The 69,969-nt window shown below is 32.8% G+C and overlaps 7 protein-coding genes, 2 long non-coding RNA genes and 2 other non-coding genes across 34 annotated transcripts in view; 3 read left to right on the top strand and 8 right to left on the bottom strand.

Moving 5' to 3' along the window:
- Positions 1–10,260: 10,260 nt before the first annotated feature.
- Positions 10,261–14,601, bottom strand: LOC127253594 (uncharacterized). Of its 11 annotated transcripts, none has more exons than XR_007839272.1 (6): positions 14,274–14,592; positions 12,104–12,291; positions 11,868–12,005; positions 10,947–11,125; positions 10,780–10,863; positions 10,261–10,388 (listed from the first exon to the last, which is right to left on the bottom strand). XR_007839272.1 is itself a non-coding variant. In XM_051278248.1 (4 exons), exons 2-4 carry the CDS (start codon positions 12,279–12,281, stop codon positions 10,563–10,565), a joined length of 381 nt encoding a protein of 126 aa, XP_051134205.1. In that variant the 5' UTR covers positions 12,282–12,291; positions 14,279–14,601; the 3' UTR covers positions 10,395–10,562. The 11 variants fall into 11 exon arrangements, 2 of the variants coding, with proteins under 2 accessions (XP_051134205.1, XP_051134204.1); XR_007839274.1 differs by lacking the exon at positions 10,261–10,388 and adding an exon at positions 10,395–10,704 and having other exon boundaries at positions 10,780–10,840; positions 14,274–14,598; XR_007839275.1 differs by lacking the exon at positions 10,261–10,388 and adding an exon at positions 10,395–10,648 and having other exon boundaries at positions 10,780–10,840; positions 14,274–14,598.
- On the bottom strand, positions 14,046–14,126 carry LOC127253936 (small nucleolar RNA Z102/R77). Its single transcript, XR_007839371.1, has one exon. It is a non-coding gene; the product is annotated as a small nucleolar RNA Z102/R77 (small nucleolar RNA).
- Positions 14,602–22,326: 7,725 nt separating the features above from the next.
- LOC127253810 (syntaxin-71-like) lies at positions 22,327–26,309 on the bottom strand. The gene is made up of 9 exons (XM_051278584.1): positions 26,160–26,309; positions 24,768–24,893; positions 23,931–24,090; positions 23,713–23,801; positions 23,418–23,486; positions 22,872–22,916; positions 22,715–22,777; positions 22,554–22,630; positions 22,327–22,466 (listed from the first exon to the last, which is right to left on the bottom strand). Exons 1-9 carry the CDS (start codon positions 26,307–26,309, stop codon positions 22,454–22,456), a joined length of 792 nt encoding a protein of 263 aa, XP_051134541.1. The 3' UTR covers positions 22,327–22,453.
- Positions 26,310–27,390: 1,081 nt separating this feature from the next.
- Positions 27,391–35,850, top strand: LOC127253651 (uncharacterized). Of its 3 annotated transcripts, none has more exons than XM_051278334.1 (14): positions 27,391–27,568; positions 27,772–27,873; positions 29,003–29,134; positions 29,918–30,563; positions 30,648–30,745; positions 30,984–31,053; positions 31,144–31,217; positions 31,886–32,810; positions 32,894–33,183; positions 33,387–33,493; positions 33,823–33,952; positions 34,556–34,708; positions 34,871–35,026; positions 35,816–35,850. In XM_051278334.1, the coding sequence occupies exons 1-13, from the start codon at positions 27,527–27,529 to the stop codon at positions 35,003–35,005; spliced, it is 2,904 nt and encodes a 967-aa protein (XP_051134291.1). In that variant the 5' UTR covers positions 27,391–27,526; the 3' UTR covers positions 35,006–35,026; positions 35,816–35,850. The 3 variants fall into 3 exon arrangements, with proteins under 3 accessions (XP_051134291.1, XP_051134292.1, XP_051134290.1); XM_051278335.1 differs by having other exon boundaries at positions 27,392–27,568; positions 29,918–30,557; XM_051278333.1 differs by having other exon boundaries at positions 27,392–27,568; positions 29,918–30,745.
- On the bottom strand, positions 29,996–31,812 carry LOC127253653 (uncharacterized). 2 transcript variants are annotated; one of them, XR_007839301.1, is made up of 4 exons: positions 31,616–31,812; positions 30,635–30,713; positions 30,252–30,330; positions 29,996–30,119 (listed from the first exon to the last, which is right to left on the bottom strand). It is a non-coding gene; the product is annotated as an uncharacterized LOC127253653 (long non-coding RNA). The 2 variants fall into 2 exon arrangements; XR_007839302.1 differs by having other exon boundaries at positions 30,040–30,138.
- Positions 32,620–39,020, bottom strand: LOC127253652 (lysM domain receptor-like kinase 3). 4 transcript variants are annotated; one of them, XM_051278337.1, is made up of 2 exons: positions 37,732–39,020; positions 32,620–32,647 (listed from the first exon to the last, which is right to left on the bottom strand). In XM_051278337.1, the coding sequence occupies exons 1-2, from the start codon at positions 39,018–39,020 to the stop codon at positions 32,635–32,637; spliced, it is 1,302 nt and encodes a 433-aa protein (XP_051134294.1). In that variant the 3' UTR covers positions 32,620–32,634. The 4 variants fall into 4 exon arrangements, 3 of the variants coding, with proteins under 3 accessions (XP_051134294.1, XP_051134295.1, XP_051134293.1); XM_051278338.1 differs by having other exon boundaries at positions 32,634–32,683; XR_007839300.1 differs by lacking the exon at positions 32,620–32,647 and adding an exon at positions 34,545–34,668 and having other exon boundaries at positions 36,064–39,020.
- A 1,514-nt stretch (positions 39,021–40,534) lies between these two features.
- Positions 40,535–45,895, top strand: LOC127253929 (uncharacterized). Of its 5 annotated transcripts, none has more exons than XR_007839364.1 (7): positions 40,535–40,648; positions 41,322–41,379; positions 41,478–41,566; positions 41,680–41,916; positions 42,912–43,134; positions 43,330–43,433; positions 45,607–45,895. XR_007839364.1 is itself a non-coding variant. In XM_051278751.1 (6 exons), the coding sequence occupies exons 4-5, from the start codon at positions 41,737–41,739 to the stop codon at positions 43,083–43,085; spliced, it is 354 nt and encodes a 117-aa protein (XP_051134708.1). In that variant the 5' UTR covers positions 40,535–40,648; positions 41,322–41,379; positions 41,478–41,566; positions 41,680–41,736; the 3' UTR covers positions 43,086–43,134; positions 43,330–43,524. The 5 variants fall into 5 exon arrangements, 3 of the variants coding, with proteins under 3 accessions (XP_051134708.1, XP_051134709.1, XP_051134710.1); XR_007839365.1 differs by having other exon boundaries at positions 43,318–43,433; XM_051278751.1 differs by lacking the exon at positions 45,607–45,895 and having other exon boundaries at positions 43,330–43,524.
- Positions 45,896–46,943: 1,048 nt separating this feature from the next.
- On the bottom strand, positions 46,944–47,026 carry TRNAL-UAA (transfer RNA leucine (anticodon UAA)). The gene has a single exon. It is a non-coding gene; the product is annotated as a tRNA-Leu (tRNA).
- A 1,078-nt stretch (positions 47,027–48,104) lies between these two features.
- Positions 48,105–49,356, bottom strand: LOC127253876 (uncharacterized protein At4g22758-like). Its single transcript, XM_051278672.1, has 2 exons — positions 48,676–49,356; positions 48,105–48,547 (listed from the first exon to the last, which is right to left on the bottom strand). The coding sequence occupies exons 1-2, from the start codon at positions 49,085–49,087 to the stop codon at positions 48,405–48,407; spliced, it is 555 nt and encodes a 184-aa protein (XP_051134629.1). The 5' UTR covers positions 49,088–49,356; the 3' UTR covers positions 48,105–48,404.
- Positions 49,357–61,698: 12,342 nt separating this feature from the next.
- On the top strand, positions 61,699–65,335 carry LOC127253887 (vacuolar protein sorting-associated protein 52 A-like). Its single transcript, XM_051278691.1, has 10 exons — positions 61,699–61,858; positions 62,006–62,101; positions 62,346–62,447; positions 62,712–62,795; positions 63,026–63,142; positions 63,496–63,681; positions 63,885–63,951; positions 64,211–64,333; positions 64,444–64,585; positions 65,234–65,335. The coding sequence occupies exons 1-6, from the start codon at positions 61,793–61,795 to the stop codon at positions 63,592–63,594; spliced, it is 564 nt and encodes a 187-aa protein (XP_051134648.1). The 5' UTR covers positions 61,699–61,792; the 3' UTR covers positions 63,595–63,681; positions 63,885–63,951; positions 64,211–64,333; positions 64,444–64,585; positions 65,234–65,335.
- Positions 65,336–69,689: 4,354 nt separating this feature from the next.
- LOC127253888 (uncharacterized) overlaps positions 69,690–69,969 on the bottom strand; it is a 9,482-nt gene continuing 9,202 nt past the window's right edge. For all 4 annotated transcript variants that reach the window (XR_007839357.1, XR_007839356.1, XR_007839355.1 and 1 more), the window contains exon 3: positions 69,690–69,936. This is a non-coding gene — a long non-coding RNA (uncharacterized LOC127253888). The remainder of the gene's footprint in view (positions 69,937–69,969) is intronic.

Genomic DNA, 69,969 nt, shown 5'->3' with positions numbered 1-69,969 from the left:
GATCCTTTCGCAGATTTGCCTTTAGCATCCTTGTTACATGTTTCTCTTTTCTCTAAACGATAAGGCTTACTGGTCTCTCGCGTTGACGCGGGTTCGTCGGCGCCCGTGCGCGAATCTTTGTTTGCAATATACTATCGGACTACGGGTCCGTGAGCGGCGGACAAGGTCGTCGTTCGCAACTTCTGGCCGCGACGTGCATCGCAGGAAATCCATTTTTGCTGCCTACATATTCCCGAAAATCCGCGCAGGAGTTTTTTGGGGCGCTCACTCTATAACGATGGACGGCCTGACCGGCATTCGTACGTCGGGTCACAAATTCGCTGTTGTCTGGCGGGATAGACATCGACGATGATCCTTTCGCAGGTTCGCCTATAGAATCCTTGTTACATATTCTCTTTTCTCTAAACGATAAGTCTTACTGGACTTCTCGCGTTGACGCGGGTTCGTCTGCGCCCGTGCGCGAATCCTCGTTCGCAATATACGATCGGACGACGGGTCCGTGAGCGGCGAATAAGGTCGTCGTTCGCGACTTTTGGCGGCAACGTGCTACGCAGGAAATCAATTTTTGTTGCCTACGTATTCGCAAAAATCCGCGAAGGAGTTTTTTGGGGCGCCCACTCTGTCTCGATGGACAAACTGACCGGCATTCGTACGTCGGGTCTCGAATTCGCTGTTGCCTACCGGGACAGACATCGACAATGATCCTTTCGCAGATTCGCCTATAGAATCCTTGTTATGTATTCTCTTTTCTCTAAACGATAAGGCTTACTGGTCTTCTCGCGTTGACGTTGGTTCGTCGGCACCCGTGCGCGAATCCTCGTTCGCAATATACGGTCGGAGCGGCGGACGGACAATTCGTCGTTCGCAACTTTTGGCCGCGACGTGCATCGCAGGAAACCCAATTTTGCTGATAATATTCGCGAAAATCCGCAAAGGAGTTTTTAGGGGCGCCTTCTACGTGTCGATGGACAAACTGACCGGCATTCGTACGTCGGGTCTCGAATTCGCAGTTGCCTGCCGGGACAGACATCAACAATGATCCTTTCGCAGATTCGCCTATAGAATCCTTGTTACGTGTTCTCTTTTCTCTAAACTATAAGGCTTACTGGTCTTCTCGCGTTGACGTTGGTTCGTCGGCGCCCGTGCGCGAATCCTCGTTCGCAATATACGGTCGGATGACGGGTCCGTGAACGGCGGACAAGGTCGTCGTTCGCGACTTTTGGCCGCGACGTGCATCGCAAGAAATCCATTTTGGCTGCCTACATATTCGCGAAAATCCGCGCAGGAGTTTTTTAGGACGCCCACTCTGTCCGATGGACGGCCTGATCAGCATTCGTTCGTCGGGTCACGAATTCGCTGTTGTCTGCCGGGACAGACATCGACAATGATCCTTTCGCAGGTTCGCCTATAAAATCCTAGTTACGTGTTCTTTTTTCTCTAAACGATAAGTCTTACTGGACATCCCGCGTTGACGCGGGTTCGTCGGCGCCCGTGCGCGATTCCTCGTTCGCAATATACGGCTGGACGACGGTTCCGTGAACGGAGGACAAGGACGTCGTTCGCGACATTTTGCCGCGACTAGCATCGCAGGAAATCTATTTTGACTGCCTACATATTCGCGAAAATCCGCGCAGGAGTTTTTTAGGGCGCCCATTCTATTCCGATGGACGGCCTGATCGGCATTCGTTCGTCGGGTCACGAATTCGCTCTTGTCTGCCGGGACAGACATCGACAATGATCCTTTCGCAGGTTCGCCTATAGAATCCTTGTTACGTGTTCTATTTTCTCTAAACGATAAGTCTTACTGGACATCCCGCATTGACGCGGGTTCGTCGGCGCCCGTGCGCCAATCCTCGTTCGCAATATACGGCTGGACAATTGGTCCGTGAACGGCGGACAAGGTCGTCCTTCGCTACATTTGGCCGCGACCTGCATCCCAGGAAATCAATTTTTGCTGCCTACATATTCGAGAAAATCCGCACAGGAGTTTTTTGGGGCGCCCACTCTGTCTCGATGGACGGCCTGACCGGCATTTGTTCGTCCGGTCATGAATTCGCTGTTGTCTGCCGGGACAGACATCGACAATGATCCTTGCAGGTTCGCAGAATCCTTGTTCGTTCTCTTTCTATAGTCTTATCCTTGTTACGGGTTCGTCGGCAATTCCTTTCACAGACGCCTATAGCATCCTTGTTACGTGTTCTCATTTCTCTAAAACATAAGGCTTACTAGGCATCTCCCGCTGACGCGGGTTCCTCGGCGCACGTGCGCGAATCCTCGTTCGCAATATACGGCTGGACGACGGGTCCGTGAACGGCGGACAAGGTCATCGTTCGCAACTTTTGGCCGCGACGTGCATCGCAGGAAATCCATTTTTGCTGCTTACATATTCGCAAAAATCCACGAAGGAGTTTTTAGGGGCGCCCACTCTGTCTCGATGGACGGCCTGACCGGCATTCGTACGTCGGGTCTCGAATTCGCTGTTGCTTGCCGGGACACACATCGACAATGATCCTTTCGCAGATTTGCCTATAGCATTCTTCTTACGTGTTCTCTTTTCTCTAAACGACGAGGCTTATTGGTCTTCTCGCGTTGACACGGGTTCGTCGGCGCCCGTGCGCGAATCCTCGTTCGCAATATACGGCTGGACGACGGGTCCATGAACGGCGGACAAGGACGTCGTTCGCGACTTTTGGCGGCGACGTGCGTCGCAGGAAATCCATTTTTGCTGCCTACGTATTCGCGAAAATCCGCGCAGGAGTTTTTTGGGGCGTCCACTCTGTCTCGATGGACGGCCTAACCGGCATTCGTTCGTCGGGTCACGAATTCGTTGTTGTCTGCCGGGACAGACATCGACAATGATCCTTTCGCAGGTTCGCCTATAGAGTCCTTGTTACATATTCTCTTTTCTCAAAACGATAAGTCTTACTGGACTTCTCGCGTTGACGCGGGTTCGTCTGCGCCCGTGCACGAATCCTCATTCGCAATATACGATCAGACGACGGGTCCGTGAGCGGCGGACAAGGTCGTCGTTCGCGACTTTTGGCGGCAACGTGCTACGCAGGAAATCAATTTTGTTGCCTACGTATTCGCGAAAATCCGCGAAAGAGTTTTTTGGAGCACCTTCTCTGTCTCGATGGACAGCCTAACCGGCATTCGTACGTCGGGTCACGAATTCGCTGTTGTCTGTGGGGACAGACATCGGAAATGATCCTTTCGCAGATTTGCCTTTAGCATCCTTGTTACATGTTCTCTTTTCTCTAAACGATAAGGCTTACTGGTCTTCTCGCGTTGACGCGGGTTCGTCGGCGCCCGTGCGCGAATCTTTGTTTGCAATATACTATCGGACTACGGGTCCGTGAGCGGCGGACAAGGTCGTCGTTCGCAACTTCTGGCCGCGACGTGCATCGCAGGAAATCCATTTTTGCTGCCTACATATTCCCGAAAATCCGCGCAGGAGTTTTTTGGGGCGCTCACTCTATAACGATGGACGGCCTGACCGGCATTCGTACGTCGGGTCACAAATTCGCTGTTGTCTGGCGGGATAGACATCGACGATGATCCTTTCGCAGGTTCGCCTATAGAATCCTTGTTACATATTCTCTTTTCTCTAAACGATAAGTCTTACTGGACTTCTCGCGTTGACGCGGGTTCGTCTGCGCCCGTGCGCGAATCCTCGTTCGCAATATACGATCGGACGACGGGTCCGTGAGCGGCGAATAAGGTCGTCGTTCGCGACTTTTGGCGGCAACGTGCTACGCAGGAAATCAATTTTTGTTGCCTACGTATTCGCAAAAATCCGCGAAGGAGTTTTTTGGGGCGCCCACTCTGTCTCGATGGACAAACTGACCGGCATTCGTACGTCGGGTCTCGAATTCGCTGTTGCCTACCGGGACAGACATCGACAATGATCCTTTCGCAGATTCGCCTATAGAATCCTTGTTATGTATTCTCTTTTCTCTAAACGACAAGGCTTACTGGTCTTCTCGCGTTGACGTTGGTTCGTCGGCACCCGTGCGCGAATCCTCGTTCGCAATATACGGTCGGAGCGGCGGACAAATTCGTCGTTCGCAACTTTTGGCCGCGACGTGCATCGCAGGAAACCCATTTTTGCTGATAAATATTCGCGAAAATCCGCAAAGGAGTTTTTAGGGGCGCCCACTACGTGTCGATGGACAAACTGACCGGCATTCGTACGTCGGGTCTCGAATTCGCAGTTGCCTGCCGGGACAGACATCAACAATGATCCTTTCGCAGATTCGCCTATAGAATCCTTGTTACGTGTTCTCTTTTCTCAAAACTATAAGGCTTACTGGTCTTCTCGCGTTGACGCGGGTTCGTCGGCGCCCGTGCGCGAATCCTCGTTCGCAATATTCGGTCGGATGACGGGTCCGTGAACGGCGGACAAAGTCGTCGTACGCAACTTTTGGCCGCGATGTGCATCGCAGGAAATTCATTTTTGCTGATACATATTCGCGAAAATCTGCGCAGGAGTTTTTTGGGGCGCCCACTCTGTCTCGATGGACAAACTGATCGGCATTCGTACGTCGGGTCTCGAATTCGTTGTTGCCTGCCGGGACAGACATCGACAATGATCCTTTCGCAGATTCGCCTATAGAATCCTTGTTACGTGTTCTTTTTTCTCTAAACGATAAGGCTTACTGGTCTTCTCGCGTTGACGCGGGTTCGTCGGCACCCGTGCGCGAATCCTCGTTCGCAATATACGGTCGGACGACGGGTCCGTGAACAACGGACAAGGTCGTCGTTCGCGACTTTTGGCCGCGGCGTGCATCGCAGGAAATCCATTTTTGCTGCCTACATATTCATGAAAATCCGCGCAGGAGTTTTTAGGGGCGCCCACTCTGTCTCGATGGATGGCCTAACCGGCATTCGTTCATCGGGTCACGAATTCGCTGTTGTCTACCGGGACGGACATCGACCATGATCCTTTCGCAGGTTTTCCTATAGAATTCTTGTTACTTGTTCTCATTTCTCTAAACGACAAGTCTTACTGGGCATCTCGCGTTGACGCGGGTTCGTCGGCGCCCGTGCGCGAATCCTCGTTCGCAATATACGGCTGGACGAGGGGTCCGTGAACGACGGACAAGGTCATCGTTCGCGACTTTTGGCCGCGACGTGCATCGCAGGAAATCCATTTTTGCTACCTACATATTCACGAAAATCCACGCATGAGTTTTTAGGGGCGCCCACTCTGTCTCAATGGACGGCCTAACCGGCATTCGTTCGTCGGGTCACGAATTCGCTGTTGTCTGCCGGGACAGACATCGGCAATGCTCCTTCCGCAGATTCGCCTATAGCATCCTTGTTACGTGTTCTCATTTCTCTAAACGATAAGGCTTACTGGTCTTCTCGCGTTGATGCGGGTTCGTCGGCGCCCGTGCGTGAATCCTCGTTCGCAATATACGGTCGGACGACGGGTCCGTGAACAGCGGACAAGGTCGTCGTTCGCGACTCTTGGCCGCGACGTGCATCGCAGGAAATCCATTTTTGCAGCCTACATATTCGCGAAAATCCGCGAGGAGTTTTTAGGGGCGCCCACTCTGTCTCGATGGACGGCCTAACCGGCATTCGTTCGTCGGGTCACGAATTCGCTGTTGTCTGCCGGGACAGACATCGACAATGATCCTTTCGCAGGTTCGCCTATTGAATCCTTGTTACGTGTTCTCTTTTCCCTAAATGACAAGTCTTACTGGGCATCACGCGTTGACGCGGGTTCGTCGGCGCCCGTGCGCGAATCCTCGTTCGCAATATACGGTCGGACAACGGGTCCGTGAACGGCGGACAAGGTCGTCGTTCGCGACTTTTGGCCGCGACGTGCATCGCAGGAAATCCATTTTTGCTGCCTACGTATTCCTGAAAATCCGCGAAAGAGTTTTTTGGGGCGTACACTCTATCTCGATGGATGGCCTAACCGGCATTCGATCTTCGGGTCTCAAATTCGCTGTTGTCTGCCGGGACAGACATCGATAATGATCCTTTCGCAGATTCGCCAATAGCATCCTTGTTACGTGTTCTCTTTTCTCTAAACGATAAGGCTTACTGGTCTTCTCGCGTTGACGCGGGTTCGTCGGCGCCCGTGCGCGAATCCTCGTTTGCAATATACGGTCGGATTACGGGTCCGTGAGCGGCGGACAAGGTCGTCGTTCGCAACTTCTGGCCGCGACGTGCATCGCAGGAAATCCCTTTTTGCTGCCTACATATTCGCGAAAATCCGCGCTGAAGTTTTTTGGGGCGCCCACTCTATCACGATGGACGGCCTGACGGGCATTCGTACGTCGGGTCACGAATTCGCTGTTGTCTGGCGGGATAGACATCGACAATGATCCTTTCGCAGGTTCGACTATAGAATCCTTGTTTCATATTCTCTTTTCTCTAAACGATAAGATTTTCTGGTCTTCTCGCGTTGACGCGGGTTCGTCGGCGCCCGTGCGCGAATCCTCGTTCGCAATATACTGTCGGACGACGGGTCCATGAACGGCGGACAAGGTCGTCATTTGCAACTTTTGGCCGCGACGTGCATCGCAGGAAATCCATTTTTGCTGATACATATTCACGAAAATCTGCGCAGGAGTTTTTTGGGGCGCCCACTCTATCTCGATGGACGGTCTGACTGGCATTCGTACGTCGAGACACGAATTCGCTGTTGTCTGGCGGGACAGACATCCACAATGATCCTTTCGCAGGTTCGCCTATAGAATCCATGTTGCATATTCTCTTTTCTCTAAACGATAAGTCTTACTGGACTTCTCGCGTTAACGCGGGTTCGTCGGGGCCCGTGCGCGAATTCTCGTTCGCAATATACGGCTGGACGACGGGTCCATGAACGGCGGAGAAGGTCGTCGTTCGCGACTTTTGGCGGCGACATGCATCGCAGGAAATCAATTTTTGCTGCCTACGTATTCGTGAAAATCCATGCAGGAGTTTTTTGGGGCGTCCACTCTGTCTCGATGGATGGCCTAACCGGCATTCGATCTTCGGGTCTCAAATTCGTTGTTGTCTGCCGGGACAGACATCGATAATGATCCTTTCGCAGATTCGCCAATAGCATCCTTGTTACGTGTTCTCTTTTCTCTAAACGATAAGGCTTACTGGTCTTCTCGCGTTGACGCGGGTTCGTCGGCGTCCGTGCGCGAATCCTCGTTTGCAATATACGGTCGGACTACGGGTCTGTGAGCGGCGTACAAGGTCGTCGTTTGCGACTTTTGGCCGCGACGTGCATCGCAGGAAATCCATTTTTGCTGCCTACATATTCGAGAAAATCCGCGCAAGAGCTTTTTGGGGCGCCCACTCTATCTCGATGGACGGCTTGACTGGCATACGTACGTCGAGTAACGAATTCGCTGTTGTCTGGCGAGACAGACATCCACAATGATCCTTTCGCAGGTTCGCCTATAGAATCCTTGTCACACATTCTCTTTTCTCTTAACGATAAGTCTTACTGGACTTCTCGCGTTGACGCGGGTTCGTCTGCGCCCGTGCGCGAATCCTCGTTCGCAATATACGATCGGACGACGGGTCCGTGAGCGGCGGACAAGGTCGTCGTTCGCGACTTTTGGCGGCGACGTGAATCGCAGGAAATCCATTTTTACTGCCTACGTATTCGCGAAAATCCGCGCTGGAGTTTTTAGGGGCGCCCACTCTGTCTCGATGGACGGCCTAACCGGCATTCGTTCGTCGGGTAACGAATTCGCTGTTGTCTGGCGGGACAGACATCGACAATGATCCTTTCGCAGATTCGCCTATAGCATCCTTGTTACGTGTTCTCTTTTCTCTAAACGATAAGGCTTACTGGGCATCACGCGTTGACGCGGGTTCGTCGGCGCCCGTGCGCGAATCCTCGTTCGCAATATACGGTCGGACGACGGGTCCGTGAACGGCGGACAAGGTCGTCGTTCGCGAATTTTGGCCGTGACGTGCATCGCAGGAAATCCATTTTTGCTGCCTACATATTCGCGAAAATCCGCGCAAGAGTTTTTAGGGGCGCCCACTCTGTCTCGATGGACGGCCTAACCGGCATTCGTTCGTCGGGTAACGAATTCACTGTTTTCTGCCGGGATAGACATCGACAATGATCCTTTCGCAAATTTGCCTATAGCATCCTTGTTACGTGTTCTCTTTTCTCTAAACGATAAGGCTTACTGGTCTTCTCGCGTTGACGCGGGTTCGTCGGCGCCCGTGCGCGAATCCTCGTTCGCAATATACGGTCAGACGACGGGTCCGTGAACGGCGGACAAGGTCGTCGTTCGCGACTTTTGGCCGTAACGTGCATCGCAGGAAATCCATTTTTCCTGCCTACATATTCGCGAAAATCCACGCAAGAGTTTTTAGGGGCGCCCACTCTGTCTCGATGGACGCCTAACCGGCGTTCGTTCGACGGGCCACAAATTCGCTGTTGTCTGGCGGGACAGACATCGAAAATGATCCTTTCGCCGCTTCGCCTATTGAATCCTTGTTACGTGTTCTGTTTTCTCTAAACGATAAGTCTTACAGCACTTCTCGCGTTGATGCGGGTTCGTCGGCGCCCGTGCGCGAATCCTCATTCGCAATATACGGCTGGACGACGGGTCCGTGAACGGCGGACAAGGTCGTCGTTCGCGACTTTTGGCCGCGACGTGCATCGCAAGAAATCCATTTTTGCTGATACATATTCGTGAAAATCTGCGGAGGATTTTTTTGGGGCGCCCACTCTGTCTCGATTGACGGCCTGACCGGCATTTGTTCGTCGGGTCATGAATTCGTTGTTCTCTGCCGGGACAGACATCGACAGTGATCCTTTCGCAGGTTTTCCTATAGAATCCTTGTTACGTGTTCTCTTTTCTCTAAACGATAATTCTTACTGTACTTCTCGCGTTAACGCGGGTTCGTCGGTGTGCGTGCGCAAATCGTCGTTCGCCCGGCGGACAAGGTCGTCGTTCGCGACTTTTGGCCGTGACGTGCATCGCAGGAAATCCATTTTTGCGGATACATATTCACGAAAATCTGTGCAGCAGTTTTTTGGGGCGCCTACTCTGTCTCGATGGACGGCCTGACCGGCATTCACGAATTCACTGTTGTCTGCCGGGACAGACGTCGACAATGATCCTTTCGTAGATTCGCCTATTGTATCCTTGTTACGTGTTCTCTTTTCTCTAAATGATAAGGCTTACTGGTCTTCTCGCGTTGACGCGGGTTCGTCGGCACCCGTGCGCGAATCATCGTTTGCAATATACGGTCGGACGACGGGTCCGTGAGCGGCGGACAAGGTCGTCGTTCGCAACCTTTGGCCGCGACGTGCATCGTAGGAAATCCATTTTTGCTAATACATATTCGCGAAAATCCACAAAGGAATTTTTTTGGGTGCCCACTCTGTCTCGATGGACAAACTGACCGTCATTCGTATGTCGGGTCTCAAATTCGCTGTTGCCTGCCGGGACCGACATCGACAATGATTCTTTCGAAGATTCGCCTATAGAATCATTGTTACGTGTTCTCTTTTCTCTAAACGATAAGGCTTACTGGTCTTCTCGCATTGACGCGGGTTCGTCGGCGCCCGTGCGCGAATCCTCGTTCGCAATATACGGTCGGACGACGGGTCCATGAACGGCGGACAAGGTCGTCGTTCGCGACTTTGGCCACGACGTTCATCGCAGGAAATCCATTTTTGCTGCCTACATATTCGCGAAAATCCGCGCAGGAGTTTTTAGGGGCGCCCACTCTGTCTCGATGGACGGCCTGACCGGCATTCGTACGTCAGGTCACGAATTCGCTGTTGTCTGTCGGGCATTCGTACGTCGGGTCACGAATTTGCTGTTGTCTGCCGGGACAGACATCGACAATGATCCTTTCGCAGGTTCGCCTATAGAATCCTTATGACGAGTTCTCTTTTCTCTAAACGATAAGGCTTACTGGACTTCTCGCGTTGACGCAAGTTCGTCGACACTCGTGTGTGAATCCCCGTTTACAATATACGACTGAACAACAGATTCGTAAACGACGATCATCATTTGCAACTTTTGGCCGCGACGTGCATCGCAGGAAATCCAACTACTTCACTCCATTTTTTAAATACTTGAGCACAATATTTTTTGTGCGGATCAAATTTCGAAATATTGTTTATTTTTGTCAAACTATAAGAAAAGTACTATTTTCCCTTATTATATATATATATATAAACCAAATGAAGTATTTCAGGAGAGTAATATTTTATTCACCACTTAATCTAATAAAAATTAACACTTTGCAATAATTTAGATGGAACAGATATAAACATAAAAAAAGAATCCTTAAACAATCATAAATCACTTAAAACATCTGTTCTATTCCAAAAACCACTAAAACATACATATATGAATTACCAAAGTTTCGCTCGACAGAACTCGTCTGGCTGTTGCCTGCAATAATATCTCTACTCAGATTCAAATTGGTATGATGCAATGGCCTGCTAATGCTCTAATCAGATCAACCCCGAAAAGAGTCGATACGTTAACAAAATTCCAACAACCAAAGCCTATTAACCTTACTGGCAGTCGAATACACAGCAAAATTTTTGGGGGTCGATTTAGTGTTTAATTCTTCGAAATCGCCTCACTACAAGATTTTTGTCCGATGGAGAAGAAGCCTTCCATTAACGGATTTAAGGCAATACTCGGATCTTGTGTTTTGTCCGAGGAGACAACAAAGAGAGGGACAATTTGGGGTATCATGTGCCTGGAAAGATAACATTTTTGTAAGCGTAGTGACAAGGGATTTAAAGAAATTAATCTTGACTAACGGAGCACTTACCAGTATGATTCTGCGCTGTTTGATCCGCAAAATATCCATCTGTTTGGCAAAAGCCCGGCTCCTGTGTGAGAAGATGCTACGAAACTGTAATTGGAGATTCCTGTCGTTATTCGAACACGCAAGAGGATTGTTGAATTGAATCAAGAAAATTGTTTTATGTTGCATACCAGAGGCTGCTTAAATTCTTCGATCCATTTGGTTTTAATGCTCCAAGTGTTTTATCTTCTCAAGAAAGTTTTGCATTCTTTGGTGGGCATCAGCAGGGAGGCGATCTGCGGCTGATAATTTATATTGTTCGAATTTCATCTCATCACACTTCAACGCAGCAGTTTTGCAAGCCTTGATGCTTCTTAACAGCAAGAATGAACATATAAAAAAATTGTCGAAACAAAAGCATAGGATCATATCGTAAGACACAGCAAGCTTAGAAACTTCCAAGATCAGAAAATTAATAATAACAATAAACCCTAGAACCCGCAAACACCGAGAATTCCAAGAAACACATTTCATGTAAAATTAGAAAGCTGGAACTTAGGAGTTTAAAAACACAACTCAGATTCACTTTTCTTGTTATGCAATTCCTAACATCGAGGCAATAAATTTCCCAAATACAAAAACAACAATGGCCATGCCGTGGAATTTTGACCTCACTAAAACTAACACATGAAGAATGCATCAACCTCACATGAATTGAAAATTTGTGGCTGAAAACATTATGGTTGTGTTCTTTTGTGGATTTTTTGAGATTTTCACTATTCAAATAATCTTCTTCTCAAAAATACATCAAATCAAACCCCTATTTTTCTTTTTTTATATTATACCAAAAATCAATTTTATATTCAAAACATAATATCGAACACTTATTTATATCAAATCAAAATTTTCAATTTCAAAAATCCAAATCCAAACCCTCAAACAAACAAATCTGATCAACATAGACCCTATCTGATCAACATCAGAACCATCAAATCAATGTAGCATATTATGAGTTGCCCATATAATTAAACACCCATATACGGAAAACTTTTAGTTTCGAAAAGGTTGGAAGCCAAGAACTAGAATAAAATGGAATAGAGACATTGGCTTACCACTAAGGTCAAGAAGGTTGAACACCACATGACAGTTTCCAATAGTCCTAACCAAGGTAACGGCTGCCCATACTTTCTGGTAATCCTCCCTTGAAGTTTGGAATATACAGAGTTTTGTAAGTGGATTCACATACTTCACTGCAGATATCAAAGTCGCAGCATCAAACACAACACATTGCAGACAAGTGAATTCATACAGTGATAAAGGGATAAGTGGCCCCAAGAAGTAGTCTCACCTTGGAATGAGTTTGTCGACGATGCTAGACCACATTCCCCAAAGTTTGAGAGAATGCTATCTTTGACGGCTTTCGATAAATTGAATTGAGTGATTATAATTGGGTCATCCGCCGAAAGATCTTTATTGGGATCCAGGAAAACCTCCATCACCATATATCTATTCTTAAATCCTACCATGGTGCTTCACCTTCAAAGTCAATCAAAATGTAAATTGTCAAAGTTCTACACATTCTTTTTTTATAACAAAAATGTACTCATTCTTAATTGTGTAGACAGTTGGTTGCATTGAAGATTATATACACAGAAACATCCGATTATAAATTTAACCAAAACATAAGGCAAAAAAAACCCTAATCTAATTCCATCCATGTTTTGGACCTTGGCCTACAAACAACATACGTTTTTATTACACACAACATAATTAGTACTCCCTCCGTCCTAAAACAATAGTCTTGTTTACTATTTTTGTTCGTCCCAAAACAATAATCTTATTTCCATAAATAACCATGTCACTATATACCTTTTCTTACTCTTTCATTATTATTAAACATTTGTCATTATCTTTTACACTAATACACTTACAAGAGCAAAAACGTCTTTTACCTATACTTTCTACCCACTATCAATATAATATCAATGTTCCTTAAATCTCGTGCCCAACACAACCAAGACTATAGTTCCGAAACGGAAGGAGTATACTGTATAAAAGTATGTTGTGTGCTAGTGTTGATACTCCCTCCATCCAACCAAAATTGAATCATTTGATTAGGGACACGGTATTTAAAATAAAGATGTTTAATTAGGTAATAATAATTAGTTCTAATATTATTTTTTATATAATTAATAATATTTATAGTTTGAAAGTAAATTTAATATATATGTTTAAAAAAATCAAAATATATGTTTAAATATTTAAAAATTATATAGCAATTAAAAATATATGTAATATGAATATTATTTTGTAGAGAATAAAATTTTCTATAATATACGTAAATAAAAAAATATTTTTGTTTATTTATAATTAACATAAATTTGTGTAGTTTTAAATATAGATAAAAATATTTATTTTTTTGAGGAGGGAGATAGAAATAAAAGGGTTTTGAGTGAGTCCTACTTCATTTATGATGTTATATGTTAAGTTGATTTATATATTTATATTTGTTAAATATGTTTAGATTTAATAATTTTTACCAAAAAAAAAAAAAATGTGTCAATTGTTACGGGACATACAAAAATGGAAATAATGTCAATTGTGGTGGGACGGAGGGAGTATTTATATTATATTAAATGTTTGTAGTAATCAAAGGCTGAACTCGGATGCAAACTTGAAAAATAATTTTGACAAAAGAAAATGAATTGTAGATGGATTTCAAAATTAGAAGATTTTCATTGACACCATAAAATCAAATTAAAAAAAACAAAAAAAACAAAAAAAAAATTCAAATTTGGGAAAACTCCGAGAACATTTGAATGTGTATCCGAAAAAGCGTTGGTACTCGATAACTCAAATATAATGGATGGTTAATGGTGAAGGTTCAAATATTTTTACACCTAAACTGCTGTAGAGTCAATTATAACATCGCATAGGCATTAAGAGCGACCGTAAATCCTCAGATATCCATGAAAGTTCAAATCAAACACTTCGTTGGTTCAACGAATTGTCATACGGCACTTGCAATTTTATCTGCACTCATCATTGGATTACGGTAAATGTACCAACACCATACACACATAACACACATACGTATACAAAGTCCTATAAATTTTGTAGAAGAACTGAAATTACAAAACAATCAATTACAAAAAATAAAAAAATAAAAAATAAAATATCACCTAGCCGGACATAATAAGATTCAAAATCCACCAGGCGCAAGAGAAAGAAGACAGATACTTCAAGTTCAATGAAAAAATCCAAATCCAAATGTAACAAAGGGGCGATAAGAATGATCAGGTAGAGCTAATACATGATAAACAACCATCATATGGGCTATCAATCCATCTTTATTAGTCATCACTTCATTCTAACACACCAGTTACGGATGAACACAATCATCAAAATCCCAGGGGTTCTCAGATAAGCCCAAAAGAAAAAATTAAATAAACTATTTGTACGTTTCACAAAATGACACAACCGCCGAAGAAGAGGAAGAAGGAGAGGAGAAGTCGAACCTTACAGCAAGCGGATGGCAGACGACGGCCGGACAAAGACGACGGCGACGTCGGAGGGGACGATGAAGACGAAGCCGAAACCGGAGAAAACGAAGACGGATAAAAAAAAAAAAAAAAAAAAAAAAAAAAAAAAAAAAAAAGAAGGGAGAGAAGAGAGGAGGAATGAGTAGAGAGGTAGAACAAAGATTTAATAAGAGAGGATGTGGAAGAGGAGCGGCGGTGGGCGGTTGATTTAGGGTTTTGGGGCTGTGCGTGTTGTTTCTTTAGGGTTGTTTTAGGGCGGCGGCGCCGGGCGGTTGATTTAGGGTTTTATTTTTAAGTTTGTTTTAGGGCTGCGGCGGCTGTTAGATTCAGGGTGGATTTGCTTGGATCTTTTATTTTGAGTTAGTGATTTGAATAATGATATTATTGGTATTTTGAATATAAAATTTATTTTTAATTATAATATAAAAAAAATTATGTATATTTAATTTGATATTTTATAAAAAAATATAATTAATTAATAATAAAAATTTTGACAAACTTTCGAAGCAAAATTTTTCTGCAATTTTGTAATTTTTTATTTCACAAATGAGGTTTGACATGACAAGTTAAATTACCTTATGACCAGACAAAATATCAAAGTCAGAAATTTATAAATTTGATTTTAGATCGATCCGAATCGATTAACTGAATAAACCAAATCAATATGTCTTAACATGAGACCATTGTACGTTCTTTTAGAGTCTTTTATATATATATATATATATTTAACATGGAAATTCGTAGCTGGTTACGTTTTGGTTAGGGGTGTCAAAAGTAAATTCGATCCGAAAAATCGAATTCGTTCGACCTGAAATTTTTAAGGTTCGGGTTTAGGTATTTCGGGTTTGAAAAAAATTGGGTCGATCCGAACTTGAAACGAAAAAATTCGTGTCGTGTTCGGATGGTGTTTTGGGTTAACCTGATAACCTGAAATATCAAAATCAGGTTAGGTTTTGAGTTTCGTGTTTCGGGTTGACATGAAATTTTTATTATTATTTTAATTTATAGTATTTATATTATTTTAAATAATTTATATTAACTAAAATAGAAATGATATTTTTTAGGTCAATTTAATTTTTTTTAAATTTTCGGGTCTGTTTTGTGTCGGGTTCGTATCAGGTTTGTTCGGGTTTCGGGTGACCTGAAACTAATTCAGGTCAACCTGAACCCGACCTGAAAGAATTCATGTCGTGTTCGGATCTAGGGTTTCAAGTCAGATTTCGGGTTCGGGTTCGGGTTGACAGTTTTTTTGTTATCCCCATGGCTCAACCTGACACGAACATGATCCAAAAACACAAATTAGCACCCCTAGTTTTGGATGAACCCTGGTCGAATCTAATAGCCTGCAAATTAAGTTCGACAAGGCAAGTCATACTAGACGAATCAATTATATTTGTTTGAGATTTCAATTGTATCTGTATATACTTCTTTTATACTTTCTCCGTCCCAATTTAAAATATTATTTTTATCATTTTGTTTGCTTATTTCAAAGTATCATTTTTTATTTTAAAAAAAATAATCATAAACTAATACCAAAATATCTTTAATTTTTTACTTAAATTACAAATATATCATTACACATATAATTATTTTATACAAAAAATTAAAAAACAAAAATATTAAAATCTTTTACATATTTTCACTAATTAATAAAATATTATTATTTCTTATTTTATTATAAAATCTTAAAAAACTCATTTCAATTTTTTTTTTTTTTTTCATCCGTTAGTAAGACGTTTTACTTACGGATAAGTCAATCAAATTTGCAAATTGGACAATGATAAACTAATAATCTCTCATAATTCAACAAAATTGTCAATTTATGCAATGAGAAACTAACAAGAATTCGATCAAATCTGCAATTTATACAATGAGATAATAATAATAGTAATAATAATAATAACAAGTTTGAATATTTATTACTTCCTTCGTCCATATCTATATATCCGTTTGTTTTTTACACATAATTTTATAAATATTAATATAATATTGAAATATAGTATAATTAAAGGTAAAAAAGAATAAACTAACCTTATTAGTATTATCATATAAAGGTAATGACATTTTTGTAATATATTATAAATTAAAATAGTAATTGGAATATTAGGTATATAGTAGATGAATACTAAAAAAAGAAATCGATATTTTGTTATGTGATAGTGTGTTTGTTTGGGGGTTTGGATTTTGAGTTGGGATTTGAATAGTAAAAAATTTTGAATTTGAATAGTTGTATGATGTGATATAATTAGGTGTTTATGCAATATTTTGAATGTAAAATTGATTTTTTAGTATTATATAAAAAATGAAAAATAGGTGTTTGATTTGATATTTAAAAAAAAAAAAAAAAAAAAGGATGAATAGTGAATTTAAAATTCAATCCCCCAAACAAAAACACCAATACGGTGGGACGGATTAGGTATTATTTTTATTATTAGTAATATATATACAAATCTAAACTATATCTAATTAATAAGTGATTAACATTGCATGAATTGGGAATTCGATATTCTAAAGTAAATTTGAATTATGATTTATTATGTTTGTTACTCCCTTCGTCCCATAAAATATGTGACTATTATTGTAGATACGAGAATTTAAGTAAAATATAATTAGTAAATAATTAAGAAGTGTATTAGTAAACATAATAATTATTTAGTAAAAATAATTATAGATTAAGATTAAGATAAGTAAATAGTTTAATTAAAATTAAGAAAATTATAAAATTTAAAATTTAAAATGCGATTAAAGTGCATAATTATATTTTCAAAAATAGAAAAAATAAATTATGCGGGACGAACAAAAGTAGAAAATAGAAACAAATTATGTGTGACGGATGTAGTATTTAATAAATTGCTATAAATAGTTACCAAAATCAAAATATATTTAAATTATGAAGGGTTATGGGTTTCTCATTGTATAAATTGCAAATTAGATTGTACAAATTAGTTGAATTACTAATGATTATGTCCACATTTCATAAATTGCACATTATATTTATGTCTTAATTCAAAAAAATAAAATTGGCAAAAATTTTCATCCATTCAAAAAGAAATGGTAACTACAATAAATAAATTAATAAAAATCACATATATATATATATATATATATCGATCTTTGTAAACATAGTATTGGAAAAAGTAAAAAATAAAAAATCATTCAAATATTTTTTATTTTCTTAAAAAATTGAACACAATGAAGTCATCTTCCATGATCATTATTCTCATCATACTAGCCTCAGGTAAATTTATTTATTTATTTATTTTTTTAAGCTTGCCAAGTAATTAATTTTTTCTTTTGAAAAATAAATTTTAAAAAATCACATTGTAAGGTTTGTTGTTACTTATTAAAAATTATAAAAGTATTATTATTATTATTTTAAAAATATGTGATAAGAAATTATATATATTTTTATTGATAATAATAAAAATTGAAAGAAACTAATATTATTCCCATAATAAAAAATAAAAATTAAAAATTATTATAATGCAAAATACATTTTTATCATATTCGGTACTAACACATGTATTTACAAATGTTTGGACAATTTGCGCAATTTGTAGTTGGCAACATAGTACGGTCCGAGGAAAATTTTACTGATGCCGCTCAAATAAGTATAAAAGAGCACGGCGTATGCCAAGAAGGTCTAGGTCGATGCAGTCTAGAAGGATGTAATGAAGATTGTTGCAAACAAAAATGCGCTCAAAGGCATACGGGACCTCGAGATTATCCAAGGGCTTTTTGCCAGACTTTATTTCCGACGAAGTTGTGCATTTGCTCTTGGGATTGCTAGATTTTCGAGAGAAAAATAAGTAAAATAATTAAGATGGATTTTAAGAAGTCGTGTAATTTTATAATTCAATTGAATGAAACTTCGAGTGTTTATCATTGCATTTTTTTTCCGAATATATCTCTCTATTATATAATGTTCATAAACACTCCAATAATGTGAGATATGACTCATAATTTGATAATTTAAAGACATAAATTGATTTTTTTTTTTAATTTAAGAAAAAAAAAAACTTTAAAGTATGTTTGGTAGTTTTTTTTTTTTTTTTTTTAAGGATTCCTAATATTAATTCATTTTTTTACCCTAAAAATATAAGAATTTTATTTTTTTATATCATACTACCTCCGTCTAGCCAGGAAGTAAACATATATTTTTGCGTCATTGTATTTAACATTAAAAATATTTATATATTTGTATAGTTTACTCCAAAAATATGATTATGTTTGTATTATAAGAGACTAATAGATGTATTTTTGTCATTTTCTCTTTATTTGTATTATATTTTGATATAATAATTAATATTCAAATATCAACAAAAAAAAAATCACGGTATGTATACTTTATGGCTGGACGGAAATAGTACATTTTTTTTAAAATAACATATTATATAATCGTTCATTTTAATTCTAAGTATTTACTATTTTCAACCTCAAACACAAACTGAACTTCCAATCCTAGCCAAAACTAACTATAAAGGCTCCATTTGGATGGCTTTTGGGAGCCATTTCGACAAAGTTGTGTTTACTATACTTTTAGATCACTATATTGTTAGGGTGTGTTTGTTCGGGGTTGAGATTTTTTTTTTTTTTTTTTTTTTTTTTGAGTTTTAAATAATAAAAATTTTAATTAAAATAATTATTTGATATGATATAAATAAGTGTGATATAATACTTTGAATTGTAAATTTAATTTTTAATTTATGTATGTATATGATATATTTTTTTGTCCACTAAAAGTAGATATATATTGCTATTTAGGGTGTAGATAAATAAGAGACATTTTTTTATTATTATTTATTTACTAAGTGTGCGGGTTTGTAATTTGATCTTGATATGAAATTAAAATTTTTATTTGAATTTTGATTTAAATAGTATTTTAAGTTGATATTTTATATGTGGTAAAATAACATATGTTTATTACATGATGAATCATGAAGCTTTTGATATGAATTTTTTTTTTTTAAAAAAAAAACACCTATAATTTCGTGTCATTTTACATAAAATAAAAAATACCAATTTTATTACACATTCTTATTATATGTAAGCACTACCAATTACAATCCAATGATATCGATATTTTAATTTTTACATACTTACACCCTATATATATAATATAATATATTACAATTTATTAATTAACATGCAAACTAGTGTGTTCTTTTATCAAATATTATACAATTTTTACTATTTATTAAAAAAGAATTTCATAAAAAATTAAATTAAATATCTATTTTTTATTTTTTATATTATATTAGAAAAATTTTATATCATACAATTATTTAAATTTAAAATTTTTGTTATTCAATTTCAATCGAAAATTCAAACTTCCAAACAAACACGCTGAAATGTGTAAAAAAATTTCTCGTAGCAAATAGCATACACAATGATGGATAAAATCATGATTATTGAAAATAAAAAAATATATATAAATTGACACATCCTAAATTAATTTCGTATGGGCGAGGATTATTACATCTCATCTTTTATAAAAGTTGTAGCATCATAACTATAATTATAAATCATATTTTGTTGTTTGACGCAATCTAAACCGATGAACTTGATTACTTGCTAAGATTACATGTTGAAAATCTGAAATACGTAACGACTATGAGTTTTTATGTTATTGAAAAAAAAGGGATCGGTGGAAATTAATATGAAAGTTTATTGGACAATAAAAAAAGACAATTAAAGATTAACCTTATATTGTTGATCTTAATTACAAGAAAGATGTTGCGGAAATCACGGCAAATTGCAAGATGGGCAAGCGGGGGACGTCTCGTTGGACCGAGTACTTAGTCCGGTGAAAAGGTGCGCCGGATAGCGAAGCAACGTGGAATTTTGAACAAGACCTATGACAATTCAAGTTCCACATCGAGAAATACCGAGCAAGTACTTGACGAGGACATCAAGATTTAGGTGGGAGAGAATTGTCACGATGAGGCTTCGAGACGATTGCGATAGAATAGTATTTCCAAACTTAGGGTTTTCTCTTGTGCAAAGGAATTTACTCAAATTTGACGGAAGTTTCTAGATTTGGAATATTCTTTGACATATTCTGGAATTAGTTTGAAAAGGAATATTCTCTGGCATATTCCGAAACTATTTTGGAATGTTGTATAAAATATTCTAAATCGTTGATAGTGGCATAGAGTAGTCTTTTGAAGTCTTTAGCCTATAAAAGGGCCTCTATCCCTCTCATTTTTATTCATTAAACTATTAACAATTCTAAGTGTTCATAAGTTTCTCTCCACATTTTCTCTTTCTAGTTGTTTCTCTATCTATAAAGCTTTTGGCCTTTATGGTGCTTAGCCGAGTCGGAAAGCCTGCCTAATAGCCAACGGAGCAAGTTGTTAAGGGACACATCGTTATTTCGATGGATTGAAGTTAACTCGTGACATGAATAGTCACGATCAGGCTTCGAGATAATCACGGTACGGTTGTTTTTTTATACTTAGAATTTTCTCTTGTGCAAAAGAATTCACTCAAACTTGGCGGAAGGTTCTAGACTTTAAATATTTCCTGGCATATTCAGAAACCATTTTGGAAGGTGCTATAGAATATTATAGATCGTTTTACATATAGCTGTGATAGTTGTACATTTTACAATAGTCTTGTGGAGTTCTTGGTCTATAAAAGGTCTCCACCCCTCTCATTTATATTCACTTAAGCATTGGCAATCCAAGTGTTCATAAGTTTATCTCTACACTTTCTCTCTCTAATTGTTTTTCTCTCTAGAAAGCTTTTGGCGTTTGTATGCTCAGCCAAGTTGGGAAGCCTACTTTAGTAGCCGACGGAGTGAGTTGCTAAGTGACGCACAGTTATTTCAACGGATTGAAGTTAACCCGTGACACGAATTGTCACGATCAAGCTTCGAGATGATCGCAGCAAGGTGGTTTTTTCCATACTTACGATTTTCTCTTGTGCAAAGAATTCACTCAAACTTGGGGAAGGTTCTAGACTCTCAAATATTCCGTAACATATTCTTGAACCATTTTGGAAGAGGAATATTCCCTAGCATATTTAGGAACTATTTTGGAAAATGTTATAAAATATTTTAGGTCGTTATACATATAGTTGTGATAGTTGTACATTCTAGTATTGTGGAGTTCTTGACCTATAGAAGGGTCTTCACCGCTCTCATTTGTATTCATTCAAGCATTAGCCAATTGTTCATTAAGTTTATTTCCATACTTTCTATCTCTAGAAAACTTTTGGTATTTGTGGTGCTTGGCCAAGTCGAGAAGTCTGTCTTACGTGAATATTCATTGCTCTACTCGAATGTGGGAATCTCACGATTACATAACTACCCGATGCAATAAGAATCAAAGGCTCTGTTCTTTTGGAGCATTATTTTAATAATATAATACGACAATTGCAATTTTTTATATAAAATTTACTAATTTTCTCTTATAAAGCATTACATTCATCTTACTATTCAAATCAAACTCCAAGAAACCATACAAATAAAGTGAAAAAAAAAAATGAATTCAAGAATTTATATTCATTAAAAAAAAAAAAAAAAAAAAAAAAAAAAAAAAATCCTATTTGTTGATCATGCCTGCCCGACAAAAAAAATTGATATGTAGGTACAAAAAATTGTAGCAAAATATAATGATTTTGTAGCGAAAAGGCATTTGTGACTAAATGAGTTTCGTCACATGTTTTGTTAGGTATACCATACCACGTTATTAAAGATTTTTTGCGACAAATTTAACTTTTGTAGCGAAATGTAAACTATTTGTAATGAAAGTGTGGAAATTAACGAGATTTAGCTAAAAAAATATATATAATTTTGTACCTAAAAGTCTTTTCATATAAAAATAAAATTTCATCAAAAATTTTAACAACAAAATATTAGATATAAAAAATAGCGATAAAATATTGCAAGCGATAAAATCAAATACTTTCATTGGGGATATGCAAGAGAATTTGTAGCATTCGTTCACCAAAATCCCCAAATTTCAATCATGCTAAGTTATTACGATAATTTGAATGACAAACATCGTCACAATGAACATGTGATGCAACAAGTTCTTGAATACAAGGTGTTAGGGTTTGGGAATTTACGGTTTAAGGTTATGTAGCATAGTATCAATATCGATGAAATGTTATTATTGCAGAATCTTCTCAGCTGTCCCGCGCGCATGAGTTCAGCTAAGTACACTACATTAAGTGATGTAGTGTCTAATTAGTATACGAGCGAAATTGAAGGCAAAAAATTTTCAATAAAATATAATTAAGAGGTCGTACTTGTATAAATAAGATGCGATTCCCAAAAGAATACACATTAGAATAATGTCGATGCAGAAGTTCCGGCTAGACCTCACCTGCATGTGCACGACAAAATTATTCAAGATATAAATTTGAATAATTTTTATTATAGAAAAAATACGATAGATAGTGGAAATTACGTTATGGAGTGTTTCCTTGAGTCGAACATTGTTACGCCTTAGATCACTCGATGCCTTGTCCATCTTCGAGCCACAAAAGAGAGCAATATATTAGGTCCCATATAATAAATAATTGTCTTAAAAAATGATCGGTACTTTTAGGGTTTATCGAACAAACCTTGGTATCCATCTCATCCATTAATGGAACTTGCCTATCGAGTTCCTAGCATAAACATAAAGGAAAAAAACATTGGTAATTTTCATGCTTCGATGGTAGCACGATGAGAAGGGAAATTCAAATCTATCTTAATTCAATTCATTAAGCACGGATGATCGATAATCTTGTAAAGTAATACTACTATTGAAATTTCCTTCTAAAAGAAGTAGATTGAATTTATTTTATTTGTTTTCATTGATGGACATACACCCTTTAACTATATTGGTATATTGAATTTATGTAAACCTATGTTTTAACATAAATATATATAATATTTCATATAAATTTTATTATATAATTCACTGTTACATTAGCCAGAATTTTACATAAAATCTCAATTTGTGCGTACAAATAAATGTGGCAAAATAGAGGTTCTACTCATATTATTAGCAAACACACAAGTATAAATTATATATTAAATAAAATTTAAATTCAAATATATCGAGTCTCATATTCGAAAAAATAGCATTTAAATTTTGCTCGTGCGTATATGGTAAGTAAAGAAACCTCATTCATGTCCCTTGCCAAGTTCTTTAATGTATCGAGGCCCTCGGAAATTACGTCGAGACCTTCATCCTGCAAGAACATTCGACCATCGACATATGAATAATAAAATAGAATTGAAACATTTGTTTCAGCATAATATTTTGAATAAAAAATAAATTTTGAATATAATATATATATATCAAATAAAAATAGATATATGATATGATATTTTGTTTTAGGTAAAAAAGATTATTGCAGATGAACAGTAAAAATATATATACAAGCAACAAATAATGAGTGAATAAGTTATACAAGCCTGCTTCATTTTCCGCATCTCATATTCACTTCTAAATTGCGCCGATTCATCTGATTGTTGGAAGAAATCGTTGTCCAAGCGCTCGGGATCTGACGAGGTTTATAAGCATTGTATGAATATTCGTCATAGGATCAACTTTAATTAAATTTTTTTTAAAAAAAACGATATATATATATATAATTGTGAAGGAAAATTTAAACATGAGTTGCAAAAATCACCATAGTCGAACTTTATGTTGTTACGAGACGAAGAAGCTCCCCAGCCTTGTGTGTGTTTGTTTGTAGCATTCACTTCGTCGGGTATTGCTTTAATTCTTTCTGGGAGTGTGAGAACAAGTTCGGAACGAGCTTCGAGTTCTTCTTTTGAGAGCCCTTTTACCTGTTTGAAGTTTGTTAATATTATCGAAATATAATATAGAAATTTTTGCTAAAAAGGAAAATCAATGGCTCTATTTACAAGAATATGTTTTGAACTTTTGATACTGATCATTATAGTAATTTTTTAAAAAAAATATTTTATCAAATATCTATTCTCTTGCAAAAATATCACATTAAATAATAAATCTTTATTATTCTGATTTTTGTTTTCAAAACTCCAAAACTATGAAGGTAAAAACAAAATGGATTTGTTTGGTTGTCATTTGAAATTGATTTGAAATGAAATATTAATTTAAATTTTTATTTGAATAGTATTTTGATATAATATTTTATGAAAATAAATAATATATTTCTATAAAAAAAAAATAGAAAAATATTATTGATTTCAATTTGAAACCATAAACAACACAACCTCAAAACTTGAAATCTGAGACAAAATTTGAAATAAATAGGGAGAATATTTTAAAAATATTTTTAGAATATTTTGTATTAATATATTATATATTTTATGTATTGTAGTTTTGATAAGATATATTTTAAGGATAGGAGGATTATTTAAGTTCGAATTTTTTGAATTTTGTTTATCATAAAATAAAAATATATTATTTTTTATTACAAAATATTTATATCTAAATTATTGTTCAAAAAAAATTTAAAATCAAACTCAAGTAAAGTTACCCTCTTGTTTGCAAGCTTCTGCAGCTTAGGCACCTCTTCCATGAGCCGGGCTTTCAACCGCCGGACCTCCGCATTCATCGCCACCACCTTTGCCCTATTCGTTTCCGTCGCCGCGGTCTCTGCTCTCTGATTTATATTTTTAATAATATTTTAGAAAATAAATAAATAGCCATTTTTTTTATATATATAAAAAAATGACATAGTACATACATATATATATATATGTGTTAAAGCTTGACGGATACTATTTATGAATGTTAAAATTCAGGACAGTACTAACAATATATCATGCATTAATAATACATAATATATATTTCGCATGTAACATACTTATATAGCACACTTAAAAATATAAACAAAACAACATACTCTATCCGTCTTATAACAAAGTATCTATTTACTTTTTGCGTGTTGATCTTTAAATATTAATTATTATATCAAATTGTATTGCAAATAAAGAGAAAGTGACAAAAATACTTCTATTTGTGTCTTATTATACTAATATAATGACATTTGTATAAAAAATTATACGTATATAAGATATATTTAATGTTAAGTACAATTATAGAAAAGCCAAATGGATATTTTGTTATGTGACGGAGGGAGTATAATTTTATTTCACACAATATGATATGATGTTTGTTTGTTTTATCTATACTATATGTTATTTAATACTTTCTTCGTTTCAATTCAAAATACTCCATCCGTCCCATTGAATGGTTACCATTTTCTATTGTAGTCCGTCCCAAAATAAAGTTACCATTTTCTAATTCAGTAATTGTACTACCTACCTGACACAATAAATACATTTTCAACTTACATTATATTACACAAATGTCATTACTTTTATATTATACCATACTAATAAAGGCATTTTTGTCTTTTTTACTACAATCTAATATTATATTAATATTAAAAAATCTACATGCAAAAAACAAATGCTACCCTTCCAATTGGGACGAAGGGAGTACTACTTTTACCATTTTCATCTGTCCCACTCAGTAATCAAGCACCACTACCAAAATATCATTTAACTTTTACTTAAATTGCAAATATACCATTACACATTTTATCCATAAAATTAAACGACAAAAATGTTAAAAACCTTTACACTTCCACTAATCCATAAATTACATTTTCATTAATTAATAAAATACTACTATTATTTTTTAATCTATTATAAAATTTCAAAATATTTCTTTTAGTCAGTACAGAGAGAGTATATTGATTGAAAAAATCAACCGAAAAATCAGCATAGTAACTATTTTCAAATTTGAAAACATAAATAGTGTAAGAAAACCCGAATTCATTGTTATTTAAACAAAAAATAAAATTAAAAACAACATACGACATATACACCCCCAAAATATGCTCTATGATCATCGTACGGACCTGGATGGCCGCGTCGATTTGGGATTCGAACGCCGAGTAGAGACGAGCGAAGGCATCGTCGTGGCCGGCAGAGCGCTGCTTTTCGACATCATACTTGTCGTATTTCTTGCAGATTTCGTCGACCCTGAAAAGAATGTCGATGACGCTCATTTTCTTCCGTTCCTCGTACCAATCCGAAAACCGGGTTTCAACTTCTGGTTGTCTCGAGGAATGGTTGTCTGAAGAAAATGAGAATGATAAATGCCAATTGCTTGTAATTTTCTTTGGCCGCTGCTTTTTTTGGGAGAGGTTGACCGTTAATAACGGTTATGAATAACGGTCCTAAAATTTTCTTGAAAATAAAATTAAGGATATCTAAAGATAGGGTATGTGAAAGGGGGCTTTTTTGATATTTTGAGTAAGGAGAAAAAAGTCACTAATTGTATGATTTTATTTATTTATTTGGTAAAAATAGCATCAGGGTACATCTGTCTGCTTGGAGGTTTAAATTTTAGATTTGGAATTTAAATATTCTATCCGTCTACATAATTTATGGATATTTTTTATTTTCATCGTATCCCATATGAATTAATCTTAATTAAATTATTTTAAATTTTAATAACATTTTATATTTTATATTTTATAATTTTTTTTAATTTTAATTAAATTATTTAATTATTTTAATTTTAATCTTAATATATAATTCTTTTTACTATATCATAATTATTTTACTGATACACTTCTTAATTATTTATTAATCATATTTTTATCTAAATTCTCAGTGTGTACCATAACGCACCCAAATTACCTAGGAAGGAGAAAGTAACAAATTTGAATTTAAATAATTATATAATTTAATATAAATAAGTATTAATATAAAATTTTTAAATTTTTAACATATAAAATAAAAAATAAATATTTAATTTGATTTTTTAAAACAAAAATATTTGATGCATAGTAAAATTTTGATAAAACCATTCAAACTAACACACCTCGAAAGTTGAAAATATTATGTTGTGTTTTTTTTTTTTTTTTTTGAATTTTTAGATTTTTTTAAAAAATATCAAATTAAATTTTATTTTATATTATATTACAAATTTATTTAACATACAAAATATAACATCTAATATTTATTTATGTTACATTAAACATGATCTGGACCGATTCAGCCGAGCCTATACTTCCCATTTGGGCTGACCCGGCCTGGCAAAAACACTACCCGGTCGGGCCGGTTGGACACTAATCCAGAATTATAAACCTCCCGCAAAAGGGTAAAAGATTTGCCGCGAAAAACTACGAATTGGCGCCAACGCTTTGTGCTATCTCCGAATCCTCGGCCGCAACTGTTCACTGACAATCTGCGATTGATTATGCTCTGAAATTGTTCTATGGCCAGCTTATCCGGATTTCGCCCTCCGCAATTCTCCGAGGCAAGTGCATCCCCGTTATTTTCGTGTTAATTTTTTATTTGATTGGATTTTGTTGCTAAATGTTGATGTTGATGTGGCTATTGAATGTTTTTGGTGTTAAATGTTAAAGAATTATGGATTTTGTTTAGTTTGGATGATATTCGAGCTATTTTTGTTGTGCACTTCTGTTTTCTAATTATTTTAAGAAATTGCTACTGTGACAGAGTGATGCGTGGCTCCCTGTGTGGCTTCAGAAATGTGGTTTTGGAGAATTGAATGTGGAGGGCATCGGGAAAGATTGTGTGACATTCGAGCAGCGTGTTGAGGTCATTCGTTTCTTTTCCTTTGTTCAATTCTTTGCACGTGATAGATGATTCAGGCCTTTCAAGTTTTGTATTGTTATTTTAGTCTATTCGATTCTGTAATGAGATAGGGCATAGTTTTTAGGATAAATTGCATAATACCACATGTATATACGTCATGTGTTTTGTATTTTATTTATTTTGTGAAATTCACTTGTGCTGTATCAAAACCAGCTGCAAATTATGCTAGTGTTATGCAAATAAATTGAGTAAAACATCTTATATATTAAATTTAATAAATAAATAAATAAAGTTATGGCTAGTCTTTATTTTACAAACTTTCAAATGAAGGGTTGATCAAATTTTTCTTTTATATATTTTATTCAAAGAATGGTATTTAAGATATTTCAACTTTATTTGCATAACACTTGCATAATTAGACGTGTATTTTACGAAGGTGTTTTGAACATACCTTTAGTATAACACAATGGAATTTCATGCAACAATAAATAAAATACAGAATATTTTATACAAAAACACATGTGTATTATACAATTTACTTTAGTTTTTAATCCCAAAATTGTCTGGTTTCCCTTTAGAATTGTATGATAGTGTTAGGGTGTGTTTGTTTGGGGGATTGGATTTTAAATACACTATTCATCCCATTTTTTTCCCCTAAAAACATTAAATCAAACACCTATTTTTCATTTTATATATTATATAAAAAGTCAATTTTACATTCAAAATATTAAATCAACACCTATTTATATCACATCATACAACTATTCAAATTCAAAATTTTTACTATTCAAATACCAACTCCAAATCCAAACCCCCAAACAAACACACCTTATATCTTACCTATTTTGAATTGGGTGCAATGCACATCAGAACATTGGAAGATGGAGTATAAGTAAATGAATTGAAAAGTAGTGTTCATCTGAAAAAGAAGAAGTGAAATAAGTTTGCCCTTTCAAAGATCAAATTGCAACCTTATAGGAGTAGTTTTAATGTTATTGGCATTGCAACTAAAAATGAAGCATGTAATTTGATGCAACATAAATTCCAGCATTTCTTCCAGTTGATCAGAGGCAAATTATTTATTTTCTGCTTTACTTCTTGTGCAAGACTAAACTTCATCTGATGTTTACAGGAACTAAAATTTCTTCAAGAGAGCATGGACAGTGGATCATTAATGAGGGAAGAAGGTGGATGCACTATTGGCCAATTATTTATATCGGGGACTGACAGTTTACCCTTGAGTTTTCCGCACTCTGCTGATAATGTAAGTTTTGCACTATGTGATATGAATCTAGTTCTGCCAGCATGTTCTGTTAGAAATAACAAATAAAATGTAAAACCCCTGCCTGAAGGTTTTATATCCTAAAGTCTGTCAAATCTTACCAAGAAATGCAAACAAATAGTTACACATTAATACATCTATTGTCAACTGTCAACTTTCCTAGGAATAGAATTTCTTTATTTCTTAATTCATAATTACATTGACAAACAGAAATATATTTATCTAGCAGCATAAAAAATAAAAAAAAAAAAGTCAATCATATATTATCTTATGATGCTTTTGGATCTCAAGTCTTGAACATTTTGTAAGTTATGCTTCCCTGCTCTTACTAAAGTTTGATTAAATAATGGGGTCATTTTGGTTATGGACTTTTTTAACATAGAATGGCCTTATACACATCAAAAGGATTTTTTCTTCCAAATACAATTCAAGTTATGTACAACACATACAATCAATAATAAATTGTTTCCGATAAAAAAAAATAAAAATAAAAAATTGTTGTGTTATATAGGACAAGCTATGTCAGTTCACAGTCACTGACCATGGTTAACTAATTCATGCTTTCATGTTATATATGTCTTTTCTTTGATTTTCAGCCATTGAAATTTAGTCAAACTATAATTATTGGTTCAAGGCCACATGCATTTCTTGAATATAGAAAGTTGTCTTCTTTCTGCAATGCACATTTTTGGAATGGCTTTAGTCCTGTATTTAGTTCATGCGTGGTCATTAAATTGGTTTTCTCTCCACAAAATCTTTTGTAAGGTGGTTCAGCTTCATCTCCGCCTATCATCTGATGGAAATTCAGATAACACAACTCTAACTGCCGGTGATGTAAACCAGACGGAGTCCAGTTGTCCTCATGAAATCAATGTTCTTCAAAGTTCCTCAGATTTAGCTCAGAAAGACAAACATTTTCAGGATTCTGGAATAGTAGATTGCTCTCCAGCAGTGATATTGCAAAAATCTGTAACAGAGAATGAATTCTTGGGACAGGACAAGAGTGTGAATGTTTGTGAAGATGCCAGCGATGCAGTGGAGTTATGTGTAGCAGCATCTGAAGCATTGGAAATTAACAAAGCTGTAGGGAGCGACTCACCTGCAAAAACTTCTGCATCTGCTATACTTGAAGCTTCACTTCAGGTGAAACAAGCAAGGTTAGCACTTTCAACGAACACCTGTATTGGCACGGTTGATGAAGCAGCTGAAAAAATCAATCTATGTGACATAGATGATAATTTATCCGACTTAGATGATTTAACTATGAGAAGTGCATATGAAGATGCTGGGATTCATTTTAATGAGTTTCTGGGAGATAAATTAAGTGTATCTCAAGTTAAGGACACTTTCAGTCCAGATTATGATGAGAGCTTCAATCATGAGATGGCTTCTGCTTCTGCCAATGGTAGTGGTAAATTCTGCGATAATCGAAATGTAAAAATAATTGAAGGTGGTATACACAATGAAATACAATCAACGAACCCTTTTGCTGTAGAATGTTCTGGTGCTGTCATGAGAAGGAAGTTAATTGGTAATCGCCCCTATGGTTGCTTGAGAAGAGCTGACAAGCAACATCGTGTAGTTTCAGCAAGGGTATGTGAAAACTTCAAGTTAGTATAATTTATAATGATCTTTATATTTTCCCTTTGCTTTTACACTCATGAGGTTAGCCGGCGTTAACCAAATTAGTTTATAAAGTAGAGCACATATGCCTTGACCCAAAAAATCAAGAACTGGAGAAGACTTGAGGAAAAATAGCACTTGCTGGCAGGATACTTATATATTTCCTAATTTTATGTCACTTATATGCACTATTATATTCTTCCTGCAGACAACAGTGAAAAGTAAATTGGATGAAACAAATGAGAAAATTTCCACCCTAATGAATAATCAAGTTGAGGGTAAGGTTTTATATTGGCTTTCTAAATTCTAATTTGCTATTTTCTGTGAGGAAATATTGATAAGGTGAATTTCTTCTTTTCTATGTACAGAAAAATATAGTATTATAAAAAACATATCCCAAGACCGGTTCCAAAGCAGGTGGCTTGGTGGTTGGACAAGAAAGGTATTTTCTTTGGAATAAGATCAGTGTTGAGTCTGTTGACACGATATGCTGTTTTCTTTAATCCAATATGTCACGTTTCAACAAATATCTTGAATACATGCATATGAAATGTTTACTTAAAAATTACACAATTAAGTTTTGTTCATATATTGACTTGTTGAATGTAATTATGGAATATGCTAAGCATTGTTATCGCAGGCATATATTGTTTTCTGCAATGGTTAACTTTATGTACAAGTGACTCTAGTAGTTGTCAGGGATATTTATGAGGCACAACTTTTTTGTTGATATGCCTTGAATCTAGTTTGCCACTTCGCTGAGTTTTCACGGGGTTTTTTAGTTTTGGATTGTATTCTCTTAGTCTATTTGAATAGATTTAGAGATATGAAATTTCTAACCTGTAATGTCCTCGATAGATCTGTTCTCCGCACCTGTCCATGTACGTAGCCAACACATTGTTGCTGAACCACGTAAATCTGTGTCTTCTTTATCCTGCTTCTATTTATTATTCGATCACTAATCATAATCCGTCACAATATTTCTATTATTAGAAGAGATGCTGACCTCGCATATATTTTGTTTTCTCAATAATCTTAATCTATGCAGACACTCTCTGTTCCACTCAACTGTATGCTTGTCTCTTGACTTATTCATTTCACTTGCCACAGTATGAAGAGAAAGTTTATAACACTGTGACACATAGGATCCCAAAACCATTTGTGCAAGAGACGAGCTTTTTTTCAGAGTCTGCAGATGCTGCACCAGATGATAACTCAAGTGTGCAGAATCTTAATAAAGGCACCATAATAGCCTCTCAGTTAAGCATACCTTCAGAGCACGTGTCTAATAGAGCGAAGAGTGGGATGTTGCTTTCTCAAGATGTTGTAAGATCTTCAAGTACTAGCTTCGTGGATCCTCTTTGCTCTGTCGTACCATGTAGTATATCGGAACATGCATGCTCATCACCTGCTCAAAACTATGAACACAGAGTCTCCCCTGGATATTTAAGTCTTGCTGTCGAACAAGAAGAAGGGAATGTGGTAGAGGCTGGTCCTCTAAACAAAGCAGCTTCTGAAGAGGATATAACAGACGTGCCAGTAGTTAATAAAACCAAGGAATCAGAAGGAGAAGGGATTAGGCCATCTGCTTCCCTTAGAAATCATAGTAAATTATTGCCTAGGCATACAAAAAATTTTAAAAGAGATGGGCATCGTAAGAGATTGTTACCTATACATAGCAATATTGGGGTAACTTTTGGTGGCACATGTTGCACTAATTATGAGGGGACTGCAAAAGATTCATCTGATGCTTTACAGAAGCTGAATAGTCCTACTCAAACTCATGGAATAATTCGGATACAGCGCCTGCTCCCTTCTTTTGACTGCCCTATGCATGATCTTACTGAAGATAATGCAAGTCAGACTGCATTACTGAAAAACAAAGTGAAATCTCCGACTGGTCAAGACCTGCAAAATTTGATACTACAAAGTAAAAGTTATAAGAGTTCCCCAAAGCATGTTCACTTTTTGGAAAAGGAAACAAGCAATCCAAACAACAAAAAGCATCACAAGGTGCAGACTTTATCAAAAACAGGTGACGGAAAAGCTCAAGTATGAATGGTATTTATGTTTGAACTCCGGAGGTTTTCGAGTACTCATTTTGCATGACTATTGCAGGTTATTTTACCAAAGCTGTGAAGAGGTCAACTAGAACTAGTGCACATCTTGAATCCAAAGCTCACCATATGGACCGATTTTTAAAAGGTTCCTCATATAATGAGAAGAAAAGATTGATATTTCAAAACATGGAATTTTTGCTCACGGGCTTCTCTCAACGAAAGGAGAAGGAAATTGAAGGTCTTATTCGAAAATATGGTGGCATAGTTCTATCTCATATCCCACCTAAAAAGGGAAAAAGAAGCTCGAAGTTTAAGCTTCGGTTCCCAATAGTATTGTGTTTGAAGAAGGTCAGTGTCATTTTTTACATCTCATACAAGACTACATTAAATTAAGATGCAGTATGATCTTACATGGTATCTTACTTTCTGTTGAACATTTGTTGAATTAATTGGTTGGTAATGGAAACTTGATATACTAACACTGTTACATACTAGTTCTTTATATATGCTTATCTTTCTAATTGTTGATGCTTTGTCTGTTATCATGTCAGACACAATCGATGAAGTTCTTGTACGGATGTGCAGTGAATGCTTTTGTGCTTAAAGTGAATTGGCTGATTGATTCAATTGCAGAAGGCTGTGTCTTGCCAAAAAAGAGGTACACATTGTATTTATATTGTTTATATGTCCTGCAATATTTTCAAAATAAGAAATAATTAACTATATTTTATCCCATCAAACCACTCAAATAAATAAATAAATAAAAACACTTTTTCCTCCGATCACATCATATACATAAAAAGAAGTTATATTATTATTATTATTGTGTAGTCTAGCTTTTGTGAGCTGCAATTTTTTGTTTCCATCAATTTCTAATATTTTATGAGCAACATTGTATATCCTACTTGTTGGGCTATTTTATTGTTGTATAGCCTTTAGTTTCTAATAACTAAGTCGTTGTTTGATTTTTGTTGTTGAATTCTTCAGATATATGATCTGGTACAGAAACACCAATGAAAATGATGACCAAGTTCATCGGTCTCTTGTTTTTAACAATTTGGGTGTTATGCTTCATGGAAAAACAAAATATGTCAGCAATATTGCAACCATTATTGAGGTATGTCTTGCACCCCTCGAGTACTTTGTAATTTCATGCACAATCAAATGCATATTGTCTACTAATTTGATTTTCATTTTTTGTTGATAATGATGACACCCTCAGGGTGAGAGGGAGACTAGCACCTATTATTTTACATAAAAAAAAGATATAATAGCATATTATATCTTATCGAAAAGTTACTAAAAAAATTTGAATATTTTTGGACATGTGATTACTTTTTTTATTTTTTGAAATTATTTTGATGTGTAGGTGGTTGAACCTTTATTGTCATTAGCAAACACCTTGAAGCATTTAGGATTTTTTTCGTTATATTGCTAAACTAGTCGACCTTAGCCACATCATTATCTGTTCCACATCAAGTAAAATTCAATCTAATTTGCTATCCATTTACAAAAATCATCTATTAAGGTTGTGTATACAATTTGTGAGTAAATAAACAATTTTATTAACGGAGTATTATCTTACTCTAATAGTATTTTCCTGAAAGTTGTATGGTGATGTTGTCTGTCGTCCTCTTTGGCTTGTCCTCGTGGCAAGCCATATCTGTCCAATTCTCATTTAAGGTCTTATCCTTGTTTCTTTATTCGGTGCCATGGCCAGCATGGTGGTGGGATGGTTTTCAAAACTCTGCAAAGATTGATCCAAACCCTCGAAGCCGGCAGAGTTTCAATGGCAGTAGTTGTTGCAGATCAGGAAAATTGCTCGTCCCGCCACTTGAAGCAATGTGCATTAGAGCAGAATATACCAGTCACGGTTAGTTTTTGCTGTCATCTTGAGCTTGGAATTCATTTTAAAATTAAAACAAACTTGAGCATAGCTAGTAGAAATATATTTTAAATTTTAAAAAGTAGATATTAAGCTCGAGACAATCTGTGGTTTTAACTGATTGTTATAACACTATTGATTCTGATGCAGTCGATTCACTGGATTATAAAGAGCTTATATGCTGGAAAGCTTATTCCCTTTGAAGAGAAAAAGAGCCCTCATTATTCCCCAGCTATGAAGCTTCGAATGCACCAAGATTGCATGGAATTAAGTCAAGAAATATAACTCTTGTTAGCGAACGGAAAGGTAATTTACTGCAATTTGATTAAATAAATGAAGAATACAATGCCTTGGTTAACATCTCTTAGACTAATAAACTATGGTACATTTATTACTTTTGGTTATGATTTTCTTTTTGTTAAGGTTCGTACCCGAGTAATTCCTTGATATTGTAAGAAAATTTGGATATTGAAATTCCCAAAACTGCTTCATAATACTACTTTATTGAAATAAACAACAAAGTATATTCTGGCAATGTTTATTCTTCTTCAGTCTACATGATTTTGGGAAATATATTCCGGAGATTTTTACCAGTAAACCTTTATAGAACAAATGCATGTTTTGTCCACCATATGCATGCACCCATTATTTTTCCTAAAATTCTGTTATATATAGAGAAAATCTTACCAGTAGCAGTTAATGATTTTATTTTTTTTTCGATGTAACAGCTGAAATATTTTCAGAGAATTTACTCCATATATATGTGTGCGCCCGTGTATGTGAGATGTATACTTAGATGAACATGATCATTTCGAGGGGGAGATCTGAGATTGCGCCTCGATTTCTCAAAGGCTTTTAAATTGCTTCATTTCATGCTTCAAAATGTATTTTGGTAGAGATAAACCAGAACACTGCTGTAACATCACAGGTAGATGCAATAATTAGTATAAAAGCGTATTAAAATATTTTAAATATTCAGTTTTAGATTTAAATTTGTCTTATCCGTATATTAGATTATCGAATACATTTTATTGATGATCAATATAATATAATATAATTTTCTAATGTTCATAATTTATTTTCACAAACCGCCAGGTTTTATGCCGAGAAATTTAGCACCTGAACTAATGGAGCTGAATAAAAGTACATCTGAAAGATACTCACTTCAACAAGATCCATTTACATGGAACCATAGAAGCGGCCAAGGCTCGCCACATTTACCGGCAAGGCAAGCCTCGCCTCGTCTATTAAAAATGACAACCAAATAGGTACGTATCTATGTTGAAATAAGAGTAATTCATTTACAGTACAAGAAGCATTACATTATATTCGATTTTATGCACCTTAATTCTTTCTCGGAGCATGAATATATCTTCGCCACTTCACTTATCTTGAAATGATGCACCCTTCATGGAAGAATAATATACATACATATATATATATGTATATACAAATATATATAGGGGCATGTATCGATATTTCCATTGACAATTTTCTAAGTTGTAGTCATCACCAGTTACCCGTTCATGAGTTGTTTCTCACACTAACATTTCTGTACTGAAATAGATACATGTCTAATTGACAATTTGCTGGTCTAAGTGTATGAAATGGCTGAAAACATTGTAGATTTGGCATTCATTTATTTCTTTAGGGTTCTATTTTCAGTTGAAAATTTAGGATTCTTTCAAATGAGGTTGATGGTTGGATTCGATATTTTAAATAGTAAAATTTTAAATTAAAAAAAATTATTTCGATAAATAGTGCTAAAAGTGATTTAAAAATACACGTAAATAGTTATATGCATAAAACATCAAATGATTCACTTGCTTTTATTTACTCTTTGTCTTTATGTGCATATGTATTTGTCCTTTACTATAATTTTTATGTAAAAAATAGATTATTTAGAGTAATTATGTATTTGGCTAAACTATACAAATATTTTAAATTTATATGTAAATAATACATGATTTTTTAAAAAAAAGTCAAATTTACTCCTAAATATTTTTGTAGTAATATTTTTTGAATATATTTTTTATTGCACGTTGATTTGAGTGCATTAATAAGTTTGACTTTTGTATACATTTTCAACGCGATCGTAGTATTCCTCTATCAATTTGGCCTTCACCCTTTAAATTCTGTCGCAATATTCAACTCTCTATCTCTATATAGAGAGACATGGACTGTAATTATATTATACATATGATTTTTATAAAAAAATTATAATAAAAAAATGTATAATATGCAACAAGGGAATTTTTTTTTTCTTTTTTAAAAAACACTGTTAAATATTACAATTTGACATATTTATTTATTACTACTATTTAGTAATAAATTTATAAGTTCTTTAACAAATGTTCTTTTAAAATATTATATGAATATACAATTTATCCGAATAATTATATCATTTTTTTGGGATAAATTTATATATAATTTATTTACGATAAAAAATAAAAAAAAATAAAAAATAAAAAATAAAAAAAAACACCCTCAACTCTCGCAGCCAAGTTGACTCTGAAGCTTTGAACACAGAAACGGCTAATTCCGCTTTTAGACCGTGCAACTTTGACCACAAACCCTAGAATCCAAACTATTATCATATTTGTTATATTTATTTATATGGTAAGAAAATAAACTACACTGTGGATAGAAAAATACTTTACGCCTCTCTCTTTTATAATTTTATTTTTTTTTATATATAAATATAAAAAAGTGTGACCGGACCTGCCGCAATTATTTTACACTTCTACATCTAATAATATCAAAAATAAATTAAAATAAAATACATTATAGTGACGCTGCAAGCATGTACTAGTTAGGCTTTTTTTTATGCTTTAAAATAATGATCATAATTTAATTATGCATATCTAATTGAAATCTTCCTAGATCAGGCTTAATCGACTATATATATAATAAAAATTTGGGAAATAAATAATTGGATAATACCTACCAATTAAAAAATTTCTAATTATTCCCAAATAAAATAATATAAATAATTGGTAAGGATATGTTACCGGGGAGCAAAGGACGCTGAAATTTCAGTCGGGACCCGAATCCGGTCGGACCATCTACGAGACTCCAAATAAAGCTTGGATATCTTACCCGCGATCCATTTCATGTCGGGTCGCTTATCCGGATCCTCCTGCACGCATTGCAGACCGACACGTGTCAGTTTCTCTGCGACTTCCACCGGAAAGGAGTCCTTCAACCGCCTATCTATCCACCGCCTTAAATTCCCTTCCACCGCGGCGGCGTCCCCGCCGCCGTCCACCGCCTCCCTCGCGGTGTCGATAATGGAAATCAGATTGTGATTCCCGCTGCTCCGGTCGAATTTGTACCTCAGAGGCTCCTGTCCGCTCATAAGCTCGAGAATCACGACGCCGAAGGCGTACACGTCGGATTTCTGCGTCGCTACGCCGGTCGCCTTGAATTCCGGCGACATGTAACCTCCGACGCCTTCGAAATGATGCTTTTCAGGAGTCGCCGTCGCCGGCGCCGCCGTCTCGCCGCAAAGCTCGGCGGCGCCGAAGTGGCAGATTTTGGCGTTGAAGGACGGCTCCGTTACAATTATGGCGCTGCTCTTGACGTGCTTGTGGACCATATCGATGCTCAATCCGGCATTGTTGTGGATGTAATCGAGGCCGTGCGCGACGTCCGTGGCGATCTGCATCCGCGAGATCCAAGTCGAGAGCACCGTGAAATCGCGGTTGATTTTGCTCCGGAGGCAAACTCCTAAATCCGATCCTTGAACAAATTCATACACCAGGTAAATATGCTCACCGGAGATCGAAACTCCTAGAAGCTTCACGATGCTCGTGAAATGACTCTTACTAATAACCGCCATCTTCCGCTTCACATCCTCACTCGTCATCACCGATTTCCGCAGCTTCCTCTGAAAAACCACCACATCCTTACCGCTAAGAACGCACCGCCATGACTGCGACGACGACGACGCGGCGGAGTGTCGCCGGCCGAGGAAATTGTTCGTAGCGGCGCGAATCTCGGAAAAATCGTAGATCTGCGCACTTTCGGGGAGAGAATCGCGCAGACTGGACAACGAGGTGTGGCTGGATACGGAAGTGGTGGCAACGGAGCTTCCGAGGCGGTAAGAGGAGGTAGAGGCGGCGGCGGAGGTGGTGGAGCCGCTCTGGAACGGATTTGCGAGGGGAGACGTCGGCGTATTCGACGGCGAAGGTTTCTCCGATGAGTGCGATCTGGAGTGCGCTGTGCGTGCAATTCTAGGGTTAGAACTACGCGTCCGGGCAGGCTCTGAAGCTCTGGTAGCCATTTTTGACCTGCACATAACAAAGAAGAAGCAAATCTGGAGAGGAAATGGAGGAGGAATTCATGGATGAAAAGTTCGTCTCCAGATTTGATCGATGGAGAAAGGCATTCTTCGTGTTTCCCCTATTCAATTTTACTTACATTTCATCGCCTCTATCGCCTAACAATATACCTTTATTTTTACTTGGACTTTCTTTCTCTCTGTGTCTGAACAGTGACAGTGACAAAGACAGGAGTCTTTTATAATCCCAATATTTCAAGCCGAAATTTTGTCGACTGTGTTTGTAGATAGCTTTGAAATTTAAATAACATAATTTCGAATTAAAATTATTGTTTAATGTTAGTAATATCAATTTCAAAGTATAGCATTATTATAAATACGCGAATTTTAAAAATATGATAAATAAATATTTAATAGCATAAATTGTTATACACTCCCTTCCATAACAACGGTTCCAATTATTATTTTTTTTACTATTTTCTAATTTAATAATTGTAATATCTACTTAATATAATAAATATATTTTTAGTTTACAATATATTATATAAAATACCACAATCTTTAATAAAAATATTTTTCTTTTTTTACTACAATCCAATATAAACAAATATTACTCGATTCATTTGTAAAAACAATAAAATTCAAGCTCATGTTCAACTCGTAAAGAGCCAAATTAATCTCACGAGTTTAAAAAAAAAAAAAAAAAAAAAAAAATTCGAGCTCATGTTCTACTAGTAAAAAACCAAATGGAGCTTATCTTACTGATTACTCAATTCCTTTATACAACACATGTCAATTTTTTGGTCTTTTATTTTTTAATTTTATTTTTTTTATCCGAAGCACATCTCAGTTTAAAATATAATGAAAATGTACTTATTTTAAATGATGGTAATGAGTACTACTATTTTATTCAATCTAATTATATAATTTATTAAAACTATAATAATATCTATAAATTAAACACTCGGAATATTGATTTTGTACAAATATCCCCATGCTGTATATATATTTGAATCTCCCTTTAATGATCAATTAATCTCTACACAATTATCATTCACTTGATATTTTTCTTAAACCTCTTCATTTAGTGGGCCAATTCGTTATTAGGCCAAGCTAGATTATTTCTAGTAGGCCCAATCCATTTTTGTCAATTTAGTCCACTAAATTCAGTCGTTAACACAAGGCCCATGGGCCATATATTTTTATTTTTTTAAAAAAAAAATAAATTATTATACGATTTTCATAATTTCAGATAAAGATGTACTATAATTTAATTTTATAAAACATTACATTTAATTTACTATATTTTTTTTTAAAAAAAAAAGCAGACATCCAAGATAATTTGAATCATAATTTAAATTAAAATCTACTTATTAAATCTATATTTTTATTTATTTTTATGCATACATATGTGATTTAATTTATTCTGGTCCAAATTAGGGTTGGGTGAAGTCCACTTGGACTATTCGGGCCGGGCCGGTTCGTAAAGGTTATTTAAGTAATTTCGTTTGGGCTTCATTTGAGTGAGTGGCGTGTCTCGTTCGTTCAAATCAAATGAACACATTTTGATTTGGATTCCTCTGTGCAGCTCAACCTCCTGCGAAGAAGACGGACATGGATGGCGTCCTTCTCCGATGATTTTGAGTGTAATCCATCCTTTTTTGTTGTTTTCTTTCAATTGTTTAGCTGCTCGCCAACTGATTATCATCGTATTTGCTTGGTTAATTTGTTTCGCTCCCTTTCTAATCGTGTCTTCCTGTTATTTTCCTGATCGTTTTGCGTTTGCACGATATCCTTTAAGATGAAGGCGTTTTTCCCTGTCTAGTGTTTGTTTTCATTATATTAGGCTTTGAGCATTTGAGGATGAGGAAGTCTTGGAAATGGCTTTAATTTGTGTGTGTTTTGGTCCTGTTGTTACTCTACAATTCAGTTTATGGATTAGCTTGAGTTATCTATGCTTTTGTTCTTATGAATTGATGTTGCGCAGGTGGAAAATCGTGGTCACAGTGATAGGTTTCATATTGTGTTCTTTCTGATAATTATTTCATCTTTTTTATTGTGTTCTGATTAGTGTTACAATAATTGTAAATCAGGCTAAAGCTGAAGAGATTTGGTGTTTTTATCCTTGTGGTGTCATCTAATGTAATGTATTAATATTATTAGCCAATAAAGTGTAGTAAAACTTGTCTATTATCAATCACTTAATGTAGTGAAGTGTTAAAACGAAACTTGCACTTACATTTATAAATCCTAACCTTTTCAATTCAATAATTATGCTGTTTCTAAATTTCTATCCTCTTTGTTCTTGCTGTGTTTCAGGCTCTGATATTGATAGGACAGCATTGAAGGAGAATTTGGGGAACTGAGCTGAAAATAGGTTTGATTTGCTTCACCTATGAAAATGTCTACCAATTTCTCATTTTTTTTATTCACCTAGTAACAGAAAAGAAGTTAAATATTGTTCACTGATTTCAGATTTCGGAAGTTGAAGGAGGTGCAAAGTAAAAGAATTGCTGTGTGTGGGTACTTGTTAGATCTGCTGGTGCACATAAATTGATTCCACGGTATATCTAACGTGCAAATATGTAATTGATGGGAATCTTACATTTATAGAAATGATAAAACTTCAAAACTCCACTATAGCAATCGAAAGTAATAAGACAATTTTATGATGCAGTTTAGGTGAAGACAGGCCAGGGCTGGAAGAGTAAATTAAGGGGTCGGGTGTGGTTTGATGTCTCTCAGGATAAAATCAGTTGTAGACAAGTTTGTGCAGGAGCTGAAGGAAGCTCTGGATGCAGACATACAAGATAGGATCATGAAAGAAAGGGAGATGCAGAGTTATATTGAGGAGCGTGAACGTGAGGTTGCTGAGCGCGAAGCTGCCTGGAAGGCTGAACTCTCTCGTCGTGAGGTATGGTAATTCACATGTGATACTTTTATTGTCTTGTTAAATTCAGCATACACATGTTTATTTTGAGTGAAGTGCAAAATCACAATAAAAACTTTAAATGATGTCGATAATTATCTTTTTGATGAACTTACAAACCCCCATAAACGAAGACCGTATTTGGATATGTTTTGGATTTTCTTGATAGTTTTGGAAACAGTAAAAAAAAATGAATAAAGGTTTGATGTTTTACATAGAAAATAGGTTTTTTATTAATATTTTTAATTATTCCTCCGTCCCTTAACAAACTATCCATTTTTTCATTTTTGTCCGTCCCTTAACAAACTATCCATTTTTTCATTTTTGTCCGTCCCATAACGAATTATCTATTTCATTTTGTAGTAATCGTACTATCTAACCTTAAAAATACTCTTACAATTTATAATATATTACACAAATGTCATTACTTTTATATCATACAATACTAATAAGCTTATTTTAGTCTTTTATAATTTATTCTTTCTACATATCAATGTAATACTAATATACATTAAAACTCCGTGCAAAAAGTAAATTGATATATAGTTATGGGATGGAGGGAGTAAAAAATAAGTATTTGATTTGATTTTTTTTAAAAATGTATTGTTGATGAATAGTATCAAAAGTGCTTGTAAAACATATGTAACTCGATGAAATACTACCTAAGATATCTCAAAATTATCATAATGTATATGTATAAGAAATTCATTAGTTTCAACACTTGTTAGTTTGTTCTTGCAAGTTGATTTAGCATTTGTGATGCATTGGGAGTGTTCTTTTCATGGATGTGCTAAACCTAATACTCATTTATTATGTTGAGCTTCGATTCTTCTACGGTAGAATTTTATCAAAATGTTCAAGTTTAGGAAAATTTTGATCAAAGCTCGGTCAGGCTTGGCCTAAATCAATATATTGTTGTCATCATCGTGTTCTAAACTCGAGTTCACTAGTTTTAATTATATAGAATTAATAACATGCAGGCGGAAATAGCAAGACAAGAAGCAAGGCTGAAGATGGAAAGAGACAATCTCGAAAAAGAGAAAAGTGTGCTGATGGGAACTGCCTCGAACCAAGACAATCAAGACGGAGCCCTTGAAATTACGGTCAGCGGGGAGAAGTACCGTTGCCTCAGATTTGCAAAGGCCAAGAAATGAGACAGACGAGCAAAATGACATCCAACTAGAGACGGAATGCTACACTAATGTTTGCTTCTTTTCTTCACATCTCTTTTGACTCGTTTAGAATTTGTTTGTGGATAGTAACAAAGCAACATGGGAGCCAAGTGTTAGCATTTTATTTATTTACAGATGATATGCAAAATTTATGCCTTCAAAAATATCGTACCATCTGTGTTGAACCATTCACTAATAAGTTTTAATTGTCTAGTTTTTGCTACAGATTTCTCAAAGGTTCGACCAAAGAGGAGATTGGACTGGACATTGATTTCAAGAATAGTTTTGACGAGTAAACATACGACCATTTCGACAGTTTACTATCCAAAGGTAAATCTGTGTTTGTTTTTTTTCTTCAGTAGATTTTGTGGTGAATTTAGTTCTAAACTGTTGTGTTGAAGGGTATGAATTACATGATAGATCTCTATTGAAGTACAGAACTAGGGATGGGAATAGGCGGGGCTGCCTGTCAGCTACCTACGGCCTGGCCTAGATAAGGCCTAGCCTGGCCTGATCTATTTACTAAAAAGGCCGGGTCAAAAGTTTTTTAAAATCTTTTTATTTAAATAGAACAGGTTTAGGCTAAAAAAAAAAAAAAAGTTTTTTTAATTGACAGACCAATCTACTTAATATTATTATTTTTTTATAAAAATATTTTTATAATTATATATTAAAAATAACTTTCTATCTAATAATAATATTTATTAAATAATTTTAATTGTAAATTTATCATAAAAAATAGAATGTTTTTACTTTTGTATATAGTAAATAATTGTTTATATTTTTTATTTATTTTCTATTTTTAACTAAATTTGTAGATAAACAAATAAATAAATAAATAAATAAAAATGTTATGTAGTTTTTAAATAGGCTTATAGGCCAGCTTTTAAAAAGGCCAAGCTCAGGCTCAGGCTTTTAAAAAAAAAATTTAGGCTTAAGCCAAATATTTTAAAACAGGCCAGGCTTATTTAGCCAAAGCCTGACTTGGTCAGGCCTATTTCCATCTCTATACAAAACTATTAAATTATGGTGTAGATCTATAAAATATTGACCTGAAATTTTGTTACAAGTTTACATTAAATGACAAAATTTTGTTGAAGTAAATGTAAATTTCTTGAAACTAAAAGAGGGTTGTTAGTTGTTAATTATTTAGATGAATGGGTGTTTGTTCCGGTGCTAATTTATACTCCCTTTGTCCATTTTTTACCGAACTAATTGATAACAAACATTTTTAAGCAATTAGTTTTTTGTTATGACTAGACAAATTTATTTTTTAGTTTGTATATAGAAAATGAAAGAGTAAATAAAGGAGTGCAAAATAGTATTACTTTCGTTCTAAATATGGTGCAATATTTGTTTTCGATACGAAAATTTAGGTAGATAATATTAAATAGGATATTTGAGAATTAAGTGATATGATGAGACTAAAAAATGTATTTATTTGATTGATGTGATAAGAAAAAATATGGGGTAGAAATTATATGTATTTAATTATTTTTTATTTTAGAAATGTTACGGGGTTTGAGATGATAGAGTATATTTTATATATACATAAATAAGATAATAATTATTGAACGTTCCAAAATAGAAAAGTAAAATAATATTAATTTGTGGTAGGATAGAGTATTATTTAATATAATATCGATGACATAGTAGTATATGTGCTCTATTAATTAAAATTTTGTACCATGTTTCTATTTTTTTATGTGCTTGAATATTTAGGGTGTGTAAATGTTTGGTTTTGTTACGCTGTATTGATTTTCTGTATAAAATTTTATTAAGAATGATAAAATAGGTGGCAAAATAAATGAAAAAAAAAAAAGCCTCAAAGAAAATACTTTCATAGGTTTTTTTTTTTAACAAGAGAAAAATGTGTAATGATCACTTGTCATTATTTTTGTAGTTAAATTTTAGTATGGGCAAAATTTGTCATTTACTATGTGACAAAATATAGGAGAATGATATAATTAAGCATAAGTATGTTACAAAGATGGGTTTGTTTGATTATAAATTTTTTTAAGTATTTTGAATTTTTTATTAATAATATAAATATGTTTATTTAAAATATCTTATTAAAAACTTGTTTTTATTTTTTTAACATTTCAAAACAATCTGAAAAACAAAACTAAAAAAATTAAGTTTTTTATTTTATATTTTATTTTTTGAACTATTGGGTTTGCTTAGATGTATTTTGTACAATATGTTTTGGTATTTATAACAATAGAAATTAAATTAAATTATATATATATAAATATATATGATATTAGTAAGTATTTGATATAATATTATTAATAAAAAAGTTACTTTAAATTGATAATTTAAGCAAAATTTATTTTAAACTTTTGGCTGTAAAGAATGATCTGTAATTATCGTTAAGTCGTGTAGTTTACTATAGCCAAAATAGAATTATCTTGTTTTACTTTCTATAAGTGCTTAATATCAATAATGATTTCCTCAAATATCATTACAACAATAATTTGATGTATTTCTAAAAAATTCGAAGCCACAAGGAAATACGAGTAATTGATGAACAATGAACGCGCATGGATATTGATGAAATCCAATGAACAAAGGTTGAGAAGAACAAGCTTGAAAACGACGCGAATGGATATGATGTAAGTGACGATAAATCGAATGTATATAGACATTGCATGTGAAGTAGAAAAGCGCGAGAGAAAGCGATGGGCGAAAAAGAGTGGAAATAATTTGTAAGGTCGAACAATGAGTGGCTGTAACATGAGAGCTTATCGTGTATATGGAGAGTTGATCGCGTGTTTAATTAATTCTTTGGCATTTATAAATAAATATATATATGCATGTTCTTGCGGGGCGGATCGAGGTGGGGGCAAGGGTGGGATGCAGCCCCCCTCCCCTCCCCTCCCCACCCCAAATTTTTTTTTTTATTTAAATTTATGTATTTTTTATTTAAATATATGTAATATAGAAAAAATAGATAGATAAAAAATATTAAAAAATTGTATATCTTGTCTAAATAAAAATGAATATAAAAAAATATTTATAATACGATAACACATAAATATTTAGAAATAAAATATATTATTTATAAATTTCAAAATTAACCCCCTCGAATATAATCTTAGGTCCGCCATTGTTTGCATTCATACAATATTTGTACATATATTATATTCTTTCTGTCTTATTCAAATATATATATATATTAATTTTTATAGTAAATTTACAAATATTAATAATATTTATCGGTAAGTGGAGGCGTATAAAAATCGTATAAAAATACGTGATGGACACTATTTTCTAAGAGTTTGTTTAAATTTTGTTAGGGTGTGTTCGTTTGTAGAATTTTAACTATTTATCCAAATTTTTCCCCCAAAAAACATCAAATCAAACACATATTTTTTATATTATACTAAAAATTAATTTTACATTCAAAACATCACATCAACACCTATTTATATCACATCATACAACTATTCAAATTCAAAATTTTTACTATTCAAATCTCAACTCAAAATCCAAAACCCCAAACAAACACACCCTTAGTATATTTGTAATTCATCAAAAAATTTGAAATATTTTTGTATTAATATTGTGACAATTTTACTATGGAGATATCGTGTAGGTCCAACCATCAATTAGGGGTGACCCAATATGAATGACAAGCCAACTACATTTTAATAATTGTTAGCTTCCAGCCTTACACAATTTATTTTCACCTATTTGTACAAAATTATATATATTAAAAAAAATGAACTGTTTATTTATAACAATAATTTTGAAATAATATTGCATATATATATATATATATATGTATATTTAATAAGATATTATATTAAATAGTAAAAATTTTTAAAAAAGGAAAACTGGTGGCTGTGGGGTTCGAACCCACGCGCACTTATGTGCAGAAGATCTTAAGTCTTCCCCCTTAACCTCTCGGGCAAACCACCTGTTTATTTTATTCTTCCAATTTCGTTTTTAGTAAACTTATAATTAATATATTACTTTCTCTATATATTTTTTTAATAACGTATTAATATTACTTTCTTAATTATGCCAACATTAGTATATAAATGAACTTAGATGTATTTCCACGGCGTGTATAATTTTAATAGTTATTATTATTATATTAACAAATTTTCCCATTTGTACACAAATGACAAATCTTGGTTTGTTTGGTATATAATTTTATTTTTTGTTAATTTTAGCTTATTGATAAACACTAGAGAATATGAATTTTTTGTTAGATCAAATCAATTTTTTTCATTTTTTTTTAAATATATCAAATATATATTACACTAGAGAATATTACATCAAAATATATTTTCTATACAAAATAGTTATAAATGCTAGAGAATATTACATCAAAATATATTTTCTATACAAAATAGTTATAAATGTTATCAAAACTGTGTTCTTTTACTCATAAGAAACCAATATATTAAATTAATACTTATTATTTTTATAATTTCACATAATTTTTTTTTTTTTTAAAAAAAAACCAAAATACAAAACAAACCCACCATTTTCAAACTATTTTTAAATGGATATATTTATATTTAAATACTATCCATTGGATTACATCAAATGTTTATTTCATCCAAAACAAAACCACATTTTTAGGGTGCATTTGTCTGGGTTTGAATTTTGAATTGTAATTTAAATAGTAAAAATTTTGAATTAAAATAATAATATAATGCGATAAAAATAAGTGTTATGTTTGATATCTTGAATATAAAATTAATTTTTATATAAAAATAAAAAATAAATATTTGATTTAATTTTTTTTAAAAAATTAATGAATAGTAAATTTTGTAAAGAATCAAAACAAACGCATATCCAATCAGAAAACCTCAATCTAGTTCGTAAGATATAACCTAGTGATGGGAGGGTAAAATTCGTTAAAAATAAAAATAAAAATAGTCCCAATCATCTAACTGCAATATATGCACAAAATTAAAAGAAAAAAATTAAAAAATAGTCCTAATCATTTTATTGCAATATATGAACAAAATAAAAAATAAAAAATAAAAAATAAAAATAGTCCCAATCATTTTATTGCAATATATGCACAAAAATAAAATTCAAAGGCATTTTGGTATAGGCAGTCAGACGCCTGCGTCCACACTTAACGCAAGTGGACTGATTAATATCTTTGGCGCTGCACCTATACACTAAGCTACAGTAGGTATATAATTAATACTATAATTTTTAATTAAAAAATATATATATATATAAAATAATAGATATAGACTCATTCATCTAATGAGAGGGAGAGAGAGTGATAGACACGTTCTCAGTGGTGGTAAAACGACGACGTACAGTTGGTTATATGAAATTCAGCCATGGTAGCAGCTTCGTCCTCGCCTTATCGGCTTCCTTCGAGCATGTCGATGCTGCGGCGCCAGGGGAGATGCAGAGGAAGAAGTTCCTCGATCCTAATTCAATTACCTTTGCAGCTCTATCCAAACCTGTTGTTGATCATGAAATTAGTTAGTTGTATATTTAATTGAAATGATTTCAGATAATTCATTGTACTTTTGGATAAGAAATAAGAATCGATTGAATAGGAAGTAGTAACTGAATTTTGGAGACTTACTCTCCAAGCTAAACTGCGAGTAATGAAGGTTGAAGGCGGCGGCGTCGCTCGACGGAAGCACCGACACGCGCACCTCCTTCAAGTACTGCAACAGAGCGGCGGCGATTAGATCGGCAACCGTCGCCTCCGGAGGAATAACCACTCTCACGGCGCAGAGGCTCCTCTGTATAGTCACGTTCAGAAGAAGCTTCGTTAGTTTCGGCGGAGCTATCAGCGCAACCACTTCGTCCGCCGATCTACCGCCGGATCTTCGCCCGGAGAGAATTTCCGGCACAGTTTTCGGCCTCGGAAGCATCTCCGATGCGGCGGAGACTCGTCCGCCTCTTCCGTGAAACGACGACGCTTTCTCTGGTACTTTCCCCTTCCTATTCTTCTCCGGTTCTCCTCTCCGGTGATTCTTCGATGTCGGCATAGAATCTGTTCAACGTATCGTATATATACACAACACGACTCGTAGCTATTCGATCGACGCTACCGATGACTACCTTAGGCGGCGGTAGCGGAAGCGCCGGAGGAGAGGAGCAGCTGAAGCCAGCGGAGACCGGAGTCTGCTAGGTTTCCGGCGATCGTCGGCGTACATATGGAGAGAGAGAAACTTGCAAAAGGCGTGGAGAGTTGAGGGAGGAGAGCGGTTATTGAGAAGGGCCGGCGGCTATTTATATAGGACGAGAAAAGGGTAAGGTCGTCTTTTTACGTTTGGATTTGATTTTGGATTTGGTATTTAATTTTGGATGTGAGATTGAGTTTTGAACGGTAAATCTTAGGTTATATTAATTTCTTGATATAATATGTACTAACATAATATATATTTTGATTATAAATTTGAAATTTTAATATAATAGAACTAATAAAAAACAGATAATAAAATTTGAATATTTTGTAATTAAAAAAAAAAAAATCCAAAACGTATCAAACAAACACATCTTAAGGTTCTGTTTGGCTGCGTTACTAATTGTCAATTGATGAGGAGAAACTATTTGGGATTTGGGAAGGCTTCAGGGTGTTTCCTTGGGGTCCCGTTATTTGTTTGTTTTGATAATACTCCGTGTTTAATTTAAATTCTATCCATTTTAAAATATATTTTAAGTATATGGGTGTGTTCTTTTTTATAGAGTTTGAAATTTATTATTAATTTTTTTTTTGAGTTAATATGAGATTTTGTGAGAGAAAAAAATATTTTCGTTCTAATTAATTTGTCTTTTTTTTTTTGTTCGTTCCATATAATTTATTTTTTTTTTTTTGAAAATATAATTATACATTTTAATTACATTTCAAAATGCACAATTTATATTTTGTTTATTTTAATTAAATTATTTAGTCTTAATCTTAATATATAATTAATTTTATTAAATCATAATTATTTTTACTAATACAACTTACTAACTACTCAATATCTATCGTGCCTAAACTAAATGAGACAAATTAGCAAAAACGGATAAATTTTTTTTTTCAAAAATACATAGCATAAATAGTAGAAATTTGAAATTTAGAATGTAAGAAAACACATTAATAGTATCTAATTAAAAATATATATATATTAAATTTGGTATATGTATTTCTGTCAATTCAATTAAATTTATTCTTTGTGCCGCCTATCAAATTTTATTGTTATTATTTTTAATTTATTCGTTAAATATATCTTACTAATTTTGACAAAATTAACAAATTAACTAAAACTATTAATGCACTGACAATGGTCCAAACGGGAAAAAATGCCTTCTCTGATGGCGCGTCGAAGCCAAAATCCCAAACTTGGCCTCAAACATTTTGGTCAATGTGTAGGGCGATCGAGCACGCCCATTTATCACCTTGTGTACAAAAAAAATTGTATTTTCACAAAGTCATGGCCTTAGGTCGTTTAAAAAAAATAATAAAAAAAATAATAATAAGAGAGAGAAAATAGTGCGGAGCAATTGAACACGCTCAAGTATCACACTGTGTACGACTAGAACTGTAAAACAAACAACTTGTTCGAAAGTTTGGCTCGATTCGGCACATTTGAGCTTGCTAAGAGCTCGTTCGTTAAGCTAAATGAGCCAAACACGAACATAAATTTTAGTTCGTTGTGTTCACGAACTAGTTCGAGCTTGTTCGCGGATAGTATTTATTAAAAATAAATAAAATAATAATTTTATATTTAATAAGTATATATATCTTTATAAATATTATATTTCATTCCATTTTTTATACAAATTTATTAAAACTTATAAATTTTATTTTTTTAATAAATTTATTATTAACTAAATTTATTTTTTTTAAAAAAAATTAAATAAATAAAATAAAATTTCTCTTAATGAACCGAGTTGAGCCGAATACGAACAAAAAAATTGTTAAACGAGTCGAGCTCAAACAAAAATTTCAACTCGTATATTTTAATGAGCGAACACAAGCCGAGCTCGAATCCTTAACGAGCCGAGCTCAAACATGACAAGCTCGACTCTGTTCGACTCATTTTACAGCTCTATGTATGACAAACACAACCGTGTGTTTAAAAAGCCACGGCCGTGTTTAGTGTTCACATGACCGTATTGAAAAAATACAAAAGGATTGGGGTTAGACAAGCCCGTGTACATGTCCGTGCACAGATAGCGGAGTTCTAACATGGGCAGGTATATAGGTATACAGACATGTATAAGTCCCGACAACATTATGTATACAAAGAACACGATCGTTTTAATATTATACTTATTTATAAAAATGTTACGATATTTATATATTTATTTTATTTTTAAATATTTTCAACATTTTATTAATTCATATATAATTAAATAGTCTTACTTTATATAACAATGGATTGATATATAATATTATATTTGTCCACCTCTAAAAGTTAGATTTACTTTTTGTATCATTGTACTTAACATTAAAAATATCATTATATTTGTATAATTTTTTTTTTACAAATATCATTCTAGTATTAGTATTATAAGACACTAATAGAAGTATTTTGCAATCTTTTCTTAATTTGTACAGTATACATTTTGATATAATAATTAATATTCAAATATCAATAGGCAAAAAGTAAATAAAACCCATAAAGTCGGACGGGATAGTATTATATAATTAAAAAATATATATCTACTTCAAATGAGTATACTCTCTCTGTTCCACTTCAAATGGACCATTTGAGTTTTCTAGTAGATTAAGAAAGTAGAAATGTATAAGAAATTTTAATATTTTTATCTTTGACTTTTTGTATAAAGTAATTATTTGTGTAGTGATATGTTTGTAATTTGGATAAAAGTTAAAGTATTTTGGTATTAGAGTATTATCACTTTTACTAAAATATGGTCATTAATACTTTTAAGTATGAAGAACGAAATTAATAAAAAGATACTTTGAGTTGAACCGGATGGAATATGATTTTAAGAAAGTTTTTTTTTTTTTTTTTTTAATGTGAGAACCCGCATCTGCTACTCTTTGAATGCGTTCTGGGTAAACACTTGATCTAGTTTAATATCTTGCAAATTAGGTCCGACAAATTAAATTATACTAAGTGAATTATGTATGACATGTGAGCCTTGGAGATATCGAAAATTTGAATCGTGATTATGAGTCTACCTCCGCACGATGAGGTCATGATAGAGTAATTTAGTCACATCACAAGCATGTGAGATGTGTTGGGCAAGCCATTGTGAATGTAGTAAGGGTGTGTTTGTTTGGGGGATTGGATTGAATTTATACTATCATCCAATTTTTTTTTCCCTAAAACATTAAATCAAACACCTATTTTTTATTTTTTATATTATACTAAAAATCAATTGTACATTCAAAATATCACATCAATAATTATTTATATCACATCATACAACTATTCAAATTCAAAATTTTTACTATTCAAATTCCAATTCAAAATCCAAACCTCCAAACAAACACATCCTAAAGTGATCAAAACAAACAAAATAGAATAAAACAGTGTCAAAATCACACATGTACAGTCGAGTAGTTATTCTAACATGAGCATGCATATCATAATAATAATAATAATAATAATAATGATAATAAAAAATAATAATAATAATAATAATAGTGTGTTGCCAATTGCCATTGCCAGCTTGCAGAGGTGGGGGCGAATGTCACGTGCCACCTGTTTTGCCTTTGGTCGAATGGTTTAACACCAGCTCATTTATATATAAAAGTTGGCCTAGCATTAAACATTCTCCCATACTTTATAATGCAATGTCCATAAGTCAATTGTTAAGTTCCTCGACAGTAAGATCAACGACGGTGGATTATTACAGATTAGCTCTGATACCAATTGTGACATCTTGATCTACAAATTATGCAAAGTCGAGCGTGTCGTATAAATCCTAAAATTTTATTTGATTGTAATTTAAAATTAATTTGAAATAAATATCAATTTAATTTTCTATTTTTTATAAAATAAAATAATATTTTTATTTAAAATCATAAAAAAACAATAATAGAAAAATATTTTTAATTTAGGATAAACTGTTTTTTTAATCTCGTATCCGATCCATTTATCATTTTAGAATTTTAAGTGGATTTTATCTTAAAATAGTCTCGTAAATAAATTTTTTTCACTAAATGGTTTTTTCGTGCCAGACTCGCCACGCTGGTCCGCCGTTGTTGACATAGTGCCGACGTGACTGACATGTTATCGCCACGTAGATGCCACATCAACAACAAAATATATTTTTTTTTAAAAAAAAAATTATTTTCAAAATGTCTTGGTAATTATATTTTAGTCTCGTATGTGACATCCTTTACCATTTTTATATCTTTAAATAAATTATGTCTGAAAATGGTATTGCAATTAAAATTTTTTCGCTAAAATAATTATCCAACATGACATCTACGTGGGGATGACACGTCAGGAACCATTTTAGCAAAAAAAAAAAATAATAATTACGAAACTATTTTCAAACAAAATATACTTAAAATTCTAAATAATAATAATAATTAAAAAAAAGTAAAATACGATGCTAAAAAAATAATTTTTCCTTTAATTTAAGATAATAACCAAACTATCCTAGAATAAGGATACTAAAGTAGTCATAGTGAGTGAGTCAATTAAGGAAGGTGTGGGTGGCTGTTCGAACATCCATTGACTCGTACGAGATTGGCGGCGGCTAAGCATCCGACCAATCATATCCTCGCCCTCCACGTGTCCCATGTTGTCGTCACAATGTCCAACCCTACGTACAACCTTAACGACACTTAATAGTGTCCCTCTTTTTTTTAATTTCAAGGGTGAGTGTCTTTTTAGTGACTTTGAAAAGAAAATTTGATTTGAATTTGCATTTGCATTTGCATTTGCATTAAAATTGAATTTTAAAATAGTTTATTTTCGTGTTTCTTTGTGTTATTACGACTTTGTTTATTTTGTACTCTTTTGTAATCCAAATCTATTTAGTTTTTATTTTTGTCGTCTAAATTTATTTTTGATTTTTTTTAAGTAAAAAATTATATTTTTTTTAATTAAAAAATTATATCCAATCAAATAAACATACAATTGAAAGACGAATAAAATATTTTTTAGTAGATATTTTTTTTATTTTACATATAAAAAATATGTTGGTAGTATAAAAATAATTTGTCTATTGAATTATTATTTGTGTGGGTAAATAATATATATATATATATTATATTAATGTATATATAAATATATATTTATTAATAAAATTCATGGATAATCGTTCCAGCAAACAAACCCTATATTGAATTTTGATTTGTATTAATTTTATACTTAATAAATATATATATTAAATTAAATTTATAAAATTAATAATAGTGATTTAAATAATAAATTTATATTAATTATAAATAAATATTTATATAATTTATTTATTTATATTATATAAAATTTTGGAGTATGCGATATATATTTTATTAAAATATACTATAAAAATAATTAAATAATTAATCTATTACTCCTTCTGTCCCAAACATCGTACAATATTTGTGTTTAATACGATAATTTAGATGAACAGTATTAAATACGATAATTTGAGATAATTTAGATATTAAGAGATGTAATTGGAGAGATAAATGATTATTTATTTTTTATTTGAGTAATATGATAAAATAAAATGAAGTGTATATTAATATATAAATATTATTAATTATTTTTAAATTTAAAAATATTACAATAAATTTAAGACAAATAAGAAAAAAAAATATTGAATGATGCTTGGGACGAATAGAGTACAATTCTCTGTACTACCGTGAAAATTTTCTTAAAAAATGAGAAAAAGAAATACGGTCAAAGTCGCTGATCTACACTCTAAAACAACAAAAGTTGTCGCCCATCTCAGTCCTAACTGTGGACAAACAGTATGTTTAGTTCAACTTGGCAAAAGAAACAGACATTATAGTGTCACGTAACAATATATATATTATAATATTTATAATATATATGAATATTCGTATAATATATTTTTACTCACAATCAATATAATATTAATATTTTTTAAATTATATGTCAAACACAATTCAATTATAATTTTGGGATCGAGAAAGTATAATATACTCCTTCCGTTCCATAAATATAGTCTTAATTGAGTTGAGTATGAAATTTAAGAAATATTGATATTATATTGATAGGTGGTAAAAAATATGGATAAAAAGCTTTTTTGTCCTTGTGAGTTTATTAGAGTAAAAAATAGTGGCAATTGTGTAATAAAAATGAAAAAAATATGGGTAGTTTTATGATCATATGGTTATTTATGAAAATAAGACTATTGTTTTAAAATGGACAAAATAGTAAATAAGACTATTGTATTGAAACATATGGCGTATAATTTAAAAAAAAAAATGTACTTTTCGAAAATTGTGAAAGAATACATCTTAAATAGTACTATAATAAAAGAATAAAAAGTTAAATTTACCCTGAAATAAGACGAATGCCTTAAAAGAATGATGGGTGTGACTTTTGGAAGACTTTTCTAAATATTTACTATTCGTATAATTTTTGTTTAAAAAAATATAAAACTAAATATTGTTGTAATATTATTATAAGATTAACTAATAAAAATATTAATTACTTCTACCGTTAATCATTATTTTATATTTTGTATTATATTATATATATATGGTTTATATAAATATATATATGCAGTAGATATATTAATAATATATATATATATAATGTATGCAGTGTGTGTGAGAGCATTAATTAGAGAGAAGTGAAAGCTCACTCCATTCATTTAATTGTTGGTCTATATTTATACACAATCAAACCCATAATGAAAGAAAAGTATAGAAATGACTACCTAGCCTTTAGGTGTGTTCATCAGTGGGTTTGAATTTTGAGTTGGGATTTGAATAGTAAAAATTTTGAATTTGAATAGTTGTATGATGTGATATAAATAGGTATTGATATGATATTTTGAATGTAAAATTAATTTTTAGTATAATATAAAAAATAAAAAATAGGTGTTTGATTTGATGTTTTTTAGGGGAAAAAATGGGATGAATAGTGGATTGGAAATCCAATCCCCCAAACAAACACACCCTTGTATTATACATAGCAATTATAACAAATATCTAATTTTTATTTATTATATTATACTAAAAAAACTCATTTTTATGATTAAAATATCATATCGATTTCTATTTATACACTGCATCAAATAATTATTAAATTCAAAATTTTACTATTTATATCACATTTACAATATCAAATAACTATTTTAAATTTAAATTTTATTATTATTTAAAATGCAAAACCCCAAACAAAAATACCAAATTATATTTTTGTAACAATATTATATGTTTATAAAAAAATAATTAAAATTAAAATTAAACTTAAAAAATAAAATAAAATTGAGAATTGTGTTGCTTTGCAACCTCAACAACTCACCAATAATTGGTAGTCTTCAAATTCAATTTTGAATTGAAGAATCAAATTGAATTTTATGTAAAATGAATCCTCTCGTATTGCATTTATTACTTTATATTAGTTACAATTATTTAATTTACATGTGCTACTTAATATACACAAAATAAAGTAAAATACAATAATGCCCTTCTTTGTCAACTTATAAATATGTCTTATACAATATTTATTAATTATTTTGTATTAATTAATTTATTATATTATAAATTTATTTTTAATAAATTTAAAACAATTTATTTTTAAATATACATTATTTTATTTGTAAAATATATACAGTTATTAAAATTAAATCAAAATAAAAAATAATTAATAATATTTATATATACCTTTTTATTATATAAAATTTATATTAAAATAAATAAAATAGAATAAATTTATTGACAATTATATATAATGAAATTAATAGTAATTAACATTATTAAAAATATATACGAAAAATATTATTTTGTATTTTATATTTATTTTAATGAAAGATAAAAAAAATTATTTTTTAAAATATAAAAAGAATAAAATTAAAATTTTGATAACAGTTTCACAATTTTTGATAATTAATAACAAAAAATCTCAAAAATTATAAAGCGAAAAGAATTAAATTGAATATTTTAAAATTTAAAATGTAAATATATTACATTGTTATTTTATGTATAACTATTTAATATAAAATAATTATTTTATGGAACATTTTGATACAAACAATTAGTTGAATCAACAGTACAAATTATAAATAATTGTCAAACACACTCTTAATATATTTGTATTACTGAAAGTAATTTTATAACAAAACTAATTGATAATTGTATAATATTTTAAATTATACTTCATCATTTCAATTAAAAGTATTTTTTCGATTGTCTCATTCAAAAATATCTCTTTTATATTTTAGTAAAAATAATTGTAAATAATACCAAAATATCTTTCACTTTTATTTAAATTATAAATCTATTACTACATATACAATCAATTTATACATAAAATTAAAAGATAAAAATAGCAAAAATTTCTTATATATTTTCACTAATCAATAAAATATTATAATTTTTAATATGTTATAAATTCTTACTCCAAATATAATTAAAAATTATGTTAAAAATTATATTCCCTTCGAGGATAGGATGACTCATTTATTAAGGATAGATTTTAGGTAAAATAAATGAGTAAATTATTAATAATAAATTATGATATTTTTTTTATATGAATAATATTGTTGGTATTTTAAATATTTCTATAATTATATCTTAATAAAATATATAATTAACTTAAAACTAATTTTATACAAAATAAAATTTTTTACATATAGATACAAATATTTGCTATTGATGAGAAATAAAAATAAAAGAAGTCTAACAGTACTATAAGCACAATAAGTTAAAAATTTAATTAAATTTATTTATGTTTATTACGTAAATTTATTTAAAATAAATATAAATCATTTTTATGGAATGAGAAAAAAAAATTATTTATGGCAGAAACAAAGTACTATAGTAGTAGATATAAAAACTATAAATAAGAAAAGGAAATATATATTTTTTTTAAAGAAAAATAAATTAAATTCTTTTAAGGCTAATAGGGCAAAGCCCAGAATTAGGCCAGTTGAGTCAGGGCTGGGCCCACCAAGGTTTATTTGGGCCCAATCTACACTAACAAATATCCAAATAGAAGAAAACCTTATTTGGACAATTTAAACCTATTCAATGTTTAAAAAGATATTTCATAAAATCTTATATTATTTTTTGATTTTGTATAAAATATTTTGTATTTATTATTATTATGTGTTTAGAATCATAATTAAAAAATAATACTGAAAAATCAGAGTAATAATATACGACTTGTTTTGTTTTGTTTTATTTTATTTTATTTTTTGTGTACTATTAAATCTTTTATTTGTTTATATTTTATAAAAGTATTACATTCAATACTTATATATACACAAAATACCACATCAAATAGTTTTTTTTTTTTTTTATTTAAATTTTTTATGTTATAGATATCAAAACTAAAAGTACAAGATAAAAATAAAAATAAAAATTCAAAAGAAGACATTAAGGGCTGTGGTGTTGAGTGTATATGTAATCCAAGTGACGTATTAATATTTTGTATTGATTTATTAATTTTTTTTATATAAATAAATAGAATTATATTGTATTAATATATATATTATATTTTTGTAATAGTAATAAAAAATATATTTAAAAAAATTGTTGGTAAAATATACTCATAATTATTAATTTTAATAAACAATGTATACTTTCTTATATGTTCAAAAAAATATCTATTTTGTCATTTTCACTTGTTCATATATAAAATATTAATATTATTTTTTTATAACTGTGACTTTTATTACAAATATATGGATCCACCAGGGATTATGATGTATATAAATAGAAAAATAGTGAATACAAATTTAAAGAATGATTATATTTTTTTTTTACTAAATATGATATAATTATACTTTTGATAGACAAATTAGAATGGTAATAAACATCAAATGAGAATATTCTTATCATACTCATATTTTAAAATTTTGTATTTCCTCTATCATATGAATTTTTACTCTATTTTTTTGTTATTATTAAAAAATAATATAAGTAAAAAAATACCATTTTTATATGACCATTTTTTTAAATTAAAAAAAATATATATATAACAAACCCTAAAAAATTCCCAGGTGTCGCTGACCCGGCGGACACGTCACCTCCTGCGAGCCACGCGGACATCTCCGGCGCCGGAGGACTAAAACAGCGAAAATTTTTCACTTATGAGACTAGTTTGCGACATGCTCCACTTACGAGATTAAAATGATAAGGGGTCCAGTTACGGGACTAAAAAAACAGTTTAGCCTTAACATAATTACCTCCAACTCGTTTGTTGTATTTGAGTGTGATTTGTCGACAAGAGTAGACGCAAAAATAGCAATAATTTGTTCTTCATTTTCTTAGGATCAATTCACACTATGTATATGTGACATATATGTATATATATATATAGAGAGAGAGAGAGAGAGGAAGAATGTTTTTTCGAATAAATACACGTAGAAAAAACAAGTGTGTTTATCTTTTTTCGAGCACAATAGCCATATAATGTACGTGTCAATATCTTTTGTTTCTCCAACTATCGAGAAAGAATGTTTTTATTAATCAATATGCCAATTATATATATATATAATATGTCGACAACTCACAATATATGCATATCTTCGATGACTTTAATATTTGTCGTAACTTTAGATGACATTTAAGTTTTTACAATTTGAAAATGACAAATCCCATATTGTATCGGAGGAGATCCGGTGCTGAATGAAAAACCGTCAACACCGGTGCTAAACCTCATTAAAATTAATTTACATGATTATAATAATAATAAAATTTAATTATATAAAATAAAATAATTAAGTTTCATGCGTTCAGCATTCATACTGAACAATTTGATTCAGGAGATCCCACTTCATATTGTATACATTCTATTTTATACAACTCACTAATGTGACTTGCCCAATAAAAATTAGTTCAAGAAAATTTGAATGTACTGTTAGATGATTATGACCCACGACTTATATAGATTATCTAAACACATTGATGTCACTAAATTTGGATCTAATTCGATTTATAATAAGAATTTAAATATGATTTATAATATTCCCTCCGTTTCATAAATAAATATTTATTTGTTTTTTATACGTAATTTTAGAAATATTAGTATTATATTGAGATATAGTAGGAATAAAGTAGAAATGACTAAAATAACCTTATTAGTATGTGTGATATAAAGGTAATGATATTTGTGTAATATATTGTAAGTTGTAAGGGTATTTGTAATGTTAGGTATATAGTACAAGTACTTAAAAAAAAAAAGAAAATGAATACTTTGTTATGGGACGGACTAAAATGAAAAAATGGATATTTTGTTATGGAACAGTTCATTTAATTGATGTATTCAAAATCAGAAGTAATTAAATATACGTGAAAGTCATTAAGTATTCATATTTTCCATTTTGTCTACTATTGAGATTCTTTATTAGTCTTTTTGTTAATCGGTAATTCTTTCGATCAAAATTACAATTTGTTTTAAATCAAATTGTCCGGTAAAAATAAATACTACAAAACTAAAATAACCAAATAACCAAAACAATAAAATTAAGAACAAATTTGCTAAATAATACAAATACATTTTAATTTGTTATTGTTGTTATTTGAAACAACTCAAAATTTTTATTACTCTTGTATATTTTCTTTCTTCACCATGTTAAGTATGATTCATAAAAACATTCAAATTATATATTTATATTAAATTAAATAATTAATATGCAAAGATGTGTGCAATAAATTATGGAAGATCTTGTATATGTATGTGTGTGCTTCTTTAACAAGCTGTGTTAAAAAATTTGAGGCAATTAGAATAAAAAAATAAGATAAAATAAAAATGAATTGAGGCACTTGGAAGCTTTTGATAGGTTGATAATTTTTAATTTAAAGGCATAACTGAATCAAACGCTGATTTCACGAAATTGCGTCAAATCTCAATATTTATAAAAGTACGTCAAACTCTCTCATAGTTTCATAAATTCTGCGTCTAACCTCTTCAACGGTCCTTATCAAACAACATTTGACTTATCAAAATATTTATTAAGGGTTTGTTTCTTTTGATTGGTTTAAGGAAAAATTTGGTTTGAATTTGATATTAAAATAATGTTTGATGAAATGTTTGTGAGAGAGAAACGCATAGTCCTAATAGTAAAAATTAGAAAGTTTATATTAAATAAACAAACTCAATGTTTATATAATACACAAATTTTTAAAACTACTACTAACAAATATAATAAAATATAAAAATAAAAATAATAAGAAAACAAAAATATTACTCTGTCATATCTTTTTAATTTTACATAATTCACAATAAATATAAAATCATACAATTAAATAAACACATTAAAACATACAAATAAATAATTTAAAAATTAATGTAAAAATCATTTATTAAAAAATAATTATAAAATAAATTCTTATTTAAATTTTATTTTATACATTCTACAAAATATAATAATAATATATATATTAATATATAGTAGTATATATATATTATTGGGCCTAGGGAATGGGCCCTGGGCAAGGGCCCTTATGGCCTGGCCCAGGGCCGGGCCTGAGTGCAGCGCCGATAGATATCGACGATTCGTTTCAGATCCCACCCCACCATCGTGTTTAACCCCGTGCTTCGTCTGTTTCGGCATCGATCGCACGTAATCGGAGGCGATCTGGAGAAAGCATGGTTGGTGACGATGTCTCATTGGAAGGATTGGAGCAAGAGCTCGAAGATTGCAAAGCTGACGAGGTTGGTTTGTAAGCTGTAATCTACTGCATTTTGCTATTTCATCATTTCAGGGGGTCTTTACCTGGAATGAAAGAACAAAAATGGATTCATGAGGGTTTAATTACTGAATCATGATTCATTATATGCACTTTCCTCTCTGCCTTGAAGTTAGTTGCCAACATACTGTCCAAAGGAACGAAATCGCGAGACTATACGAAGGATGTGGAGAACAATTTACGGCAATCTGAACTCGAATCCATTGAGGTTCTGATCCGGCACTCAGTCTCACTATCTTCCTTGAATTTCTGTTCCGTTGTAGATTTTCTTTATGGCTATGTCATAGGTCCAGAGGAGAAATGTTTTGGAAAGTTCAATTTTGTTGCCTGTCAATTGTCCCTTAGAGTGATGGTTTCTGGAACATTTAGGATCTGCTTGGACAGGAATGTGTTTCTAGTGTTTGACCTTGGCCTACCTTTCATGATATTTGCTATCTGTTATTTGATGCCAGGATTACATTAAAGAAAGTGACAATTTAGTTTCTCTTCATGATCAAATTCATGATTGTGACATCATCCTATCGCAAATGGAAAAGGTTCTCAGTGGATTTCAGGTGTGGGATGCCATATTCCATTATTGTTTAGCTGTTCATAAGAAGACTTAGCTGGGTGTCATGAAATATTTCACAAACTATCAACCAGAGCTAAAGAATATAAACTATGAATCAAATGTTATAATGCCCCAGTGGAGATGCGCAATCTGTGTGTGTTAAGCTGTTAAGTCACAGTTTTCTTGGCTTTAGTAAATTACTTATTGTGAGTTGCTATACTATTCTCTATGAATTTCACAACTATTTTCTTTTGTATTGGTTTGGTAGGCTGAAATTGGTTCAATAAGCTCAGATATTAAGATTCTTCAAGAGAAATCTATGGACATGGGGCTTAAGCTCAAGAATCGAAAGGTAAAATCCTTATCTCCTCTGTATTATGAAAGATAATGTAATTATCAGACAAATAAATATACTAGTGGTTCAGCTATCTGCTCTTTCACAGCTTGATGTGCATTGATTGTAAGTGGCTATATTTGGAAATCTAAGGACGAGGAAGTGAGATTTCACATGGACATATAGAAAAGCTATTAATGTCCTCCCTTACGAGGAAGTGGTTAACTTTGTGGCAATTTATTTTGCAGACCTTCTTTGATGCTGAGATCAAGAAAATGAAAGTAAAAAACTGCTACTTTCCCCTGTTTGTATCCTCAAATGTCCTACAGAAGGAGAAAGACCATATAGAGGGGTTTGCGCCCGAGGTAAATACTTTGATTTTGGCTCTTGTTCGTGAACTAGGACTTTTCTTATTCTGATGTATACTTTGAAGCTTGTTGAAAAAGAGTAGCATTGATGTGAAGTTTATATTTATCAAAACAATTTTAGTGAGATTTTTCATTCTCTTCTTTGACTCATGTTTATTATTTTTGTGCTTGTTTTTGCAACCACTTGACTGGCACTTCAGTTGATGATGTTGCAATCAATTAATACTAACTTTTATCATGACTTCTGGTGCTATTCAGCAGGCAACTGAAAGACATTTTATAGTCTTGTATGATCTTGTGGGCTTGACAGGCATGTCATCAATGTCTAACTGTTAGTTCTTTCTCTCAAGGTTGCATGGGTAACAAATCTGGAGAATCTGACCTGGAGAATCCTATTGCAATCCGTCCAACTAGTGAAACTGTTTTGTATCCATATTTTTCCAAATTAATTAGGGGGCACCGAGACTTGCCTCTGAGGCTTAATCAGTGGTGTAATGTTGTGAGATGGGAGTTCAGCAACCCCACCCATTTATCAGGTACTTAATAGTCTAAAGTCATCTTGAAAAGTTCTTTGCTCTTAATTTCTGGACTCTATATAATGCTTCTCCAGGTTGTATATAAAATATTCATGAAATTATTCTTAATGGTTCATCTTTTCGAAATGGGTATTTGGTGGAAAGAAAGAAAGTCTACTGAGAGCCTTGTTCTACTTTGTAGTTGATGTCTAGTGATTATGCAGGAGTCGTGAATTTCTTTGGCAAGAAGGACATACTGCTTTTGCAACCAAGGAAGAGGCAGACATTGAGGTATATTCTTGCTAGCCTATTTATACCCGTTGTATACATGATCATGCCTTTCTTTCTTTCTTTCTTTCCTTTTCTTTGGGTTGTGTATGTATGTTTGAAAGCATTGCCATAGTACTCAGAATCTGCAATTCAGGATTAAGTTATGAAACTTTCTACTGTTTTTATATATGACTGCACTGTTACATCTAGAAATATTTCACTAACAAAGGTGTTGTAGTTCATTGTCGTACTAACAATCTTTTTGTCCAATTCTTTTCAGGTCCGTGACATTTTGGAACTCTATAGACGCATATATGAAGAGTTCTTGGCTGTTCCAGTTATTAAGGGGAAAAAAAGTGAGCATGAGAAGTTTGCTGGGGGACTCTATACAACAACCGTTGAGGTTACAATACTATTAGATTATACAATATTTCTCTTCTGGGATAGTCTGTGCAAACTATCCCTGAAGGGATCCTTTCTTTGTAATTTATTTATAAAATTGCTATATGGCAGGCTTGTTCCAAACACCGGGCGTGGTCTGCAAGGTGCAACTTCACATTGTTTGGGTCAGAATTTTGCTAAAATGTTTGAGATAAATTTTGAGAATAAGAAAGGAGAAAGAGCTATGGTCTGACAAAATTCATGGGCGTATATGGTGATTACTCTCTTTATTATTATTACTCTTTCTAGGCGCTCAGATATCCATGCAAAGTAATGTCGTGTGGTTGAAATCAAATACTTTCTGTTTCACCGTTCTCTGATTCAGATTTACTTTGTGTTCCAAAATATGAATTTTACCAGTCCATTTACTCTCCCCAAAACATGGATCCTATGTTTCTGTTAGAAATACTGACCTAGTTTTCTGTGGATATTTATTTAATTATGTATCTGCTTTCAATTTTAAGTTAAAATTTATGTGATGGAATAGATATTGATATTTGGGTTCATGTTGTGATGAATGTCGTGGCCTGCTTGCTCTTTTTTGGTCGCATTATTGATAATATTACTTTAAACAATAATACCAATGTTGTGCTTCCTCAAAATTTTCAACTGTAATTATCTCAACACATCAACTATTTTTTTGTGTTATATTATATATTCCTGTTCTCCATTACCTTTGTTTTATTTGGATTTTCATTACCCGTTTGTGATAATATCTTATGTATGTCCTAGTTCGAGTACTATTAAATAATGAATTTGTGGAGTGTTATGTAGAATGAATGAAGAAATTTATAAATGACACATATTTAATGTATGAAGTAATACCCTACCCTAATTTAAATATGTTTTTTCTTATCTACAGCCAAACCCGTTTTTTTACAGAGCGGTTGGCAACTTTTGAAATGTGGCTTGATTATGGATCTGAACATAAAAGCTACCAGAACAGTTGCCAATTGTACTTCAGGTAGCAACATTCTAGTCAAATTTTATTTAAAACGTTTAAAATAGTTGTCATTATGTGCTTAATAATTTTCTCACGGGCATTTGTTTCTTCCCCTGAATTACGTTGGCACGTTAAAGATGGTATGAACATATTGTTTACGAGCTGGTACGAAGTAGTTTTAGTTTAGAGAATTTGATAAACTGTATTTCGTAATAATAATGCTTTGAACAATTTCATAATGACAGTTATACGAAATACCAGTGTAACATGATTTGTTTTATTTTTTTTAAAATCTCTTACTTCCAGGAGGTATATCTAAAAGCATTGAGAAAGGGTTTTAGCGTAAATGTGGATTTAAAGGAAAAGGCTTCAGTATATCGATGGATTCAAATTTTAAGGTATCTCGCTTCCATTATTTGAGAAAGTTGACATCATATTTGACATCAAATTTCATTCTGCTATTACTCCCTCCGTAACGCAAAAAATTAGTGCATTTTTTGCGAAGGAGGGAGTAATTTTTTTTGGGCTGGCTCGGGCCGTTTTAAAACTCAAGCCCGATAGGCCTAACCTGATTTTGGGTTCGGCTTGAAAATTGAAACCCAGGCATGGCCCGGTTTCAATTTATACCGGGCGCCAGCCCACTCTCTTGCGTGTGCATCTAAAAATATTTAAAATAGATATTAGAATATATGCATAGGAAACAATAAAATAATATTAAAATCACTTACTTTGAGTTTGAAGTCGAGATCGAAGGATCTTTTCGCATTCTCTTGTCCACATATGCTTTACCTACAAATTAAATACACTATGAAATATAGAGATAAAAATAATACATTTAAGCCCCGATACGTAAACATGATTCTATTACTACATAAAAGATGCTAAAATAAATGCAATGCATAAATGAAAAAGAAAAAAAGACAGAGTACTACCTGTTATAGCTTCGGTCTTGCGGCCACTCTCTAGCATATGGATCTAAAAATATTTAAAATAGATATTAGAATATATGCATAGAAAACAAGAAAACAATATCAAAATCACTTACTTTGGGTTTGAAGTCGAAATCGAATAATCTTTCCGGATCCTCTAGTCTCCACATATACTTTACCTACAAATTAAATACACTAAACAAAACATTAGTATGAAATTTAGAAAGAAAATTATTGCATGCAAGTCCCGAGACGTAAATATGGTTCTATTACTAATATAAGATGCTAAAATAAATACAATACATAAATGTAAAAGAAAAATGTCGAAATACTCCCTATTGTAGCTTCGGTCGTCCGGCCATTCTCTCGCATGTGCATCTAAAAATATTTAAAATATATATTAGAATATGTGCATAGGAAACAACAAAGTAATATTAAAATAACTTTCCTTGGGTTGGAAGTCGAGATCGTAGGATCTTTTTGGATCCTCTAGTCTGCACATATGCTTTACCTACAGATTCAATACATTAAACAAAAATTTAGTATGAACTTCAGATAGAAAATTAATGCAGGTAAGTTCCGTGACGTAAATATGATTATATTACTATATGCAAGATGCTAAAATAAATGAATGCATAAATGTAAAAGAAAAAAGTCAAAAATATTTCATAATAAAGATGGTATGAACAAATTGTTTGTGAGTTGGTACTAAGTAGTCTTAGTTTAGAGATTTTGATAAGCTGTATTTTGTAATAATAATGCTTTGAGAAATTTCATAATAACAGTTATAGGAAAGACCAGTGTAAGCATGATTTTTAATTTTTTTACTTAATCTCTTACTTTTAGGAGTTATATGTGGAAGCTTGGGAAATGGTTTCTCTAGTGCAGCAACATTGCAATTCGATACAAAGGTATTATTGGAAAAGGCTTCAACATATCAACGGATTTAAAGGAAAAAGCTTCAGCATAAGGTATGTTGCTTCCATTATTTGAGAAAGTTTACATCATATTTAGCAAAAAAAAAATGTGGCAATTTCAGGCTGATGTTACTCATTCCGACACGCAAAAAATTAGTGCATTTTTTGCGAGAAAGAAAGAGTAATATTTTTTTGGTTTGTCTCGGGTTGTTTTAAAATTGAAGCCCGATAGGCCCGGCCTGATTCTGGATTGGGCTTGAAAACCCAAACCAACGCATGGCCCGGTTTCTAAGTATACCGGGCCAGACCAGCCCACAATTTTAATATTAAGTTTTAATTAAATTTTTTGTTTTTTTAATTAGAAGATAAGTTATATTAGTCTAAGTTGATATAATTAGGAAAAAATATGTTTATTGATAATTAAGAATTAAAAAAAAAATTAATTCATGTAAGTCCCGGGACGTAAAAATAAATCTAACTCTATATGCAATATGCTAAAATAAATACAATACATAAATGTCAAAGGATAGGGACGAATTATTCCCTATTATGTATTCGGTCGTCCGATCATCCGGCCGTTCCCTCCCGTATGCATCTAAAAAGATTTAATAGATATTAGTATATATGTATAGGAAACAACATAATAATATTAAAATCACTTATCTTGGATTTGAAATCGAGATCGAAGGATCTTTGCGGATCCCCTCGTCTCCACATAAGCTTTACCTACAAATCGAGAACACTTAAAAATAAGTTAGTATAAAATATAGAAAAAAACTAATGCATGCATGTCCCGGGACGTAAAAATAAATCTAACTCTATATGCAAGATCCTAAAATAAATACAATGCATAAATGTAAAAGGATAGGGACGAATTACTCCCTCTTATGTATTCGGTCGTCCGATCATCCGGCCGCTCCCTCTCGTATGCATCTAAAAAGATTTAAAATAGATATTAGTATATATGTATAGGAAACAACAAAATAATATTAAAATCACTTACCTTGGATTTGAAATCGAGATCGAAGGATCTTTGCAGATCCCCCCGTCTCCACATAAGCTTTACCTACAAATTAAAAACACTTAAAAATAAGTTAGTATAAAATATAGAAACAAAATTAATGCATGCATGTCCCGGGACGTAAAAATAAATCTAACTCTATATGCTAGATGCTAATATAAATACAATGCATACATGTAAAAGGATAGGGACGAATTACTCTCTAATGTATTCGGTCGTCCAATCATCTGGCCGCTCCCTCTCGTATGCATCTAAAAAGATTTAGAATAAATATTAGTATACATGTATAGGAAACAACAAAATAATATTAAAATCACTTACCTTGGATTTGAATTCGAGATCGAAAGATCTTTGTGGATCCCCTCATCTCCACATAAGCTTTACCTACAAATTAAAAACACTTAAAAATAAGTTAGTATAAAATATAGAAACAAAATTAATGCATGCATATCCCGGGACATAAAAATAAATCTAACTTTATATGCAAGATGCTAAAATAAATACAATGCATAAATGGAAAAAGATAGGGACGAATTACTCCCTCTTACGTATTCGGTCGTCCGATCATACGGCCGCTCCCTCTCGTATGCATCTAAAAAGATTTACAATAAATATTAGTATACATATATAGTAAACAACTAAATCATATTAAAATCACTTACCTTAGATTTGAAATTGAGATCGAAAGATCTTTGCAGATCCCCTCGTCTCCACATAATCTTTACCTACAAATTAAAAAAACTTAAAAAGAAGTTAGCATAAAATATAAAAACGAAATTAATGCATTCATGTCCCGGGACGTAAAAATCAATCTAACTCTATATGCAAGATGCTAAAATAAATACAATGCATAAATGTAAAAGAAAAAGAAAGAAGTACTCCCTATTATGTTCGGTAGTCCGATCATGCGGACGCTCCCTCTCGTATACATCTAAAAAGATTTAAAATAGATATTAGTATGTATATGCATAGGAAGGAAAAAACAAAATACTATTAAAATCACTTACCTTTGTTTGAAGTCGAGATCGACGGATCTTTGCGCTTCCTCTAATCTCCCTATAAGCTTTACCTACAAACTAAAAAACACTAAAAAATGTGTTAGTATAAAATATAGAAACAAAATCAATGCATACATGTCCCGGGACGGACGTAAAAATAAATCTAAAATATGATAAAATAAATGCATTGCATAACTATAAAAGGAAAATAAAGAAGTACTCCCTATTATGTTCGGTAGTCCGATCATGCGGCCGCTCCCTCTCGTATGCATCTAAAAAGATTTAAATAAATATTAGTATGCATATCCATAGGAAGGGAAAGACAAAATAATATTAAAATCACTTACCTTGGTTTGAAATCGAGATCGACGGATCTTTGCGCTTCCTCTAATCTCCCGGTAAGCTTTACCTACAAACTAAAAAACACTAAAAAAATGTGTTAGTATAAAATATAGAAAAGAAATTAATGCATGCATGTCCCGGGACTGACGTAAAAATAAATCTAACCTATATGCAATGTGATAAAATAAATGCAATTCATAAATGTAAAAGAAAAAGATAGAAGTACTCCCTATTATGTTCGGTAGTCCGATCATGCGGCCGCTCCCTCTCGTATTCATCTAAAAAGATTTAAATAAATATTAGTATGTATATGCATAGGAAGGGAAAGACAAAATAATATTAAAATCACTTACCTTGGTTTGAAATCGAGATCGACGGATCTTTGCGCTTCCTCTAATCTCCCGATAAGCTTTACCTACAAACTAAAAAACACTAAAAAAATGTGTTA

Source organism: Andrographis paniculata, unplaced genomic scaffold (genome assembly GCF_009805555.1).
Source record: "Andrographis paniculata isolate CXL003 unplaced genomic scaffold, ASM980555v1 Contig51END, whole genome shotgun sequence".
Taxonomy (NCBI): domain Eukaryota; kingdom Viridiplantae; phylum Streptophyta; class Magnoliopsida; order Lamiales; family Acanthaceae; genus Andrographis; species Andrographis paniculata.
The sequence above is the reverse complement of the archived record's forward strand: the minus strand, read 5'-3'. Positions and strand labels throughout refer to the sequence as shown.

Excerpts from the sequence above, each read along its gene's own strand:
- LOC127253594 (XM_051278248.1), bottom strand. The coding sequence starts at position 12,281 with ATGGTAGGATTTAAGAATAGATATATGGTGATGGAGGTTTTCCTGGAT. Across the intron at positions 10,841-12,103 it reads GTCGACAAACTCATTCCAAG|GAGCCGGGCTTTTGCCAAAC; the intron begins GTGAGACTACTT and ends CTTCTCACACAG. Across the intron at positions 10,705-10,779 it reads AACAGCGCAGAATCATACTG|GCACATGATACCCCAAATTG; the intron begins GTAAGTGCTCCG and ends TTATCTTTCCAG.
- LOC127253810 (XM_051278584.1), bottom strand. The coding sequence starts at position 26,309 with ATGAGCGTCATCGACATTCTTTTCAGGGTCGACGAAATCTGCAAGAAA. Across the intron at positions 22,917-23,417 it reads TGGCAAGGGACATGAATGAG|GAACTCGATAGGCAAGTTCC; the intron begins GTTTCTTTACTT and ends TGTTTATGCTAG. Across the intron at positions 22,778-22,871 it reads TGGATGAGATGGATACCAAG|ATGGACAAGGCATCGAGTGA; the intron begins GTTTGTTCGATA and ends TGTGGCTCGAAG.
- LOC127253651 (XM_051278333.1), top strand. The coding sequence starts at position 27,527 with ATGGCCAGCTTATCCGGATTTCGCCCTCCGCAATTCTCCGAG. Across the intron at positions 33,494-33,822 it reads TGTGTCTTGCCAAAAAAGAG|ATATATGATCTGGTACAGAA; the intron begins GTACACATTGTA and ends TGAATTCTTCAG. Across the intron at positions 33,953-34,555 it reads ATATTGCAACCATTATTGAG|CATGGTGGTGGGATGGTTTT; the intron begins GTATGTCTTGCA and ends TGCCATGGCCAG.
- LOC127253652 (XM_051278336.1), bottom strand. The coding sequence starts at position 39,020 with ATGTGCAGGTCAAAAATGGCTACCAGAGCTTCAGAGCCTGCCCGGACG. Across the intron at positions 35,635-37,731 it reads TCAGCGTCCTTTGCTCCCCG|CAGTGTTCTGGTTTATCTCT; the intron begins GTAACATATCCT and ends GTGATGTTACAG.
- LOC127253929 (XM_051278751.1), top strand. The coding sequence starts at position 41,737 with ATGTCTCTCAGGATAAAATCAGTTGTAGACAAGTTTGTGCAGGAGCTG. Across the intron at positions 41,917-42,911 it reads CTGAACTCTCTCGTCGTGAG|GCGGAAATAGCAAGACAAGA; the intron begins GTATGGTAATTC and ends AATAACATGCAG.
- LOC127253876 (XM_051278672.1), bottom strand. The coding sequence starts at position 49,087 with ATGCCGACATCGAAGAATCACCGGAGAGGAGAACCGGAGAAGAATAGG. Across the intron at positions 48,548-48,675 it reads CTCGCAGTTTAGCTTGGAGA|GTTTGGATAGAGCTGCAAAG; the intron begins GTAAGTCTCCAA and ends GATCAACAACAG.
- LOC127253887 (XM_051278691.1), top strand. The coding sequence starts at position 61,793 with ATGGTTGGTGACGATGTCTCATTGGAAGGATTGGAGCAAGAGCTCGAA. Across the intron at positions 61,859-62,005 it reads AAGATTGCAAAGCTGACGAG|TTAGTTGCCAACATACTGTC; the intron begins GTTGGTTTGTAA and ends TCTGCCTTGAAG. Across the intron at positions 62,796-63,025 it reads TTAAGCTCAAGAATCGAAAG|ACCTTCTTTGATGCTGAGAT; the intron begins GTAAAATCCTTA and ends TTTATTTTGCAG.